Here is a 72,089-nt window from a genome sequence, read left to right on the forward strand (position 1 = left end):
CACCAACATCAAAAAAGAACAGTTCCTGCTTAGGTATATTTGTACTGTGTAAACCTTAAATTATTACTTACATTTTAGTGGTTTTTTGAAGTCGGTTTTTTATTTTTTTAAATTATTATTTTATTCTTTGTTCTATCCAGTCTTGGCTATCACTCTGTTGCAGAGTATTTTCTCCCTTTCATCTGTCGTGACTTCCAATCCTTTTAGAAAGTGTTCCTTTGCAGCTTCAAACACTTCTTCTGTCATGTCCGGGCGTTGAGCGTTTGCACCATAATCTGGGTCACTAACTTTAGAAGCAGCACGAAACTTTTTTCGAAACTGCCTCGTAATTTTTTTTTGTTTCGATCGGCTGTTCTCTACTTTGGCTTCATATTTACTTGGGGCTTTGTTGAACATGAACATGTTAACTGCAGAGATCGGTTTTTTTGTATTGAAAGAAGTTTGTTAGTATTGAAGCAGCTGAGCACCTTTCTTGGTATGGATTTCTTAATGCGTAATTTATTCTCTTACCCTCAACATATTTAGCTATAACCAAATTAAACGTTTCAGCGATGTTGCTATCTACATCAAAAATAAGGCTTTTGGCATTTGACGCCAAATAAGAAATGCATTGACTCAATTTTAACCAAAGAGAGGTGCTCTGTAAAGATTGTGTCACGTCTATGTCTAGTTTGTCAGTTGCGGTATGAAGAATCCCAAGGTCGTCCGGCGATATTGAAACAACGGTGTCCCAGTTATGAATGAATAATATATTTGATTGACACAGCTTATACAGGGTGGCCCAAAGAGTGACGTCCAAAGGAAAATGTTTGATTCCTTAGGTCAAGGGGTACCCAAATCACCCCCATGTATGTTCAGCAATTTTTAGTAGTTTAGGAGTTATGATTTTTTTTCCAAATTTTCTACGAAAATCGACCTTAGTGGATTAATTATGTTTTATAATTTTTTTGGATAACTTTTTTAAAGTATTTTTTATTTTTGCGTCATCCTCTTAAGTTGTTCTTTTAACCTTAAAATTTCAGCTTCCTAGCTGTAATGTAAGTTAGTTATTTTTATATCGAAAGTTCAAATTATATCATCGAGCTAGACTGCTCAGAATTTTCAACTTGAAATTAAAAATTGAACTAGATATTCTCATGGTCCCTTATTAATTTTAAAAACTCCGCAAGGTTCCAAAATTACAAAAAAATAAAAATAAACTATTGCTCAATGGGGTATTATTTGGAGAAAAAAGCCTTCAAAGGTACCTGGGTGGAAATTACCTAATTAGTAAATTGTTTCAGAAAGTTGAAATATTCCTGTTATATCATTACTAAGGACTAATTAAGATAGAAAATGTATCAAATTAAAGGGAAAATTAAATTATTTACATTTTTTTTAAATTTAAGTTACATTTTTTAATGTAAATTCTTAGTAAAATGTTTTAGTGTGAGTTATAAGATTTATGAGATAATTTTATTATTAATAATAAGTAAATAAACTCAAATATTTTTTTTACACATTTACTCACAATAAATTTTTGAAATGGCGACCTCCCATAGCAATAGCAAGAGTTTTTAAAATTAATAAGGGACCATGAGAATATCTATTTCAATTTTTAATTTCAAGTAGAAAATTCAGAGCAGTCTAGCTCGATGATATAATTTGAACTTTCGATATAAAAATAACTAACTTACATTACAGCTAGGAAGCTGAAACTTTTATGGTTAAAAGAACAACTTAAGAGGATGACGCAAAAATAAAAAATACTTTTAAAAAGTTATCCAAAAAAATTATAAAACATAATTAATCCACTAAGGTCGATTTTCGTAGAAAATTTGGAAAAAAAATCATAACTCCTAAACTACTAAAAATTGCTGAACATACATGGGGGTGATTTGGGTACCCCTTGACCTAAGGAATCAAACATTTTCCTTTGGACGTCACTCTTTGGGCCACCCTGTATACATACGGTAGAAACCTGACTATTCCAAGTATGAATTACACCCTCTGTAGAGGTCTACAGCCCTAAATATGCCATAGATATGTCACTAAATACATAAAACCGACAATAGATATCAATACCAATTACTTACATGTAAACCTAGTAGAGGTCGTTGCCAGCGCCTCTGATAGCGATTGAACATACCGCCCGCCATGGACACACTGTCCATCAAATAAACTGTAGAAATCGCTATACATTGAAATAAACAAAACTAAAAGTACATAAATCTCAGTAACAAAAACAAATAGTACACATATTGCATTACATAGACAACACTTAAAATATTAAATAACAACTTAAAAAAACAAATAGCAACTGGTAAAACACAAAGTTTGTGCTTGATCTTTTGACAATCTCATTAAGTACATGTAAAACTAACCACACGGGTGAGATTGTCCAAACCAGCATGCCTTGCTGCTCTGTCATCATAACGTCTATGAACCGGAGCCAGACTATCCTCCCTTACGATAACAAAATGTCCAACCCTTGGTTCCGATGTTTGATGTGCCCGTTTGTACCTTACTTGCGTACATAAAACCTATCAAGGTGTGTCCCACCGAAAATCCAATACTTGAATCGTGAATTCCATTTGAGTGGCCTGAGGATTAGTTGTTTAAAGTATTCGTCACCATCAGCATTATCAACATCACCGCCCACCCTCAGGGCTCTCTTTGAGCCAATGAACGGATTCAGGTTGGTGTTTCCTGTGTTCTTTGACCCTACACAATAAATAACAGTAGCTGTTGCATTTGACTTCAACTCTAAACCAGCTTCTGCTACCTGTTCAGGGGTACTCAACTCTTCGGCATCTTCAATCAACAGATTGTATAACAAAACTACTCCATACGACTCAACATGAGGTACGGAGATCTGTTTGATCGGAGCTACCATCTGAGCAGTGACTAAGTTCACGTCATCCTCCTCCCCCCTTGCATCTACGATGCGAAAATCCACGGCTGCGGCAAATGCTTCAAAAACTGTTTGCAATAGATCTGTCATCTGTTTGTGAATTTCGAAACCTTGTTCTACAGATTGACAGCCAGCCAGTACATCACCCCTGACAGCAGTTTCTGTACACATCTGCTCGCGCTCTAGCTCTTCCTCTACCTTTTCTTTTTCTTCGACTATCTGAGAATGCTGTGACTGTAATTGCCAAAATCCTTGAAAATCATCCTCAGATATCTTTGCGTGATTATTAACAACACTTGTGGTGGAACAGAGCTTGTTGTCCTTGCATTCGTTGGTGACTTGGCCGAAAAGAATCCAACCAAGTTTTGTCATTTGGGCCAATGGGGTACCCGGAGGGCCCCTGATTAAACCATCGACTATAATTTGGCCACAAACCTCTGCCCCTAATAACAAGTCAATCTTGCTGGGGGTTGCGAATGTAGGATCTGCTAACTTTACCTGATATAACTCTGGCCACCATTGAAGCTTCACTTGTCGATCAGGAATAGAACCTGTGAGTTCTCTTAAAACGTGTGCCTTGACTTTAACTATACAAGCAGGGTCGTGTAGTGATTGAATTTCTACGACATACTTAAAAGCACATGAAGGCTTCTTGTCACTACCGACACCTGAGACAACACATTTGTGGGGCGCTCTTTGTAACCGCAGGCGCTGCACGGCAGCTTCGGTTATGAAAGAGGCTTGGGAACCCTGATCTAACAGACTGCGAAGCACTTTGTTTCCTGCTGACGACTCGACCTGCACTAAAGCAGTAGCTAGGAGAACTTGACTCTGCATATTAGTGGAACAGGAAACAACCTTATTTGATTCACCTGGGACAGTTGGTGAATTGAAGGGCGTAACTCCTTCCTCGACTTTGTTCCCGGACAACCTTACGGGACATTTTTGTGTATGTAAGAGAGAATTGTGCTTTTTGTGACACACTCGGCATCGTGTGATCACCCTACAAAGGTACACGGTGTGGTTCGGTGCTAGACAATTGAAACAAATCTTGCTGCTTCGGACAAACTCACGCCGCGTCTCTACATCCTCCTTACCAAAACTTTTACAATTAGCAATTTTGTGGGCATCTGAACAATATTTACAGGTTACTGAAGAACTTTCAATTGTGTGCAGTGCCTTTATATGATTACTGTGATTGGGCTGAGTTACCTTTGCATTACCTTTACCATCTAAATACTCTAGAGATCTAAATCATTGCTCAAGAAACTCTTTGAAATTAACTAACTCTGGGAGTTCTGATGATAAATCGCTGGTCCTAGCTTCCCATAACTTTCTCGACTCTGGATCCAGTTTTAAAGAGATTACATAGATTACAATTCTGTCCCACGACTTCATATCAACACCTAAACTAGACAGTTCATGAAGACATTCATTTGTTGTATCTAGCAACTCCTTCATTGCCCCAGCCGATTCACCTTGAAGAGTTTTTTGACCAAACATTCTTTTTAGTACACAATTTGCCAAATATTTTTTATTATTGTACCGCGACTCTAATTGTTTCCAATAAACTTCAAAGTTGTCTCTACTTATAGGGATGTGTCTGACTAACTGCTCCGCTTCACCTACAAGGTAGCCCTTTAAGTAGTGTAGTTTCTGAACTTCGTCTAAAGAATCGTTTGTTCGGATTAACGAGTCAAAGAGATCTCTGAAGGTAACCCACTCATCATATTTGCCAGAAAAGGTTGGTATGGATATCTGAGCATCTACCTACCTCGGTTATCATTTGCCTATGCGTATTATAGAACAATGTCCAATCCTTCTCTAAGTTATCCAACCTAGCCTCTACATAAGCCGCAGTACGCCGCTACGCTAGTAATATATAAGTCAATGAACAAAGCGAAAAATATGTAAACCAATGATTTCAAAAGGATTTCAATTTCAAACGCTAGTAATATATAAGTCAATGATGTAAACAAAGAAGTCAATGAAATAAAGCGAAAATTTTCTAAGTTTTTTCTGTCTTGACTTTAAGGTTCGAAATTGTCTGACTTTCTTGAATGTACCCTTCACCCGATCGGCCCCCACTCAGAACAATGAAATTAATGTACTCACTGTCACTGCACAATGCACTAAACCTGTCTTGCTCGTCGACTGTCCCGCCAGCAGGCAGGGTGCGCGGTGCGCCGTCGCGGGGCTGCTCCTCCTCGGCTCCGCAGCAGCAGCTCGTCCTCGGGGTTGCCGCTCCCCGCAGGTCTCCGACTGCAGCCAGGCTCCTTCCTCCGCTCCCGTTCAGGCACAAGCACTGAGCACTTTTCACAAACTTTTTAGCCGACGATAGCTTTATTACCAGCACCATAGGTAGCTTTATCCGGCTCGAAGGACCATGAAGAATCCCAAGGTCGTCCGGCGGTATTGAAACAACGGTGTCCCAGTTATGAATGAATAATATATTTGATTTTGATTGACACAGCTTATATACATACGGTAGAAACCTGACTATTCCAAGTATGAATTACACCCTCTGTAGAAGTCTATAGCCCTAAATATGCCATATATATGTCACTAAATACATAACACTGACAATAGATATCAATACCAATTAGTTACATGTAAACCTAGTAGAGGTCATTGCCAGCGCCTCTGATAGCGATTGAACACGGGACATATCTGATCTACACAGTTAGTATGGTTTCCTAATGCGTGGTGTAAGGAATAATGAATATCTGCGTTTAGATTGCATATCTTAACATCTAAAGCATCTTCTGAATGTTTCCGTAACTTTATTGCACGTACAATATATCTCCTCAACTTCATTATTTTTGTCTCTGCAAAAAGTTTTCTTTCTTATTGGGGGATTTGAGTATCTTTAAGAAGAAGACGCAATTTAGTACACAAATTTCTCAAAAGATGATTACGACATTCTATCATCTGATTTTTTATATTTTTAGATTGCAAGACAAAATTGCCTGATACTGATGGTACCCGCGACAATAGCGTGATTGACGTCGTAACTAGCTTCGGGATCATCGGTATCTATATTAAAGTCTGCATTACACAATTGCCATTTCAAGTGCAGAGTTGATATGAATCCTTTCCTTTTTTCACCGATGCATTTTAAATGTGAAAATCTGCATCCAAAGGTCTCATTACTGTGATCAGCAACTGCTTGCAGGGAATCCAACAGGTAGGTACGGTCAATAGGTTATTGGACACAATCCGACGTCCCTCTAAATCGCTATCCTCTTGTTTATGACACATGTCTTCACGTTCCACATCACAGGCAAAGCAGTCATTCTTTTCACGTGCAGATAACTGGCGCTGAAATAAAATTAATAACTTAACCTTATGGATGTGCCCATATTTATTTTATTGTTTTAAGTTAGGTATTATATTTACCTTAGATTTAACGGTTCTAAAAGGCAGTCCAGTGCAGGCTTTACATTTTTGCCCCTTTTTGATGACCTAAAATTTATATTATTATTACCTCTATGTATATTTTAATTTAACTAAAAAATTATATATATATTGAATTTAATAAGAATTTGAAGTAATATTTTCTTCATATTACTTCATATTACTTTTATGTCGCAGGCATCTGGTTTAATTTAACGCGCGAGAGAACTTCCTATGCCAAAACTTATCGAACGTAAAAACAGAACTAAAAATTAAAAGAAATAGGTTCTTTTTACTTCTGTTGTTACGTTCGATTCGATAAGTTTTTCAGGCAGGTCCCAATATCTTCTTTGTCGGAAAGAAAATCCCATACAATATCATTAATGCATTTATCCTTGGCTAATGCAAACCTTTGGTTTTTGTTTCGTGCAAGTCTTGGTATATGACTATTGTACTGCGACATTATATAGTCCGCATTAATGGCTTCGTTGTGAATTGTGTCTATAGCATATATAACGGAAGGATGTTTCGTTATATTTCTATTTAATCGTGCATGCCATCCCTCAACATGATTGGTTGTTCTGTGTATTTGCTGATAACACGGTATTAATGTCACATTATGGCCAAGCCATTGCTTATAGCTCGACAACTTCGTGCGCGACCCTCCTTGCGGGGTGAAAGACGTGGGAGGGACGAGGTAACCAAGCTGACAGCGGGTAGCGGGTGGTGTAGCGGGGAAGGGCAACACGTGCACTGCACGTCATTATTACGGCAGTCTCGGCCGCGCAGCCGAGGCGGCCACATGTGTTGTAGAATCTGTCATAATTTGAGTGCGACGCACATGAGACCACTGATCCTGAGACCATTAGTCTCAAAATCTGTGTTGAGGTCAGAACCTCCACAATCTTTGAAATATTTATCCTTTTAATTTTTACAATCATATTATTATTATCTATGATTCGCCAATAAAATAACGTCAAAAACCACAAATCGTATAATTTCTCAAATAGATTAAATCGCATTATAAAACTATATAATCTTCGGGGATTTTCTGTATAACCGTGTGTCGAATCAGCCCTGAGTCTAATGAGTAAGCCTATTACACGACAGACTAAATGAATAAGATGATGAAGATGACGATGACGACGACAACGTGACATGGATAACATAAAATACTTTAACATAAACAAATACAAATACTCTGCCTATTAGTCTGTCCTCAACTGCCAACAATACTTTAAATGAATAAATAATAAAACTAGTTTTAAGAACCTTTTTATTGATCAACATAATTTACTTCTTACATTACGTAACAAATAGTGACAAGTCATCGCGAGATTTATCCGGGCACACTTTTCTCCGTGTGTACTATGTGTTCAAAAATGTCGTGCTACCTCGCCCCCGCCACTTCTTTCACCCCGCAAGGAGGGTCGCGCACGAAGTTGTCAAGCTATAGACATATAATCTTGGAAGGCCGTCACAGCATGTCCTTCTGGGCCATTGTGCATCAAATAAACCCAGCCTTCTGGAATGCAAGGTATTTTTTTCCATCGGCCACCTTGGTAAGGCCTAGGCGTTCGCCGTTCTTCCACAATGCTTGATTATAATGGAAAAAACACCCGAATATGTGTGCAGCTGGGAACATAGTTTTGAGTGCATTTATGGCGGCCAACTCAAAATCAATTTTAAATAGAATTGGACATAGTTCCTGTATATTTTCTTTAATTGACGAAAACAGTTTGAAGTATTTTTCCTCCGTTTTATTTGGCAGTAGTGCAAATATGATTGGTACAACATTTCTCTTTTTGGTACCACCACTCATATCTACGTGAAGGGTGTATAGCTGCTGGAAGGGTGGATATACAGCTTTAAACGACGTCCATCGATTAAAAAATGTGTACTTCTTTTTAATACATCTCGGGCCTTTTGTGTCACAAAACAAATTATCCGGTCTTTTGTGCCTACGTCAAATAATACAAAAGATTTAAATTTTTCTGGAACTTCGACTTCGGCCACAGTTTTGAAAGAGCTTGCGTGGTTAACATTTAAATGTTTGTTTCGCGCACTATAAAGTGAACTGCGGACGGAGTCGAAGTCTATTTTATGTTTTTTTTTTAATTTTTTCTTCATACAATTTAGGCATTGGTTTGGCTGATTCCTTCACTATTTCTTTACATTCGTCCAATAACATCGAAATTTCCTCTTCTTTAAAATCTGGAGTGCAAGTGTGTCGAGATTCTCGTAGCACTCGATTCATAGTTATATTTTAATAATATTTTTTGAGATTTTCGGCTTACCTTTGTATTGAAGAATTTATTTAACCCACACCGCAATGAAATTAAAATTATCACAAAGAAAATTTAGGCGGGAAATAAGTTAATATTTTTTTTATTGGCGGCAAAAGAGTTAAAAAAAGTAGTCTATGGTTAATGGTTTAAATTAAAACATAGACTTAGTATATACTAGCGTATAGACTAACAAAGCGAGCGAGGGAGAAGAAAATCCCTTACGGAAATTTGGCAAGATAGAAAAGGATAGCGAATCCAATGAAACTGTAACTGGTTTTGAATGACAGGGCGTCACAAATCGGCACCCGGAAAATCAACACCTTAGTATTTTGGATTTTTTGCGTACATCGTGGTTTATTTTCAGTAAATCTAATTGTATTCAACAATGGTAACATCTTCTGCGAGTGATTGTGGCGTTAATCATAGAAATAATCCTGAAAATTGCACATTTCACAGGTAAATACCAAAATCGTCATCACTGCCACGACGCGTTTATTTTTGGTTAAAATTTGTCTTTTATCCTGTATTAAATATAAAATAATGCCAATGCTGTTGTTTACTTTCATATTTTGTGTATGTGGAAGTCCATTTGTTAATAATTTTCATGATTTTAGTGGAGGATATATTTTTCATCAATTTATTTTACATGTACGCTAGGCATTGACTCAAATTAATCGATATCATTATCGATATTTTATCTTGAATGTTACCTATGAAAATAAATGCTAGCTTGCGTTTACCGTCTCGTATCTGAACCATTTTGTAAGGGCAAGGTACATCTTTTAACAAATACATAATTTGTCCAACAGATTCCCTCTATAGATACTAGAATAAGACGAAAGTGGTTGAAATTAGTTGGACGCGTTGGTTGGAATCCAAAGAAGAACTCTACCATTTGCAGCAATTCGACTTAAGAATGAATGTAAACTTAATAATTTAGGAAACGAAACTGTAATGAACCAGTTAAATAAACAAATATGTGGGAACATCTCAGACACGGCCATCCGAGGCAGAGCCTGTAATATGGGTCAAACAGCTGATATATCTAAGATTGTTCTGTTTAAAAGTCAATAAAATAAGGAGCGATGAAAAAAGTGTTTTTATTTTTATTTATGCATTTTTTTTTCACTATATCTAAATAATAATCTGGACAACAACAGTCTATGGAACAACTCTCTCCAAGGGTCGACCATCGAACTTCAATAACTTATCGATGGTCCTCCAAAGTAAAGAAAGGTACATCACTAGCTAATATGCACACACTGAAAAATCAAAATTGGTCACGTTTTATCGAGCTGTCAGTTCGTCTATACGCTAGTATATACCAAGGACTTTGTATTATATATACTTATATACTACTACATATACTAAGTCTATGGTTTAAAATGAAGAAAATGTTGCCAGTATTACGATATATATATTTTTTTTTTTTAATCTTTATTTATTAAAGAGACTTAGGTCACTTACAATAAACTGTGACCATGTCAGTCTCATCGAGACATACACTATTTAAATAAATGCTTAACTAGGGTTGTCTTAAGTCTAAACAATATTTTACATAACTATACAATATTTTGGCCTCAATTACGATATATTTGTAATTAAAGTTAATATGATACGCATAATGAACCATTTTCCTTAACAGCTACTAGGTAGTTGAGTTTTTGTTTAGGCCAATAGATGTGATGTTGAGACAACGTTTGGAGACGTTAGGATGAAAATAATATACGTACAAAACTCAGAATAAGGATAGAATACTTTTAATTGCATCAGTCTTTTTTCAACTTTATAGGAGAAACAACTCAAAGGTAGACCTTAATACTCATTAGTAATAAACAGCACTGTATTTTTTTATTGGTTTCAATGACCGGACTGGATTCGAGTCCTTTTGAGCCAGTGAAAAAATCTTTGTTCCACAGAATAATAGTAGGATAAAATAATTTGCCTCCAAGACATAGGCTCTCTACTCTGTGCCTACAAGTTACTTACAGTCAATCTATAAAGTCCTGAAATCAAAAAGTGCGATTTTGCTAAGACTTTTTATGATCATCAGTCATATACTTACTTTTACATACATTTAAAAAATAAAATACCGATTGATTATGGATTTTCAATGGATTTGTCATTTAATAAATATAACAGATCGATTTAATACGATCTTAAACAATTACTTAGGATCCACTTCCGTTTTCACGACTTAATAGTTGGACTGTAACTACATATTTGGCGGCCAGGTCTGTGGAGAAGATAGACGTTTTGAGATTTGTACCCACAAACATAAGCAATGAGGAACTTTTTAGGAAACTACAGTCGTCATTAAATGGTGAAGTTAAGCCATTTAATTCTGTGAATGTGACAGTTTGGGCGAATTCGTTGCCCGAAGCTGTCTACCTGGACATCTTCAGGTTCCAGGTACATGAATATGTAGCACCGTTGTTGCAGTGCTTCAAGTGCTTCAAATTCAATCACGGAGCTAAAATATGTAAGTCGGCTCAACGGTGCTCCATATGTGCCGGGGACCACCATTATTTAGAATGTAAGAACGAAATTGTCAAATGTGTTAACTGTAGCGGAGAGCACCTGGCCATTTCAAGGGACTGCAAGGGACTTTGCATAAAACAAACTAAATATCATGAATTAAAAAATAAAACATACACTTCGGCGATGAAAAATTATAAAAGTGACAACATCTTTCAAAACTATGAAAAAGACTTTCCAGAACCACGTGCCAGAAACCCTAACTATGCCTATATGACCTCTTCCATGAAAGCACCAGCAGCTGCAACACCAGCAGCTAAAACACTACTTAAATCTAATGAAAATAAAACTGAAAAATCGAAGGTACACGAAAAGGAAAGAATTGGAAATAAAACAAAAACAAGTTTAAACAACGAAAATTTAATTAATGAAATCTTATCAAATGAAATTGTATTGAAGGGAATGATTGCCGCGTTAGTGGCCATTGGCAATGGTGGTAGGACAATAACGACAACAGTAATAAAAGAAATTTAAACAAAAAAACAAAAAAAATTAATAAAGATTTTATTAGAATATCGCAATATAATATAAAAGGCGCTATGAACAAAAAACCATTGTTAATAAAAAAAATGTATGACAACGACATTGATATTTGTCTATTAAAAGAGACCTGGCTTAGAGATAAAAATACTTTTAATATACCCAGCTATAACTTCGTCTACCAAAAGGGTAAGGACGGACGATGTGGTGTAGGTATATTAGTAAAAAACCATTTAAAATATACAGTTTCTCCCACACCCTTTTATGAATTCTTACAAACCACAGCTATAATCTTATCAACTAATGCTGGTAAACTGACATTATTATGTGCATACAGTCCACCTACTAATAACAACCAACGTAGGTTTCAAGGAAGAAGATTAAAGCAAATTTTAAATGATTTACCTAAACCTATTATGCTATCAGGCGACCTCAATGCACATCATGTTGCCTTTGGTTGCCTTTCCACTAAATCCAGAGGTAGTGAGATATACAAAATTATAGATGAATACGACTTATGTATTCTAAATACTGGAACTCCAACCACAGTAGGTAGCCCTAATAAAAATCCCTCAGCAATAGATATATCCTGCATAAGTCCATCCTTAGCTTCACTCTGCCACTGAAGAGTTCATGATGACTCCATGGGCAGCTATCACTTTCCCACTATTATTGATATACAGATACAGACTTCAGTACATAAATATGAAATAGGTAGTCCCATTGATCGTTTTGTGTACAGTAAAGCCGACTGGCTGAAGTACTTATCTGTAACAGAAGATAAATTGGGAGACTTAGTAATTAATCATACTTGTCCTTTTGAAAGCTATAATGAATGTTGCAATAAATTAAACAAAATCAATGTAAACAATTTTTTTTTTCCAGAAATGTAGTGAGGCTGTCCAAAAAAGTAAAGAGGCTTTAAATTTGTACAGATCAAACTCTTCATTAGATTCTTACTTCAATATAAAAGACTAGACGCATTAAAAAAGAAATTACTAGCAGAAAAAAAGAAAAATGGCTGGAGTAAGTTATGTGAGTCATTCATTAGATTTACACCAGTCATTATATTTCGCGTCTTCATTCTTAGCGATTTATGTTTACATGTTGTAGTGGCGCCTCCAAGCGTCACCCTTGCACGGTTTTTTAAAAGTTTTTTCTGTCTACCTTAAAATTTCACTCGCTCTTTAGCGGTCCGGTCTCTCTGAGCTCCTCATTTACGTGTTTCCGTGCCGAACCCTTCGCACGTCAACTCAGCTCCCGCAACAGTATATATTTTCACCGTGTCTAGTGTGCTCTCAAAATGGGGAAGAAACGTAGAAGAGAAAATAGTGAAGAACGGATCCGCAGGAAGATTCAAAAACTAGAAGGAAAGTTACAGAAGCGAAGAGTACGAGTGATTTATTCATCCGATGATGAACCTGAACGTGAGTACCGCAGTATTTATTAATTTTATCCCGATCGTAGGGAATAATGATGATACTTTCGCCGATGTAGGCAATTTTTTCAATGTGAATAGCTACTTATTCAAGGCTATATCCATTGTACACAATTTTGCGAACAACTATTCTCAGGGTTGTATCATTTACGAAATTAATCCATCTTGCCCTCATAAAAAGTATGCATTCAGTATCATTAAAATCACAATAAATTACCTTTTCGATGTGAATGAAGACGTTTTACCTAAAAATAAAACGTATATTAAACATACTTACCTTATTCGAAGTCTAATAATAATTGAGAGAGACATCTCTTTTCCTTTTCGTATTTCCTGCTAAATACCACGTGACTTCCGGCGACTTCCCTTGAATTTGACTTTTTCCCACCACCACCGGCAGTAGGCGCCATTTTGTTGGCTCCAAATATATTCGTCATTGCGTCTTGTTGAATGCCACCAGGCAGAAATAAAATTATTAGACTTCGAATAAGGTAAGTATGTTTAATATACGTTTTATTTTTAGGTAAAACGTCTTCATTAAACAACTTGACCGTTATTCGAAGTCTAATAATAATTGAGAGACGTGTTTGATATCGCCTGGTGGTGGTGGACGTCAATGTGACTATATGAATGTTATTTAGGGACACATTAACAATGAGAAGCTTGTGATAGCTTAGCTCCTACTGTAGATAAATATAGAACCATAATTTGTTAACTCTAGGATAACAAGAAAACATTTCACATTATGTGTGACATTCATTTATTTTTGAAAGATATATGTATAAATAATCAATACAAATTAATGTTAAGTATCCATGATATACTGAACGTAATAACAATATAACGATTCTTGAACATAATTCATTAAATCATCTATCTTGCATCAAATGAGGTGATTGAAATAAATTCAGTCTGATTGACAGTAGGTAACTTAAAAATAAATTATTGTGAATATCTAAATTAGGTTACAACTGCGTTGAATAAATCAGAAACAGTATTATTCACATTATTTACATTAATGATTTGACGACAGTAGAATCTTTTAAATGTATTTTCTGATCTCCAGTTGCCTCGAGTAAGTATTTCCTCTATTGGAGCGTTCTCAAGCCAACTTTTTGAAGCTACTGCAGACCGGAAACTACCAGCTGTGGCCTCTATGCCTGACTCCTTCAAAATATTTTTGACCCATCTAGCAATAATACACCGTGTAGCTGGTTTAGCTCTACCACAAATTGATAGAAATAGGTGACTAGATTCGGCAGCACTTCTTCGTTGCTGTCCAATAATAATGAGCCTTCTCACCCAATGAACTGGACAAAGAGATCTATTATTAGTATTTACTTTTAGCTTCCAGCCAGATTGGCGATAATCAACTGAGTCCGTTTTTGAACCAAATACTGGCCATAAAACAATCGAGTCCTGAGAATCAATGTAATGATTAGAATCAACACGTAATAGCGTCAGGTCATGTACGCGTCGACCAGAACATAGCAACAACATTGTGGCCGTACACTTTGAAATTTCATAAAGGTTATCAGTTTTAGGATCTAACGTAGCTAAATGATGAATTACTTTGTCAATGTCCCACACAGGTGGTTTCGGAACATTAGGCTTTGCTAAGGCTATAGATTTTAAAATTCTTTTGACCATAGGATGATCACTAAGACGGTTTATGGCTTGCGGATCACAAAATGTTGATACTACTGACTTATGAGTTAATATAGTACTGTAGGATAAGCCTTCCTTTTGATGTAAATCAGCCAAAAATCTCGATAAGTCTGATCCGCTTGGCTTATTCGTAGAAATTTTGTTTTCACGTGCCCAATTGACCCATCGTGTCCATACTGGCTTATACGTCCGTATCGTAGAAGGACGCCAACTTTTCAACAAGAGATCCTTCTGCTCCTTTGTCCACCCGACTAAATGTTCCTGCCACCCCCACATCTCCACACCTCCAGCGTCATTTCTGTCACTTTCTGTGGTGGGAGGCCGGTTGAGACGTCTACTAGAACGTTCTTCAGGTTCATGATGGTCCACGGTGGAGCTATGGCTCGGTTTTTTAGATCGGGTCTCCAAAATACTTGTTCCCATCTGGGGGCTACAATGAGGTACATCCCTTGACACGTGTTCAGGTGTTGTAACACTTTGGGCATCAAAAATGGCGGGGGGAATACCCACGCCAGCTCGTAGTTCCATTGTTGTGTCATCGCATCGTGAAAATCCGCTAGCTGATCGTGACAGTCCAGGGAACAATATCTGGGAACTACTCGTGTCAGGCGCGAGGCGAACAAGTCGATGACTGGGGTTCCCCATTTGGCGAAAATCTGAGTTGTAGCCTGAGGGAGCAGATGCCACTCTGGCCTCTTGCGAAATCGAGATAGGTGATCTGCCTCTACGTTGTAAGCCCCGGGAATGTGGTAAACAGTCAATGTTATCTGATGACTGTCCAATAACATGAATATCTTGTACGTTATTTCTAGCAGACCCTGCGACTTGGTACCGCCTTCGTTCCTCAAGTAGGATACAGCTGTTTTGTTGTCGCATTGTAAATGCAGAGATCCGAAACGAAGGTTCTGACATTGATCTTCTAAAGTTTTTAAAAAGGCAAGTAACTCCTTTCGATTGCAATGGAGTCCCTTTTCCTGCGATGACCATGTTCCTGTTACACTCAGATTGTTTATTTGCGCTCCCCACGCTACATCTGAGGCGTCGGTCACAACATAATGAGTGGGATATGGGTGGTGAACCGGAGATGGATCCTTGAGGTGAATTAGCCACCATTGTAGTTCCTGTAGAACAGCCTCGTCCAGTAACATTCTTGTATGATCCCGAGACCTTCTTTTCGAGGCGATCAATAATCGCTGTAGCTGTCGGTAGTTTAGCCTGCCGCGTGGGACAGTGAAGCTGGCAAAGTTCATCAGGCCTATCACTCGTTCCAAGTCCTTGATAGTGGCCCTTTTGCTTGTGGATATGTTTGTTATCATTGCTGATAGTTTGGCACACTTCTGAGCGGGAAGTGACTTTTGGTTGTGCTTGCAGTCCCATGTTATGCCAAGGTATTCTATTGTTTGACATGGCTGTACAACTGATTTGGCGTAGTTTATTTTCCACCCCAAGTACTCTAGTAGATTTACTGCTATTTTTATGTGGTCCTTTAGAACACGAGCATCCTGATTGGCTAGCAAATAATCGTCCAAATATACGACCAGGCGGATGCCGCGCTGGCGAAGGATCTGGGCCATCCAATTGCTCACGGAGGCAAAGGTTTTCGGAGCAGAACTTAGTCCAAAAGGTAGGCAGTTCATTTGTAGAAGTTCCTGTTGATAAATCAGGCGTAGAAACCGACGATGGGCTTCTGATATGGGTATGTGGAAATACGCCTGGGAAATATCGATTTTTGCCATCCAATCGCTCGGTTGTAGAAAATCGGGAATTTTGTACACATTTATCAATCTGAATGGCGCTGTGTACACATAGCGATTTAATGCCTTTAGATTGAATATGGGTCTCATACTGCCGTCTCCTTTCGGCACCAGAAACATCGAGGACAGGAAACTTGGGCTCACATCGACCTTGGCCAATACTCCCTCGTGTTTCATTTTTTCTATTATCAGGTCCATTTCGTCGCTGGACTGGATGGGACTTTTGGGATTCGACATGTTCGGCATTTGAAGCGGAGGCTTCGAAATGAAAGGGATACGGTATCCTGAAGTAATTTTTGTAATGTAAGCTGGTGCCCCTAGGTTCACCCATCTGTGATGGTAAAATTGTAGTTGTCCGGCATGAAATTGTTGGGTGACGTGACTCGGTGAGTCAGTATCGTCGTTTATTACCTCTCCTCTCCCGGTGGGATGAGGGAGAGTTTCTCCTTGGTCGGCCATGATCTTGTCGGCCGCTGCCAGGTGCTTGTTGCTTACCACCGCGGCCACGAAATGGCTTATTGTTATAATTACCTGAGGTTGACCTGGTGTTCGCGGCTTGTATATTACCTTTGTAGTTTGGTCTCTTTTGCACGTGTACATTGCGTTGCGCAGATGTACTAGGAGTCGGATCGGTCTGCGGTGCAGAAACGCGATCCTTTTCACGAGGCCAGAATACTTTCCGTACTCCTCCGGCTCTCTCCAGAGTTGATGTAAACTTTTCAGTCTCAAAGAGATTATCACAGGAAGGCGGAACCTTACGCAGTGAAGTTTTATGAAGTGGGTCTTTGACGAAAGCTAGAATAGCCTCGCGTCTTTGCTGAATTATTTCAGCTCTGTGGCCGCAAACCATTTGTAATATATCGTTAGATGTTTTTGAAAAATCACCTGTAACGAAAATATCTTCGATCCTTTTATTAACTTCTTCCGAAGTTAGCTCTGATGTTGTTGTTGTCCACGCCAAAAAGGAACGGAGCTCCTTTTCAAGTTGATCCCTTTGTTTTATCATAGCAAAAGTAAGCGATGCTAGGGCCTTTTCAAAATTTACGAGAGTGCGAGAGGAATCGTAGCGCTTAACTTCTTCGTTCGCATCTAAGTCGGTAAAGCCCGGGCTATGACGATATAATTTTTGGACATCCGCGTAACGAACGTTTCTCCAATCCGGGTGCTCAAGCCGCTGGATGTTTTTAAGGGTATCCAAATAAACGGCTGGTGTTTTTAAAATTTCCGGCTCTTTCAATTTAGTACCGATAGTTAAGGAAATTTGAGGAGCTGGTTCCTCATCTAATGATTGCACATCTGAATAAAGCTGACCACTAATATTATCATCAATAATATCATCATTGCTATTGTTATTGCAAGCTATTTGATTTTTAAGATTTTTTATTTCTAACATCATTTTATCAAATTTACGATCTTGATTTCGTCTGCGGCGTTTAGATTTAGTTTTCCTACGCCGGGAGCGTTTAGAGCAAGAGGAATCACTGCAGCTTGAGCTTGAGCTAGATTCAGACGATGACGAATCACTTTCACTAATCTTCCTTTTACGAGAATGTTTCCGTGTTGACAAGGATGGTTGTGCATCTTGCACATCTTGCAAATCCGCATTTTCAGTACTCATTTTATTTTATTTTTAATGCAATCTGTAATACAAGGGAAATTCCAAGAACTAATTGCTAAAATTAATTTTAAAACACGAACGGTAACACCGTTAAAATGATGGTTTATCTTCGAAATAAGTATGATAGCAACGTTACACTGGTAGCATGCGGCAAAAGAATTACAGTATCTTTTCGATAAATAATTGGTAAAAACGTGGTGAAACAATACAGTAAAAACATACCTGAGCACAATCCAGGGAAAAACTGAAATACACTATAACTGTTTAAACTCACTTCAAATCCGGTATTTTAGCCACTTTTTAGTGAAATCTAAATGATATTTTCACTATGGAAAATTAAAATAAAATTTGCAGGTAGGTTGGTATTTACACAGAAAACCTGGAGCGTCCCTGGTGGGACACGACCAGCTCGGACGAAGGAAAACGACGTCAATGACGAATATATTTGGAGCCAACAAAATGGCGCCTACTGCCGGTGGTGGTGGGAAAAAGTCAAATTCAAGGGAAGTCGCCGGAAGTCACGTGGTATTTAGCAGGAAATACGAAAAGGAAAAGAGATGTCTCTCTCAATTATTATTAGACTTCGAATAACGGTCAAGTTGTTTAATAGCTACTTATACCAAGGCTATATCCATCGTTTATCAAAAAACGATATTAAAATCGTTTTATTATGGCAGGTCCACGTGGCCCTACGCCGGATGTGGCGCGCCCGGGTTCTCCAACCGATGCAGAGGTATGGGCGTTCAGCCCGACGCCATCGCCGCCGCCCGAGCCCGTGCCGCCGCCAGACGAGCCGAGCCCCGCGGCGCCGCCCGCGCCCCCGCCGCCCCCGCCGTCCCCGCCGCCGGGCCCGTCATCAGCCCCGGAGCCCCAACTGCCCACACCCTGCGCCTCCGCAGAGGAGACGCCGCAAGCCGACCTGGATGATGAGGTTCTCAGGCTTCTCGGTGAGGCGCCGGAGTCAGAGACTGTATTCGGTAAGGCCGTGCATAAAGATATTGCTGCCAGGTGGACAGAAATAATTAAAAAAGGTCTTACGAAGGAAGCAAAAGACAAGATTTTCAAAGATTATTATGTACCCGAGAACTGTGAGTTGCTGCTCCCTCCCAAGTTAAATCCAGAGGCAAAAGCCGCTTTAACTGAGAGTTTCATCAAACGTGACGCTTCCTTGGAACTAAGACAGAAGCACCTAACTGTGGCTGTTTCAGCCTTAGCCCATACTATGGATAATATCATTTCAAACAGAGATCTTTACAATGCAGTAGGACAGAGAGTTTTACAGCCAATTAGCGATGCTTGTCGCATAATGTGTGATATGCACCATTATGAAACAATGACACGAAAAAAATTCGTATATTCATCTATCAACTCAGAGTTAAAAGATGCACTGACTAACTCGAAAACTGACAAGTTCCTTTTTGGTGAAAACATGTCCGACAGATTGAAGGCAGCGAAAACTGTACAGAGATCTGGAGAAGCCCTCAAAGTTACACAAGCACGGGCAAACCCAAGGTATGCAGCTCCTGCGAGTTCATTCAACTATAGGAATCGGGAAAACTTCAAAACTCTGCCGCAACTAAGGAGGCCGAATGCGGGCAGGTTTCAACAGGCCCCGACTCGGCAACAGCCAGCGTACCCGCGCGGCCAGACGGCGCCAGCCCGGCCGTCCCCGTACGCCCCCCCCGCGCGCCCGCCGCCTCCGCCGCCGGCTCCGCAGCGCAGGAACACCCGCCGCTAGACGAGGTATCGTACGCAGGCAGATTACGCTATTTTTATGACGAGTGGGTGAAAATCACTAACGATAGCAATATATTGTCATGGATTGAGGGATACCAGATTCCTTTCTTATCTAAACCAGTGCAAATGATTTTACCGTCTCATTCTATATCAGTTAGCGAGTATAAAGAATTTGATAACTGCATAACAAGATTGATTGACATTGACGCCATTCAAATACATAAGCCCGATGGAGATAATTTTTTGTCACCCATATTTCTAGTACCTAAATCTAATGGTGATAAAAGATTCATTTTGAATCTTAAGCAATTAAATAAATTTGTTGAGACCCACCACTTTAAAATGGAGGATTATCGGACTGTAACAAAGTTAATGACTCGTGGTTGCTATATGGCATCAATAGATCTGAAGGACGCATATTTTTTATGGGAACTATATTTCTTGCCAGCAAAGTTTATTTTTGTCATCAACTTGTATCAGCAAATTAATAGATCAACCGCAACAATATATTTTTGTCCTCAAATAAATAAAAAGTGTCCTCTGGTATGAATCAGCAAATAATATCAATACAAAAATCTAAAATAATAGATGGATTGCCAAAAAATTTGAGTTCATTACATAAATAAAAACTTTGTATGCAGAATATTATTTTTGCTCCTCAAATAATAACTGCGCCCGCAGAATAGTAGATTTGCCAGCAAATATATTGACTCTAGGTCGCATGTTGCGATTTCTTTTTAATTCATATTTTATCAGCATTGCAGTAGTTACATTATGATTGGTCCAGTTATTAAAACATTATAATTCGTTAGCAATTTAATACATGAGTTTACAAATTAGCGGAGACGGTGCTATGGAGAGAGCTATGCTTGGAGTTTCTCTGATGGATCGTATCAGAAATGAGATTATCCGTCAGAGGACCAAGGTTACCGACATACTTAGCTGTCAAAATATGCAAGCTGAAGTGGCAGTGGGCTGGTCATATCTGCCGAAGAACCGATAACCGTTGGGGTAGACGAGTTCTCGAGTCGAGACCACGAACAGGCAAACGGAGCGTGGGACGCCCTCCTGCCCGCTGGACTGACGATCTTAGGCGGATAGCCGATAGTGGTTGGATGAGGAAGGCAGAGGACCGAATGTTGTGGCACTCCTTGGGAGCGGATCTATCTCCACCAGTGGATGATTATTGGCTGATGATGATGATGATGAAAAGAGGAAGTTTAAGTTTTAATTACAATAAGATTGCTTTTGATTAGAAGAAGATTAAGGTTTAAGTTATAATTAGAAGAAGGTTGTTTATGTTGTTTTTAATTAAGAATATTGATGATTTAAACTTAATTTTTTGTTTCATTTAAATATTAAACATAACATCGAGTTATGTGGACATACCTATTAAAATATATACATAAATGTTAACTTGCCACTTGATCATAAATCCCGGCAATTTTAAGTGATTAATTGTTGAATTGATTTAAAATTGTTTGGGGGCAAAAATTTGCTGGCAAATCTACTATTTTGCCTTCAAACCTATTATTTAGCAAATTCAAAACGGATTTAATTGGCGATCGTTTAAATGACACCCATTTTTTATTGCCTGTCCATAAATCCTTTCGCAAGTATCTTTGTTTTCAATATCGTGACTGCACTTATGAATTTACATGCCTACCCTTCGGTTTATGTACAGCTCCGTACGTTTTCACCAAATTGTTGAAACCAGTCATGGAGCACCTTAGAAATAAAAACATACTATCAGTAATATTTCTTGATGACTATATGTGTTTTGGACAAAGTTATAGTGAATGTGAGAAAAATGTCCGTATAACTTTAGACTTGCTGCAATCATTGGGATTTATTATTAATAAAGAAAAGAGTTGCCTTGTTCCGAGTACTCAATGTAGGTATTTAGGTTTTGTTTTTAACTCGGTTGAAATGACCTTACAGTTACCCACCGATAAGAAAGAAAAAATCAAGCACTTTATAAAGATGTTTTTGAATAAAAATAAATGTAATTTACATGATTTCACACGGCTGAATGGCCTTTTAGTGTCGGCATGTCCAGCCTTAGACTACTCTTGGCTATACACTAAGAAAATTGAGGCCCTTAAATATTTGTATTTATCAAAAAATCCTAACTACAACCAGACTATTTATTTGTCAGAAGAAATTAAAGAGGATTTAATTTGGTGGCTTAATAATATTGATACAGGTTATAGTAAAATTAAATCAAATTTATTTGTCTTAGAGATATTTTCTGATGCTTCGCTAACAGGTTGGGGCGCATATTGCAATGGTGAAGAGTCGCATGGGCTATGGACCACAGATGAAATGAATTTACATATTAATGAGTTAGAATTAAAAGCAGCTTTATTTGGATTAAAAATATTTACAAAAAAATTAACACAATGTGAAATTTTGCTTAGGATCGACAACACCACTGCCATCTCTTGTATAAATCGAATGGGCAGTGTACAATATCCACATTTACATAAAGTAGCTAGAGCGTTATGGGAATGGTGTGAAAGCAGAAATCTATATGTTTTCGCGTCGTACATAAACACGAAAAACAATGAAAAAGCAGATTCTCTATCGAGAAGAAGGTTCTCTGACACTGAGTGGGAACTTGGTGACTATGCTTTTCATGAGATTGAACATTGTTTTGGTGAATTTGATATCGACCTTTTTGCTAGTCGCGCTAATGCAAAATGTTCCATATACGTGATCTGGCAAAGAGACCCAGATGCCTGGGCTATCGACGCTTTTACCATTTCGTGGAAAAATGTATATTTTTATGCTTTCCCACCATTTGCATTAATTTTAAAAACACTTAATAAAATAATAATAGATAAGGCTGAAGGTGTTCTTGTCGTACCCTACTGGCAGACACAACCATGGTTTCCGTTATTTAGAAAATTAGCGTGTAACAGCTTTATTACATTTTTACCGGATATTAAATTGCTAAAATCCCCTTCCAGGTTGCCTCACCCTCTTCACCGCTCATTGCGGCTAGTTGCCGCCAAATTATCAGGGAAAAATACCTAAACATGAATTTACCGGAACAAGGTGTTGAGATTATGTTAAATGGCCTTTCTGACAATACATATAAGCAGTATGATTGTGGTATAAGAGCCTGGCTATTATATTGTAGAAATCACCGTTATGATTATTCAGTTGCTTCTGTGCCTATAATAATTGATTTTTTGACAGATATGTTCCATAAAGGTGCTAGTTACGGAACCATAAATTCTCACAAGTCTTCTTTAACTCTATTATTTAATGAAATATTAGATGATTATAGAATAAAAAATTTATGAAGGGAGTCTTTAGAATGAGACCTTCAAAACCAAAATATGATTTTAGTTGGAATCCAAATATTGTTTTAACTTATTTATCACAACAGGGGCCTAATGAAGACCTTACCCTAGAAGTTTTGTCAAAAAAGACTGTGACCCTGCTAGCGCTTGTCACTGCTCATCGCGTGCAAACCCTTAGTCTTATTAAATTACCTAACATCAATGCACAGAACCCAGATGAAATTATTATTTATATTCCAGATATAATTAAAACATCCAAGCCTAATTCATACCAACCTGTACTTAAACTCCCTTACTATAGGGAAAACATTAGTATTTGTCCCGCATCATGTCTTAAAGAATATTTAAATAAAACTAGTCAACTTCGTAGTTTAGAAAACCAACTTTTTATTAATTTCAAAAAACCACATCATAAAATAACAACTCAGACATTGAGTCATTGGATTAAAGACATATTATGTAAAAGTGGTATAGACACTTCATTATTTAGCGCGCACAGTACCCGCCACGCGGCGACCACCACCGCCAGCAAACTCGGCGTTAGTATTGATGTAATTAGAAAATGTGCTGGATGGACCAATGCATCCTCAACTTTTGCAAAATTTTACAATAAGGAAGTTGTTGATTCTGATTTTGCTCGATCATTGTTATCAAACCATTCTGTTTAATTTTGTAACCTATGTATGTATACCTAAATTGTACTTACGATACTTACTATTGTTCTTGTTAACAGTAATTCCAGGTGATAATTACCTCTTAATTATTATTCATAAGTACCTAATGTACGTATTTTTGTTATGATTAAAAGATGATTTATTATAACATCATGGCATTTTATATTTGTATTCTATGAACATCCTACAACATGTAAACATAAATCGCTAAGAATGAAGACGCGAAATATAATTGAGGATCAAACGAACTTACCTGAAGTGAAGTTCGATCATAATTATATGAGCGTCTTCATTCTTAGCGATTTATCCAAACCCACCCTGAATTTTTAGGTTAAAAATCCCATCCCTTTTCGACAAATATAAAATAAAAATCAGGAAGGTTCTTACTTTAAACAAAATGAGGAGCTCAGAGAGACCGGACCGCTAAAGAGCGAGTGAAATTTTACCCTCTGAACACTTGGTCCGACTGCTTAGTCCGACTGATCGGACCAAGTGAACTTTTTTTTCCTATTGGTTCGATTAATGAATCGGACTATCATTACTACTTTGAAATTAGAACTTATGGTCCGCCTGATCGGACCAAGTAGTCGGAGTCGGACAGAAAGAACTAAAACTTTTAGAATAGAATAGAATAGAATAGAATAGAATAGAACAGAATAGAATAGAACAGAATAGAATAGAATAGAATAGAATAGAATAGAATAGAATAGAATAGAATAGAATAGAATAGAATAGAATAGAATAGAATAGAATAGAATAGAATAGAATAGAATAGAATAGAATAGAATAGAATAGAATAGAATAGAATAGAATAGAATAGAATAGAATAGAATAGAATAGAATAGAATAGAATAGAATAGAATAGAATAGAATAGAACAGAACAGAACAGAACAGAATAGAACAGAATAGAATAGAATAGAATAGAATAGAACAGAATAGAATAGAATAGAATAGAATAGAATAGAATAGAATAGAATAGAATAGAATAGTGAGACAACTTTTAGAAATCAAACAAAACTTTATTCGGAACTTTAGCTAACTTAAGAACTATAGGTTAAAAAACATAAACTAAAAACATTCTAAGCACAACAAAAAAGAGAACAACAGTGAGACTTTATTACATCATTAGCCTATAGCAGTCCACTGCTGGACGTAGGCCTCTCCCAAAGCACGCCACTGGATGCGATCTTTAGCTTTCCGCATCCAATCGTATTCAGCCGGAGTATCTAGCCGGAGGGCGACTACGTTTGCCTAGTCGCGGCCTCCACTCCAGAACATAGGTCATAACCGGTATGACACACTGATCAAAGACTTTCGTCTTGAGACTTTGTGGTATAGGCGACGAGAAGACTTGACGAAGTTTGCCAAATGCTGCCCAGCCCAACTGTATTCTTCTATTGACCTCTGATTGGAAGTTGTTTCTACCCAGCTGCAGAGTCTGTCCAAGGTAGACATATTGTTAAACAACTTCTAGAGTCATGCCATCAACGGTTATTGGACACGGGAGAACGTGGCTATTATACATAACCTTATAATATTATATATAATCTTCACTTAAATAATGATCCTTTCCAGGCCAAGCGTTCTAAAAAATATCCAACAGGAATTTTATGGTCAGTGAGCATCATATTTGTGGTCTTTATCAATTTGTCACGATAAATGGTTTCCTTTGACCTTTTTTGTTGTAAACCACCCTTCATTTTTATAACGTTTAATTTTGAGTCCCTTTGTAAAATTGTCAGAAGTTTGAACAGATTTGGTGTTTTTTTACCGACCAACTGATTAATTTTGGAGTGCCACCCTTCAAGACAGTTAGTGGTGCGAATGTTTGTCCCAAAGATGGACCATTTTTCTATAAAGTTATTACTCTTTAGCCAGTGTTGCTCCATGTACTGTTTGAATTTGACCAAGCCTGGACAATCAAAGAGTTCGTTCAATATATCATTATCGATGTATTCCCAGCCCTCTTTCACTGAATTTGATGGCAGGAAAGGTAATGCTGTGGACAGGGCTACGATTCTTTTGCTGCTTTGCTGTTTGGTGATTTTGTACTCCTTGGCTTTTCTCCATAGAGCTCTTGCGAAGTGATAAAAGCAACCCTTGATATTAGCTTGTGGAAATACATTTTGTATAGCTTTCATAGATGCTGCTTCATAATCCGTCATGAAGTGAGCAGGATTGAACCCTGGAATCTGTGACTTAATTATGTTAAGCATGATCTCATAACTTTCAGCGGTTTTATTTGACATCAATACATAAATGACTGGGATCACGTTCAACGCAGTAGAACTCGAACTAGCATCAGCATGTATACTATATAACTGTACAAATGGTGGTGGGCAAGAGTGAAATGTGCCGTCTCCGTAGAACGAATTACACGTCATTAATAAATCTTTCGTTTCATCAAAGCAAAATAATATTATGCGAGTTTCGTTATCACAATAATCACCCAAGACAAATGTTTCAAATTTCTCCGGTACCTCTACCTCCATAGGGCTTTTAAAAGCTAGTTTAGAAACATTAAGGCCTCTTCTTCGTTGATTGAATAGTGTAGTTTTCAAAGAAGTATACGGTGGTATTTTTGAAATAATATCAACGCCAGCGTCTTTTAAAGGAATCACGTAATCATCGTAGATAGTTTTGATCGGTTCTAATGTATCAGTTGCTGCTTGTTTCATTAATGATATTTGCTTGTCGATATCATTTTTAAATATGTTAGTGTCACATTTGTGTTCCTTTTGTTTCAGAATTTTGTCACCCTGTAAAATAAATATTCGATAATACTACCAAATTATAACAAATTATCCAGATTAAATGTAAAAAAACTATCATTAATCATTATCCGATCTGTCCATTCCGAGATGCTGCAATCGTGCAAATATTACTCCCGAGTAACGCACACAACCATTTCCACCAAAAAAGTTTAAAAGATATTTGACTAGCTATAGTTTTACATTTGCAGAGAAAAGAACTTACCTCTAAAGTTACGGATCCATGACATCCTTCAGTCTTCTTATTTCTACAGACCCAAACTGCAGAACCATTTTTATAGGTTTTATTGCGGTAGAATTGTCTTCCACCGTATAGTAATACTAAACCGCCTTTGCGCCTAATGAATAGTAATTGTTCGTCGGACATTTTATAGTTTTCACTTAAACATGCCTGTTCTCATCAATATATTTCAATAAATAAATTATATTCGTGCATTATTTTATTGACATGAACTGTCAACTGATGTTCCTACGAGGTTTGAATTGAATTGATCTTCTAATATTAAGAGTAATAAGCCTGTCTAAAATGCATTTTCTAAGCAGGTTTAATAACCTTTACTGATAAGTTTATTCTAAGGAGTACAAAATTACAAAGCAATAAAGTAGCAAAAGAATTGTAGCTATACCCTTTTTGCCATCAAATTTAATTAAAGAGGGTTGGGGATATATCCTTAACGATATACACTTACGGCGATATGGCTCGCGACCTATCACTTGAGTACAAATGTACAGCGAAAAGCGGGTGTCTCGCTTGCGAGTCACCTCTGACTACCGCTTCGGGGATTACAGTCGTGAGCATAATATGTATGTACCTAGGTATGTGTGATTTGCACTTTGATGTTCCAGGCTTCGTCAAATTGAAAAAAACCGGGGACTAAGCAGAGAGGACAAAGTGGACTCACGTTTCCTACTCGTCCGATGATTCGGATCAATAGTTCACTTGATCCGATCGGTCGGACAAGGTGGACTCACTTTTCCTATTCATCCGATGATTCGAACCAATAGGAAAAAAAAGTTCACTTGGTCCGATCAGTCGGACTAAGCAGTCGGACCAAGTGTTCAGAGGGAAATTTTAAGGTAGACAGAAAAAACTTTTAAAAAACCGTGCAAGGGTGACGCTTGGAGGCGCCACTACAACATGTAAACATAAATCGCTAAGAATGAAGACGCTCATATAATTATGATCGAACTTCACTTCAGGTAAGTTCGTTTGATCCTCAAGTATAATTTGGAATTATATAAGAAGATTTAAACGTGCAGCCTTACCCAAAACTCCCAAAAATGATGAGTGGATCCCCTCTTTTCTGGATAAATATGCACCTCAATCTCCTCCTGAGAAACAAATAGATGATGCTTCATTAAATAAATACTTTTATAGAAATAATTTTGATAGTAATGATTTTCTCTCTCAGCCGTTCTCCTTCAATGAGTTCTTAGCAGCAATAAAAACCCGGAGAGATACTTCTCCTGGTCTGGATGATATTCCATACAAACTTATTTGCCACATGCACATAACTGCACAAAAAACTTTGCTAAACATTTTTAATTTGCTATGGATATCTGATTCTATCCCTGACACATGGAAAACACAGTGTGTTATACCAATTTTAAAGCAAGATAAACCAAAACATGATTTTAATTCCTACAGACCAATTGCACTTTCTTCATGCGTAGGTAAACTATTTGAATTCATGCTTAAAACAAGATTAGACCATTTTGTAGAAACAAATAAAATATTACTTGAACAACAATTTTTATTTCGAAAGGGTCGTAGTGCTGCAGAAAAGTTTCACTTCTCTTGTAGAAGACATTAAGAATTCTTTTCATGGTCACTCAGCAACTGTTTGTGCATTTCTTGATGTCCAAGGTGCCTTCGACAACGTCAATCTATCTGTTCTAATACAAATCTTGTCTGAAATTGGCATTCCAGGTGATATCTGTATATGGATATTTATTTTTTTATATAAGAGGACAATGTATGTCAAATTTAATAATAATATACATGGACCAGGACATGTGTACAAAGGAACAATGCAAGAGGCCACAATTTCCCTTCTCTTGTATAACATACCTCACAAATCAATAAATACTTAACCCTAACAAATGTAACATTTTTGCAGTTTGCCGTTGATTTGTTAATATACACTGTAAATAATTAAATTAATTATATAATTAAAAATGCTTGTAAAGGACTCAACATATTGAAATCTCTTGCTGGAGTGCATTGGGGATCTGACCCAAAGATATTATCAATGTTATACAAAAGCATAGTTCGTAGTCACTTTGACTACAGTTCATTAGCTTATATGAATGCAAATATCACTACCTTAAAGAAACTGGATATCATACAAAATAAAGCATTAAGAATAATTTCTGGTGCTATGTGCCATTAATGCTATGCAATGTGATTGTGAAACCTGCATTCTCCCTCTGCATTTCAGAAGATTTCAAATAGTTGAACGCTTTTGCCTTAAGATATTAGCATCAGATAATAGTTGTGTCTTAAATAGAATTCTTCCAACTCAACATAATATTTCATTTAATAGCTTGGGCCCATATTTAAATCATCATCATCATCATCATCATCAGGTCCTGATATCCCTAATCAGGGACATAGGGCTCGAAGTGTAGATTTCCACTCTGACCGGTCCTGTGCCATGCCTTCGACTTCGTGCCAGCTCATGCCGAGGGCGGCTGCCTCCTGCACGACAGTGCGACGCCACGTGGTTTTTGGCCGTCCCCTCTTTCGCTTGCCAGATGCAGCCCACTTTGTCAGGGCGATTTTGGGTGGATGGTCTTTGGATCTCCGCAGCGTATGGCCAATCTAGCTCCACTTCTTAAGCCGGATTTCCGAGTCAATTCTCCTCTGGTTGGTCAGTCTCCATAACTCCGTATTCGAGATGGTTCGCGGCCAGAATACCTTTAGTATCTGTCTAAGGCATTTGTTGACAAACACTTGTAGCCTTCTTGTTAGGTCATCTCTAACGAACCACGTTTCGCAACCATATAAAAGTACTGACTTGACGTTTGACTCGAAAATCCGAACTTTAGTGCGGCGAGCGATGACGGAGGAGTCCCAGACGGGCTTGAGCTGCGCAAAGGCTGACCGGCGGGCCTTGTTGATGCGGGCGTCGATGTCGGCGCCAGTTTATGCGTAGTCCATCCTTTTCTGCTTCTCTGGCGAGGTCGTCAATTTTGGACTGCAGGTGTTGGCGTTTAGTCGATAGCAGACAAAGATCGTCTGCAAAGTCGATGTCCTCTAATTGCTGTTCCTGTGTCCATGGCAGACCTCTCTGCGATTCGCATGTGGCTCTACGCATTACGTCGTCAGAACCGTTATAAAGAGGAGGGGTGATAGTAAACAGCCTTGTTTGACGCCCGCGGTGACAGGTATAGGTTCAGTGAGCTCGCCGCAGTGCAGAACTCTGCATGAGGAACCTATGTATAGGCATCGTATCATCGATATGATTTTCTCCGGGATACCTTTCTTCTTTAAGATTTTCCAGATGCTAGACCACTTCACTCTGTTGAACGCTTTTTCGAAGTCTACGAAGAGAGTAAACACTTCGCACTGCATTTCGCTGCACTGTTCCAGAACTGTGCCTAACAGGTTTAAATAAATATATATTTAAATAGATCTCAATTATTATTGGGTAATATCCCTGAATTACTTCGTACCATAATTTACTTAAAGTCTATTTCTGTAAATATGTACAAAGACTCTTTATGGCTATTTTACAGACATGGCTATAATCATAGAACAACGCGGACTCGGGTGTACCCTCGGGAAGCGTCATAGCAATCTTTCTTGATACAAAAAAGTCTGCCAATTTTTGCGGGGGGAAATTTTACCGTTTACCTTGATTAAGTCTCATGTGACATGTAATTATGAGTTTTGATTCCTAGCAATAAGGGTTATGTGAAGAGACATTTAATTATGAACACAGTGTCGTCATTTTTTCTTGCCATGGATGTAACAATTATCGATAAGCGTTATCGATGAATTCGAGATCATGTGTTGGAAATAATAATTTTGAATTTATTAATTAAATAGAATAGAATAGAACATAATAATATGAAGCATTAATTTCTATAACTTATCTTTTAATGTTTTTTCATAAAATACTTATGGAATGTAGATGAAATGCTTCCAAAAAAGCTAACCTATGTACGGTGGCCTGCGCTTAAAAGTATACAGGCGCAGTTTTTAAAATAGCGATCCCTGATGATGAAGGGACCAGCTACATCTGTTATAAATCCGAGGACGTGTTGTGTGTGATGTGTGTAGCAGTGGTGTTTATGTGGATGTACTTGAGCAGCATGTGAGCTTGAGATCGCTATTTTAAAAACTCCGCCTGTATACTTTTAGGCGCAGGCCACCGTACCTAGCTATGATTTACTTGTCAAACTAAACATTTTTTTTCTATACGACAAAAATGGATTTTCTGCTCCATAGAAACTTGGTTTCAAATTCAAAATTCAAATTCAAAATTCTTTATTTGTATAACATAGGTAGGTAGGTATTGATTACATAGTTTTTTACAGTGTTTCTCTATGTTATGTCGTAAGACGTACAAATTTTTCAATGCATATACACAAATATATAAAATAAAATATAAAAAAATTGAATGATACAAGCAGGACACAGCATGCACAATACACATAGAAAATCACACATTACATTAATCAGATACAAAATAAGTTAAGTCCTAGATATCGATTTGACCAACAAATTAATCGGACTCAAAGTTAAGTTAAGGATATTCAGAAACTTTGTAGTAATTTTTATTAGTAAGGAACTTATGTAGGTGTTTTTTAAAAGTCAAAATATTTCCGACGTCACGTAGATCATCAGGTAGCTTGTTATATATCTTGGATACCATTCCGAATATACTTTTACTAAAAAAAGCGGTTTTATGCGTTAGTGTTTTTATTTTGTTGCTGCGTCTGCTTAATTTTTCAAATAAGTGAGGATAACTTTTGACGAATATTGCTACCTCATAAATATATAGGCACGGAAATGTCAAAATATTATAGTATAATAGATTCATAAATTGTTCTTTACAACTGTCGATCTTCTTTACAACTGAAGATTGGTTGGATTTTACATCTTGAATTTCCTGAAAGCGATGACCAAAAAATGTTGAGAGTGACCCCCTAGTCAACCCTGTCAGCTTACGTTCACCACTTTAGTACTATCTCATACATCAGAGCAAATTTTTGAAAAATAAAATAAGCTATGTGTAACCTCCTTTAACTGTGACCTTTTTTGTCGATAAGCACATATTTACATACCGGTCCATCACTATGGCATTTTTCTGACATTGGTTGCTAGGCAACGGCTAATAACAATAAACCATGACCGAAGGCGACCAAATCTGTGATCAAATCCGGGAATCCGAATATTCTATGCAACGAAGCTGTCATTTAGTATGTAAACAGCTCATTTTACACGAAACGAACGCTTTGCCGACTAGATTGAGTCTAGTGAAAATTGAGACTGTAACTAGTTTTTATGAACCGGTGGGCGTTTCAGTCAGCAGATAGATAGAATGTTAATGGAAAGTATCGCAGGCGGGGACATTCAGCTAAACGGTGAACCCTCTGCTGGTCCCCGCCTTCGATACTTTCCATTAACATTGGGACTTGTTTTCATCTTTTTAGCGTGCAGTCGGGTTTTTTGTTTGTTTATAATTTGTTTAGTAGGTATATACAGCTTTTTCAATACCTGTAAGTACATTTTTTGGTAGCAGCATAATATTTTTTTTTGTAAAGATATCAAGCTGATATTTCGCATAGATGGGGAATACCCCAAAAAAATATTATGGTACTCCCTGTCCCACACAAGTAAATTGGGGCTTATATTCTTTCCGGTTATTTTGATGTGTATCCTTTTTTTGCTTTGTTGTTTTGTATAAGTATGTGTTTCTTTTCTTTAAATCTGTAAATTTTTTTTGTTGTTGCTGTCTATGTGTCGAATAAATGTATCTTTATCTTCAAATCACGCCATCTATCGTTGGTTTTTTTAGTGGCTACTGTCTATAGAAGAAATTTCGTCATTGACAATTTTACGTTACGAATTTATTTTTATTTATTATATTTTTATTTTTAAATTTTCGTGGAGAACCATCAGCATTTTGTTAATAAATAATTATTACTTATGAACACATAACAACTTGATGACATTAACAGAATGAACTTAGTAAACCCAGTAAACCTAACTCATCCAGAGGAAAGATAAAATATCTTTCTCTCTCTCTGAAAAACATACTTAATAGCCCAAACTCGATGCTTTTAACTATTAACATCTTTAAAATAAAATTGAGCCACCACCGTGTTACTGCCCTCATCAGATCCTCACGAGACCATACCTCAACCAGCACCATGAGACTGTATTTTTGATCCCTAACCTGATGATGATGTTCGTGCGTATTGTCATCACTTAGATCCATTCGCTATATTCCTCTTCATCAGACCTTTACGAGACTGTAATGTCACGAGAATATTGCACACTCTCTAATTTAATTTAATGTATTGAATATACTGGACGAATTATGCTTCCTCAATTTCAAATCAAATTATGTTGGTGTCATAAAAGTTGAAAAAGTGAAATGATAACCAATGTGCAGTGATTTTGTATCTGCACACGATAAGATCGCGAGCTGTCAGTGCTGCCTAAACCGACGTGACCCTTTTTTGGAGACCAGCGGCCGACTGAGTCAAACGTCGCTTGTGTTTATGATTTTATAACATAGAACAACGCGGACTCAGGTGTACCCTCGGGAAGCGTCATAGCGATCTTTCTTGATACAAAAAAGTCTGCCAATTTTTGCGGGGGGAAATTTTACCGTTTACCATGATTATGTCTCATGGACATATCATTATGAGTTTTAATTCCCAGCAATAAGGGTTACGTGAAGTGACATTTAATAATGAACACAGTGTCTTCATTTTTCTTGCCAATGGATGTGACAATTATCGATAAGTGTTATCGATGAATTCGAGAACATGGGTTAGAAATACTAATTTCAAATTAATTAGGTATAGTTAAATTTAATTAGGAATGATTAATAAACGAAGTCACCCGCTTTTCGCCGTACATTTATACTCACGTGAAAGGTCGCGAGCCGTATCGCCGTTTTTGAATGAGTACACTGAAGTTGTCGAGTAAGTGGGCAACCCGACGGTCAGATGCTTTCAAGCCGCCCCTTCGGGCGGCCTCTGACTAGGCTTAACGACTGGCTGCCGAAGCAGCAACCGGGACCCACGGCTTAACGTCCCGTCCGAAGCACGGAAGCGTCCAGAAAAGAACCATTTGAAATCGGTAACTCATGCTGTACCTACCAATGGCTGACCGTGTCAGTTGTTGCTTAACCTCAGTGATCAGTTACGATTACTGAAGCCAATTCGACTACGGACGCTTCCCAACTATGACCTATTTTGTCGATTAATATATATCTACATACCGGTACATCACTATTGCATTTTTTTGACATTGGTTGCTTGGAAACAGCTAATAACAATGAACCATGACCAAATCTGTGATCAAATCCGGAATCCGGATATTCTATGAATTGAAGCTGCCATTTTAGTATGTAAACAAATCATTTTCTATGAAACGAACGCTTTGCCAACTAGATTGAGTCTAGTGAAAATTGAGACTGCAACTAGTTTTTATAAATCGGTGGGCCTTTCTGGCCTACCACCCCGCCAGAGGGGAACGTCTGCCTATTTCGTCTCCAGACCATTCATACTCAATGTTTTATAACACAGAAAGCCGCCATAGATATTTGTATGAAGATTTGAGGGAAAAAAATTGCTCAAGTTTGGGATTAATTTACACAAAATAAGTGTGTGTTTATTAAAAAACAAGGTATTTAGCGCCTAGTCCAAGCATTTAACTTTATAAAATGATAAAAATCATATGAAAATTCTTGATAATTACGACACAGTTGTTACAATACGGGAGTGTGATTTACTGGTTTTTCGATTTTATTTGCAGTTATTCATAAGCATTTACTTGAATTCGAATCATTCAGCACCTAGCTAGACTCTTCGGCTACCTGTGTGATTTTTTAAGGTTGTAGAGCATCGTTTTCTACATAATTCTATGACAATGCCAACCCTCGATTCCCCCTTGCCGACCCTTAAGTGTTTTAACTGCATTAAAAAATAATTGTTCTAAATATTTCGTAAATTATTTACTAATTAATATTAAAAATGTAATTAACGATTTGTACAACACTGGTAAAACTATTGAGTTTGTATGGGTACCATCTCATAGAGGATTCACTGGAAATGAGATAGTTGACCAAGCAACCAGAAATGAACACAATGAAGATCACACCACAGACCTAAAGATTCCTTTTACTGACTACCACTCTCAACTCAAGCACAAAATAAAATTACTGTGGCATGATTACTGGAAAGAGACGAGCAAAGAAAAGGGAAGATGGTATGCTGATATTCAAGGAAGCCCGCCCGCCCAACCTTGGTACCACCGCAATAAAACAGCTGATTGTCGGAAATTCATTACCACCATAAATGGAATAAGATTTGGCCATTGCCAGACACGGATTCACCTGAAGAGATTAAACTTAGCTGAAGACTCGAAATGCACTTTTTGTGAAGAAGATAACGCTGATTTAAATCACATCGTATTTAACTGTCAAAGTTTTGGTGTTCACAGACTGATACTCGTGACTGAACTACAAAGTGTTTGTGATGGTGATGAAGTTCCTACACGCCTCCAAGATCTTTTAGCTGATCAGAAGTTTTATGCACCGCTAAATAAATACATCATAAATACAATAAAAAAACTGTGAAGTGAAGTGAACTAATAAGTGTTGGCTCAAAAGGACACGACCGTACCAGGGCCGTGAAACGATCTAGTAGCTGAATGCCGACTTTCTGCAAAATGTCTACTAATATAAAATTTGATACAAATTATCGCACTATGCCAACTTTCTCAAAATTTAGTACTTAGAGATCTCTGCATGCAGAATTTTTACAAAATTTCATTCAACTTATCGTACTATGTCAACTTTTTCAAATTTTAATACAAGAGGTCGCTGAATGCCGACAATCTCATAAAGCCGATTATTTTATTTCTTTAAAATTTATATCGTACTATGCCAACTTTCCTCATTTTTAGAGTCTTACCGTATATGGATGCCGATTACTAGTACAATGAAAGACAAAATTGTAGTTTTTTTTATTATCGTAACATAAGTAAACCACTATCTCTGAACATAACTGTACTTATCATCATTATCATCATCATCAGCCAATAATCATCCACTGCTGGACATAGGCCTCTCCCAAGGAGCACCACAACACTCGGTCCTCGGCCTTCCTCATCCAACCACTACCCGCCACCCGCCTAAGGTCGTCAGTCCAGCGGGCAGGAGGGCGTCCCACGGTGCGTTTGCCTGTTCGTGGTCTCCACTCGAGAACTCGTCTACCCCAACGGTTATCGGTTCTTCGGCAGATATGACCAGCCCACTGCCATTTCAGCTTGCATATTTTGACAGCTATGTCGGTAACCTCATTGCATTACCTTTCAAAAATTTTATGTCTCTAACTGTAATACAACGTTAGCTATAAGCAGTTAAAGTCAAAAGACACTTAAAACCTCGTACACAAAAAAAATGTATGAATTTTTTTATTTTTTTCGCGATTTTCAAAAAAGTCTAATGATAAAAGTTGTTCAGAATATTGAGTTGTGTGACCCCCTTTCGTATTTACACTTTATAAAGACTCACCCTGTATATTATGCATTTAACTTGATTAGTATTTCTGTACTAGATTGTACGGAAGTCGGCATTACGATATAATTAGGAATAAGATTCTAAAAAGTCGGCTTTACAATACTAAACAGAGTAATCAATTGAAAAGTCGGCATGCAGCGACCTCTTGTATTTAAATTTGAAAAAGTTGGCATAGTACGATATGTTGAATGAAATTTTGTAAAAAGTCTGCATGCAGAGATCTCTAAGTACTAAATTTTGAGAAAGTTGGCATAGAGCGATAATTTGTATCAAATTTTATATTAGTAGACATTTTGCAGAAAGTCGGCATTCAGCTACTAGATCTTATAAACTACAAATAAAAACAACATCCAGACATAAATATTAGTTACAAATAATCAACATTGAGAAAAGGCAGTAATTGTAAATTTATATAAACTATAAAAATAATCAACAACCAACTAGACAAATATATTAATTACAAATAATCAACATGGAGAAAAGGGCGCAAATTGTAAACATAAACTACAAAAAATAATCAACATCGAGAAAAAGTATTAAACATTTTAATAGGCTAAAAACAAAATTAAAATAAACTATTTTTTTAAATGTTCTGATCGAAATATTGACTATGATATGTTAATCAGAAAATCACCAATGGAGATAGCTTTATTTTCGTAACTTTTTGTTAGCTTTTGAATCTGGCGGTCGATTTCTATACTTGTTCTTTTTCTTGAATTTATAGGTGATCTTTTTAGTCGAAAGCTATAACAAAAATCATCAGTTATTTAAGTTAAGCTATATTTTTTTCAGTAACCGTCTGTAATAGAAGGCGACAACCAATAATATCTACCAAAATAAATAAAATCAAATCCATTTTCAAATTCTTCTATGTACTCGTATTATGTAAAAAAATATATATCTGCTTTTAAAAATATTATATCTGCTTAAAATATTGTCTAAAAAATACAACTTACTTGGCTTGTTTTATATCAAAGTGACATGTGTCGTTGCCAATTGTTTGCAGAAACAATAATAAACTGGGATTTTTTCCAATAATTTTGTTGAATCTGCCATTCCATGATTCCGCCAAGTTAGTTGTTCTATGGCGTTCATTATGGCAACACCAAATGAGGTCTGGATATTCAAGCCACTGAGTGACAAAATAGTCATTGAATTTGGTCATAGCTTCATCGTCGAAACTGAAAAAAATACTTATTAAACGTTCGTACTTGTAAAGCAATGAAATTAACAGGTCCTTACTGATATTGTTGTTCTTTACTTTTTTGCCATATGATTAGAGTCAAGTACTCAAACATCATTTTGGAAAGTAACCAAGATATTATACCTATTTTCCATTATATGCAGCCAGCCGTCTTCAATATCTTGTTTTGGCAAAAACGCCAAGCCTATGCATTGCTTAACATGGTTCGAGGACTCTTCGTGTTCCATGAGATTTAAAGATTTCGCTTTTTTGATAACGTTCTTTTGAAAATGTACGTTACATACATTTATTTTGATATCAGGAAAAATCTTCGCTGCTGCATTTATTACTCCTATTTCATAATCGAAGGTAAATTTCGATGGACGCCATTCAGGCAAAGTTTGTTTAATCAATTCGAAAACTTTTTCATAAGTTTTCCCTTCTTTGTTTTTTAACAGAATATAAAATAATTGTGCTACATTTGTGGATAACTCAGTGCTTCCCATGTCTCCATGAATGACATAAACTTGTTCGAATGGGTTTGGGCAGCCGTCGAAAGTGCCATCACCAAAGTAATGCGTTACACATTTTATATGTTCCTTTACTTCTGTCGAGGAAAATATAATTATTCGATTACAGTCTTCATTACAATAATCAGCCAATACATACTTATTAAATTCTTCTGGTATTATAATTTCTTCCACATTCTTAAATTGTGTTTTGGTACGTTCAACGACTTATTTCGGTGTCTGTATAATACTGTTTTTAATTTTTTATAGTCAGGAACATTTCCTGTAACCCTTTGTCTTTTAAGTTACCCATGTGTTTTTCGAAAATTTTCTGTACTGATCCGTAATTTGAATTTACTTCTTTTTTGCACTCACTTATAGCCATTTGAACTTCATTGTCTTCAAAATGTGGCACGCACTGATCACTGTGTTTATAATCTTTAATTATTGTATTATTGGTATTCTCAATAGTTATATATCCACTACATTTAATACTATTTCTCCTATTTACACAATGCCAAGTACTTGAATTTTTATTTTCTCTGCGTTTAATATATTTATGTCCGGCACGTAATAAAGTTTTTCCACCGCGTCGACTATCAATAATTATTAAATTTACACCACGTGAACTACTTGACCCAGACATTGCAATAGATAAACTAACAAGCTATCCTAATTACTCATATCGCAAAAGTACAGCTGCAAATAGCAAACTAAACCCGGAATAATACTGTCTCTCTCTATTTTCATAAAAACAAAAGGGAAGAGCTAGATACGAATTCGAGGAAGGGCTCGTCTCTATTGTTTTACGAAAAAACTACCTGTAGAGAATTGGTCAAATATCTCACAATAAATAGAAATGATCTTCCTTCAATAGCTTTTATTATTGATCACAAAGTTTGTTATTTTATATGTCAAAATGTCATGTTACTTGTCACCGTACTTTCTTTTTATAAATCAAAAAAAGATCATCAATATTCTCCCGGCCAAAAAAAATACATAAATTTAAAAAGATACAAAATAAAATTCATTCAGAGCTACCTAACACTATTAATTTAGTTAGTGGTCGCCGCAATATGCCGCCCGACGTCCGAATGTCCGCTACTCTACATAAACCGTCGGGCCCAGGGAAAACTTTAACAACCACTCCTCTAAGCCAAACATTCCTAGGTAGAGATGTATCCGCCACCAAAACCAAAGACCCCTCGACTAACAAACAATCCTGTACTCGAGACGGTCGAGGAACCAATGTGGGCAAATTTCGGGAAACCTGATCACAGTTACCCAACCAGGGTACATTAGATGGTCCACCCATAAGAAAATGATTAGGTGTAAGAGATTCTGGATCACTCTCCGACACAGAGACGTGCGTCAAGGGACGTGAGTTCAGCGTGTGCTCAACCTCTGTCAGCAATGTCATCAGCGTTTCCTCCTTTGGTGCTTGTTGGTTGAGGACCGTTTTCAGCGATGTTTTAACGCTCCGCACTAATCTCTCCCAGCAGCCGCCCATGTGCGGAGCCAGCGGTGGATTAAAGCGCCACTCGATCCTCTCATTGGTCAAAAATTTCTATACTTCCGATTGATCTACCTCCTTCAGTACCCTTTTAAGTTCAGTGTTGGCGCCTCGGAAGTTGGTTCCGTTATCGGAATAAATGACCTTTGGGTTTCCCATCCGGTTCATCATGCGTCTCAGCGCCATGATGGCCGAGTCAGTAGTCAAGCTGCCGGCCAACTCGATGTGCACCGCTCTGGTCGTCATGCACGTGAACAGTGCACCGTATCGTTTCTCGTGCCGTCTCCCGATCGTAACAGTCATGGGACCAAAGTAATCCAGCCCACAGTGTGCGAATACTCTATGATGATGAGCTAATCTCGCTAATGGTAAGTCTCCTGTAGGGGGGTGTAAAGGCTGAGATTTTCGTTGACGACAAATCAAACAGCTGTGTTGAACAGCCTTGACAGTTGATCGCAGATTTATCACCCAGTACTTCTGTCTCAGATCGTTCACGACGGTTTCGGTATTCCCATGGAAGACCTTTTCATGGTAATGACGTATCATTAATCGCGTGTACTGGTGCTTTCCGTCCAGCAGTACAGGATCAAGTGTACCCGTGTCTACGTCTTGAACCACCCTTGCTCTTCCTTTCAGTCGCAAAACTCCACTGTCGTCTATATACGAGCATAAGTTCTTAAGCTTGCTGCATTTCTCGATCGGCTTGTTCGTTTCGATTCTGGCTATATCTTCGCCAAAGCTTTCATGCTGGCTCTGTATGATCCACAATTGCTCAGCACGATCCATATGCCGACTCTCCAAAGACACTCGTGATTTATTTCGGAGCCTTTCAACAAATAAAATGACGTTATCTGATGCTCGTATCAAACGTAACCATCTTGAGAAACGATTAATGTCAGGTAGTGGCATTGCTGGTCGGGTACGTGTCGCCATTGTATATTCAATGTCATCTAAGATAGTAGGCGGCGTAATCTTCGGCCATCTATCTTCAGTAAGTTTCAAGAAATCAGGGCCTGTCGTCCATTTGAGTTTTGTGGTGTCATGTCGCTTTGTCCTTGTCGCTTCATCGGCAACATTTAACTCGCCTGGTAACCACTTCCATTCATCTGAATTTGACAGCTCTCTGATTTCGGATATTCGATTCGAGACGAACGATTTCTTGTCTTGCGGGTTGTTCTGTAACCAGTGCCACACTACTCTGGAATCTGTCCAAAAAAAAACGATCCACAATATTCAGGTCATGCTCCCTTTGAACAGTGGCGCCTAGTCGAGCACCCATGAGAGCCGCTTGAAGCTCTAGACGAGGTATGGTAATCAATTTCAATGGCGCGACTCTACATTTTCCAGCTGCAAAGGCTACCTCACCGTTGTGTCTACGCAAGTAAGCTACTGCCGAAAATGCTTGTTCTGAGGCATCCACAAAAACGTGCAGTTGAAGCTGATCGAAAGCACTGAAACCATAACAACGAGGTACCATAAACTCTTCACACGACTTTAAATCAATATTATCTTGCTTAACTATAATAGTTAAGAAAAGATATTTTTTATTAATACTATTTTTTTCTTAACGCATTGTATAACTTTTCTTTACAACAGTACCAAAAACTGAAGGGTACCATAGCGGGACTTTTTGATAGGTATTTTAAGAGGGTGCCATACCGGGACCATACCATAGCGGGACTAACCGGGCTTAACGTGCCGACCGAAGCACGGAAGCGTCCAGAACAGCACCACTTGAAATTGGTCACCCATCCAATGGCTGACCGTGTCAGTTGTTGCTTAACCTCAGCGATCAGTTACGATCACTGAGGCCCGCTCGACTACGGACGCTTCATTAGGTACCTGTTATTATTTAATGAAGATATCAGTTAATAATGTCATACACATATATTATAATTATTGTTGTACCAATGCCAGTCTAAATTGTATTTATGTTAATGTTTATAATTTTCCAATGTATTTTTTAATTTTCTATTGCGTTCACTCCCCGCATGAAATGTACATATGTTTAATTTATCCGATGTGAGATGGGGCAGTCTGAAAACCAGCGCTGTAACGTTAGCCACAACTTACAGCAGATGCTGAGATCGTTCCATTTTGCAATTTTTTTTATTCAAATACACTTTTAATTTTATTGCATGTTTTTTTTGGCAAATAAATGAATTTTCTTTCTTTCTTTCATAAACTTCCACTCAATTTTTTTATTCGCAGCAAAATCTGTCACAGCTTCGGAGTACAAACTTCTCAATGTTCTGTTCGCGCCGACGAATGCAGTGCCGTTGTCTGACCATATTTCGCTGGGCGTGCCGCGACGAGCTGTGAAGCGCCGCAATGCCGTTAGGGCTGCGTCAGTTGACAGGCTGTGAACCACTTCCAAGCGTAGGGCTCGGCATGCAAAGCATGTGAACAAAGCAACGGTCGATAACATGAGTACAGAAAGTCGGTGATCTTTTAAACCGACTTCAAAAAAAGCAGGAGGTTCTCAATTCGTCGGGATCATTTTTTTTTTATTTTTTTTTAATTTACGTTCACCGATTACTCCGCCATTTATGATTCGATTTTGAAAATTATTTTTTTGTTGTATTGGGTCGAGCTCCCAGGTGGTCCCATTTTTTTTCAGAATTTTATCTCACCCCCAAGGGTGGGTAAAGGGTTACCCCTTTTTACAAACAGGGTATGAATTTCCATTTTGGGCACATATTAACCGATTCTAATGAAATTAATAACGTAAATATACTAGTTCCTATAACAAAAAAATATGATGGCGACCTTGAGCTGATCTGGTATATAGCAACTACTTCGTGTTTAGGCTTGAATGATTCGTATTGATTAGTAGGACTTTTTGTTATCATTTGCACCTTACTTTTGATTGAAAATTATTGCAAATAAACTAAAAACTATAAAATAAAATAATAATAAAAAAAATTAAAAAAACCGACTTCAAAAAACCACTAAAATGTAAGAAATAATTTAAGGTTTACACAAATTATACTCGTATGTGACAGTACAAATATACCTAAGCTTGAACTGTTCTTTTTTGAAGTTGGTGCCATATTTCTTCAGATTACTTTGTCACCGCACCGGTTATAAGCCGTCGTGCCGTTGTGCCGGGTTATAAGCAATTTGACATTTTAACAAAATATGATTCCCATTGAAAAAACGAAAGGCAAACCCCTTTTTTGTTGACGATTTTTTTAGTTATAAAACACGAATTGTGTGTTCAGAAGATAAAACAAAACACATTAGTGAAAAATATTGTGTTGTGTGTTGTGGGCAAAATGTTTTTCTTTGAATTTTTATAAATATTGCCTATTTAGAAGTCTAGACTAAATAATAAAGATGCAGGACTTCACCAGCATATTGAACATCATATTTATCATCAGCGGTGGAGCTTGTACCTTTGCGATACTCTTCATATTTGCACCGCTAGGTGTTTTCCGTTCAGTATTATTGGGGGCGTCGGGTCCATGCCATTTCGATTTTCGCTCTTAGTTCTTCTACATTGCGCGACTCTTCTTCTTCTTTGTAGACCAAACTTTTGATCTCACCCCATAAAAAGAAATCTAGTGGCGTTTAGATCTGGTGACCTAGCTGGCCACGCCACTGGGCCTCCTCGTCCAATCTATGTATTTGGATACACCTCATTAAGGTGATCCCGGACCAGTCTTGCGTAATGTGCAGGTGCAGCAATTTACGCGCGCACTTGATGCGCATGTTGTTTGATTGCATGGGGGTTCCTGAAAGACCACCAATGTTCATTATGAACATTGTATAGCCCGACTTTGCTGAACATTGCTTCATCTGTAAATAAAATGTTTCTATGGCGGTTTTGTAGAAACCATTCACAGAACGCCATCCGGTTAGCCGCATCGGGCTTATAAAGGGCCTGCACTTTTTGAAAGTGATATGGATGGTGCCCAGATCCTTTAAGAATATTCCAGACAGATTTACATGGCTAACATCGAAATGACGCCCTGCTTCTCTTGTGCTCGACCGAGGGTTTTCATCAAAGAAATCCAAAATGTTGTCCTCTACCTGTACAGGCAATGGCTGCCTAAAGCGACCCACAGCATGGTTCGGGTCTCTGAATTGACCCGGTCCGAATTCCCTTTCCCTATATACCGCTCGGAGAATCACCGCAGGAGATGGAACTCTAGGATTCTCAATTCCTCTCGCTCGCAACCCATCGAGACTATGCCCTTGGTACATGCGGCGAGCAGTTTCGGATCGGGATCGTTTTATAAGATATTATTTCACCGTAATGAGAATACTACTTAAATAAATAAAAACGACTTATGCATTAAGTTTCAAGAGTGGTGGTAGCTCAACGGGTGACGCGCCCGCTTCTCACGACAGCGATGCGCGTTCGATCACCGCCACGCATGTCATCTAGTGTCAACATCGTCGTATCAAGTTCTTTCAAAATCTTATTGTTAGCAAAATCTTCTTTACATGCGTCAGCATGGGTTTTAGACTTCACCAATTCATTTCTATCATTAAGAGTGACACTACCTTTACAGCTGAGACTATCATTATTGCAACAAAGCCAAAAGGTGCTACCATTTGAATAGAATTTCTTCCTATGATATCTTCGACCATTGGTCATCAATGATCTCCCACCTCTCTTTGTAGAAATGAACTCCAATTCTGTATCGTTCATATTCTTTCACAGTTTTTAAATGTCATTTTTTTTTATTTCACAAATAAAGTTTAATTTAAAAGTTTTCCGTTTATTTGCTTCACAATTATTAAAAAAACTTCGGCTGCGTAAAATATTTGTACAGGGGGCTGTAAAAAGTGTATATTACGCCGAAAAGGAGTGACTCAGGCAGGAATTCCTTCATCAAGGAAAATTTTGTACAACATAAAAAGTTGTTTCGACCCATTTCGGCTACAAAAACCTACCACTTTTGCAACATTCAGAAAGCAATGATAAATTAAGTATAAATTACTTGATTCTTGTGTAAAACAAAGTTAAAATACGTTTATTTTGTCATAAGTTATTATTTGCGAAATTGAGAAATATATATTTTTTATTTCTTTTCAAAATGATATTTTACTTTTGCAAAAAAAATAGAATTCCAAGCGGGATCCACTGGTTATTATTGCAAAAGACGTCAGTTAGAACTATTTAAAGCACACTTATTGGTGGAAGGATTAGTACAGAGTGCTTTAAAAGTAAGCTTCAGAAAATGTGAGATTGGAAGAAGGTACCAAGATAAAATGAACTTTTTAATTTTGTCTATAAAACTTGTACTACTGCCAGGGGTATAGTAAATTAAGGGCCTTAAAACCCGAAATAACTCGAATAAAGCGTGTTCAGCTGTGCAAAAACCGTAGCGCCTAAATGAGCGCGACTCCTTAAGAAATTTTGTTAGGTGTCGCGTGGAGGCAGCACTTCTGCATGCGCTCCCGCTGCCGGAGCAAAGTATAAGAATTGATCGAAAAAATGAGCGCCGATACAGCGCATCTGCACCTACACGTTATATGGGGACTCATTTTCATCAAGAACTTCTAAAAGTCTTAATACAAATGAAGAACTTCTAAAAGTCTTAAAACAAAAGTTGTTTAGAAAGGCAAGCTGACCGATTTCAAGTGGTTCTTTTCTAGAGGCTTCCGTGCTTCAGACGGCACGTTAAGCCGTCGGTCCCGGTTGCTGCTTCGGCAGCAGTCGTTATGCCTAGTCAGAGGCCTTCGGGTAGCTTGAAAACATCTGACAGTCGGGTTATCCACTTACCCGACAACTTCAGTGCATTGTACACATTTAAAAACGGCGATACAGCTCGTGACCTATCACGTAAGTACAAAAGTACAGCGAAAAGCGGGACTACCCCTTCGGGGATTACAGTCGTGAGCATATGTATTTATGTATGCAAGCTGAGTCACACTGTTTTCAAGAAATTGAATTAAGGAGACATCATTTTACTATTTAACAATCTATGAACTGAGCCTGGAATCTGGCTGAGAAGAATTTATTTTATGACTTGCGTATTTTACGTTTAAAATAGAAAAATAAAAATAATACCTAGTAAAGGAAAGAACTACAATTTGGCAAAAAAATGCTTTACTAATCATTTTTCCCTGACTTTCCAGGTGGCACATCAATTTCACTGACTTTCCCTGACCACCTTGAGCTTCCCTGACTTTTCCCTGACTATGCAGACTTGACTGACTTTCCAGAAAGTGGATACCCTGGTAATACCTACTACACACACGAGCAATGAAAAAGTTCCAGTGACGATAGCTCCTGAATGGAAAAAACTAGCTTAATGACGTCGTCGGCAATATTAAAGTATATTTAACAGCGCATCAAAATATTACTATAACCAAATTAAAAACGTTAAATTTTGATAACATTCTAAATTAAATGTTTTAAAAAATTGGGGTCATTTGGTGTTGACTTTTTGCTCCTTGGACTTATTCTTCGCTCTTGAGTGTGGTAGGTACCTATTACCCTGTAGACCTATTACAGACATAGGTATTATTATTTTTCATCAAGTTTTGAATTCACCGTAATTGTCTTTTATGAATTGTTCTACACTATCTTCTGAGATAATTTTTATTATTTACAACAGTTCTACAGTTTAATTTAAATCAATTTCCTTTTTAACTGTACGATGTGAACAAAAACACGTTACGAAAACAATGCCAAGTGCGGAATGATGATGCAATGTTTAGAAAGCAATAGACTTATTACTATTTCGCATGAAAGAAAGAGAGAGCAATAATTCAAAAGAGCTACCACGTAACTAATCACGTATAGTTTCAAGTGCTCGCATTGCCGCTTGGCACTTGAAAATATACACGATTAGTATGCAGTGGTAACTGCTTCAGTATATTTTCAAGCCATAATTTTGGCCCAACTTACTTGAAAATATACGCGATTAGTGCGTAATGGCCTTGTATACTTTCAAGTAAATCATGGCACCATTTTAATTTGAAAATATACACGAGCAGTCCCAACCTCTGCGTTCTGGCCTTGTATAGTTTCAAAACACGCGGTAGGTATGTACCTATCTGAAAAGTTTCTAATGTAAAACGGTTACGTATTTGGTTATGAGGATCTATTTAAAGCGTAACATGAGGAAAATACGAGTAAAGTACCATAGCGTAATTCATTAGATTAGGAATTTCTTATGTCGAAACCAGTATCGTGTAAATAAAAAAAAACCTATTGTTTAGTAACTACACTCCCGGGCAATGAAAAAGTTCCACTCACAAAATGTCGACACAAAACGACCCCAATTTTTTCAAACATTTAATTTGAAATTTGAACAAAATATTACCGTGTTGGGTTGGTAATATCCTGATGCTCTGTTAAATGTACTTCAATGTTGCAGAAGGCGTTATTAAGGTAGCCTTTTCCGTTTCGGAGTAATTTGGTGCTTTTCTCAGTGGAACCTTTTCATTGCCCGTGAGTGTAGTATCGTAAAAAGAAGTTTTTTTCTTCTACCGCATCTGGTTACGAACCCCCGGTTTCGAACGCGGCCGAAGGGAAAGATTCGTATATTAATAAGTCAAAAGATAGAAAAACGTAAAAAACATAAATCCAAAAACAATAGAAAAAAGTATAAAACAATAAGTATATCAAAATAGAGTTGTATGGCCAATAGAAATTATTTTCTGAAAGCATTGATTTCAGCTATCTCAAAGTCACAGTGATATATTTTGGGTTTGAAACCCAAAATATATCACTACACCATAGAACAACGCGGACTCGGGTGTACCCTCGGGAAGCGTCATAGCGATCTTTCTTGATACAAAAAAGTCTGCCAATTTTTGCGGGGGGAAATTTTACCGTTTACCATGATTATGTCTCATGGGACATATCATTATGAGTTTTAATTCCCAGCAATAAGGGTTAGGTGAAGTGACATTTAATAATGAACACAGTGTCTTCATTTTTCTTTCCAATGGATGTGACAATTATCGATAAGTGTTATCGATGAATTCGAGAACATGGGTTAGAAATACTAATTTCAAATTAATTAGGTATAGTTAAATTTAATTAGGAATGATTAATAAACGAAGTCACCCGCTTTTCGCCGTACATTTATACTCACGTGAAAGGTCGCGAGCCGTATCGCCGTTTTTGAATGAGTACACTGAAGTTGTCGAGTAAGTGGGCAACCCGACGGTCAGATGCTTTCAAGCCGCCCCTTCGGGCGGCCTCTGACTAGGCTTAACGACTGGCTGCCGAAGCAGCAACCGGGACCCACGGCTTAACGTCCCGTCCGAAGCACGGAAGCGTCCAGTAAAGAACCATTTGAAATCGGTAACTCATGCTGTACCTACCAATGGCTGACCGTGTCAGTTGTTGCTTAACCTCAGTGATCAGTTACGATTACTGAAGCCAATTCGACTACGGACGCTTCCCAACTATGACCTATTTTGTCGATTAATATATATCTACATACCGGTACATCACTATTGCATTTTTTTGACATTGGTTGCTTGGAAACAGCTAATAACAATGAACCATGACCAAATCTGTGATCAAATCCGGAATCCGGATATTCTATGAATTGAAGCTGCCATTTTAGTATGTAAACAAATCATTTTCTATGAAACGAACGCTTTGCCAACTAGATTGAGTCTAGTGAAAATTGAGACTGCAACTAGTTTTTATAAATCGGTGGGCCTTTCTGGCCTACCACCCCGCCAGAGGGGAACGTCTGCCTATTTCGTCTCCAGACCATTCATACTCAATGCTTGAGACCATCGGCAGTTGACATTTTATTAACTGTAAAACTGTAATGTATGTTTCCTCTTTTTTATCCGGCATTAGGATGTATATCAAAGGAACCTTTACTGTTTGTGTAATACTACTACCTGCTTCGCCGTGTATGCAACTGTTAGAAAGAAAGAAAGAAAGATAAGAAAGATAAAACTTTATTTGACAATGACAGCAATCATACTTAATTATACACCATAATATATAACTTACGTATAACTTTGCTGTCCGCCAAAAAGGCGTCCACTCAGCTATTGCAGCGCCCTTGGCCTCAGCCAAGGACACCGCACTGGTGTTTCAGTGGAGGCCTCTTTAGTAGTGACGCACATTAACATTAAATAAACAAAAAAAAAACGAAAGACTAACAAACACAAGGGAAACAAAGTGATTGGTGCGCGAGCGACGACATTGAGGTGGAGCGCGTTCGCCCTGAAACCCGTTTTCAGGCAAGAACGGGACACCCAGCCGACCACACGCGTCGCGCGCGCACCGAAACAGACTAAAGAACACGGAATAATATCAAAGGAAAGTCAACATAAACATCATACTTATGGAAAGAGAACAAAAAAGGAAGGTAAGAAAATACATAATTACAAATTACCATTCAGATACACAATACATTATTGTAGGTGTATTAAACTACGGATTAATAATGCAATAATAACCAAATTGTTATGGCGTAGGTAGTTAATTGATACACCGGCCACTTTAACTGACTTGTGTACGGTATGTATACAGGGTGTTGCAAAAAGGGTATACTAAGCCGAAACCTACATGTGCAGCATGGTATATCTAAGCCCGAAACTGAAATCAGAATTTGAAAATTCGCGAATTTTTTTTTTCATTTTCCATAGAAACTTTGTTGGTCACGTGACTTTTACTATGGAAAATAATATTTTTTTTTCGCGAATTTCCAAATTCTGATTTCAGTTTCGGGCTTAGATATACCATGCTGCACATGTAGTTTTCGGCTTAGTATACCAATTTTGCAACACCCTGTAGTGTAAAATGGTGTATACTAAGGGGCTATGAGGGATTAAATAAATAAAAAATAAATAGTGCTATACCTAGTTAATACATAATAATATTTTATTTGTTTACAGGTTTATACTTATATAATAAATACATATGCCTACGTAAATAAGATACTTCAACTTGTTCATGGATGAGCAAATCCGGGAGTTAGTGGTTATACCTACTTAACGGAAGACCCACCCTGCGTGTCGTGAATAACTCCGAGGTATTAGCCGTCTAATTAGTGGTTTTTTGTAGATGTAGTAGGTATTGTTTGTACCGTATCTTGAAAGAGCTTATGGTTTTCAGATCACGTATAGGCGGTGGGATGTTAATAAAGATATGACTCGCAAGATATTGGAAACAATGGCGATACAAAGCAGTTTTGTGTTTGGGCGTAAGCATGAGATATGCTGATGCTCTCGTGCTAATGGAATGGTGATTGCGAGCCCAGTCCAGCTTGTCATACAGGTAATCAGGTGATTGCTGCTTCACTACACCGAAGAGAAGTGTTGCTAGGTGCAGCTTCCATCGCGCTGTAATTTTCAGAAGACCTCCTTGTTCAAGAACGGTGTGACGTGTGAGCGAGGAGGAATCGTGAAGCAGTATCTTGCGCATGCGTTCTGAACCCTCTGTAAGATCTTTTCCGTTTTACGTAGTAAGCAAGGTCCATATACAGTGTCAGCATAATTCAGTTTAGAAAGTATAAGTGATTCGCACAACTGTATACGGAGTCTTACATCAATGTACCGTCTAATCCTATAGAGAATTTTCAGTCTGTAAAAGCAATTTTTTACCATTTCCATCACGTGTTTTTCGAATCGTAGGCTACTGTCAAAGTTGAGACCAAGGTTACGCGCTTCTAATACTCGTTCAACCATAGTTCCGTCCAAAGTTATACAAGGGTCTTAGAAAGACTTTAGGGAAGCTAGAGTATCCTTCACCTGCTTTTTGGTGCCAATAACCATGTACTTGCTCTTATTTAGGTTCAAGTGCAGAGCATTTTTACTTGACCAGGCTGCGATCCGCTCCAAATCATCGTTTATTAGTCTACATGTGTGCTCAGTATCCGATGGTGGGCCGGACAGATAAATTTGTAGGTCGTCTGCGTAAATATGGAATCTACAATTTTGCACCATCTCAGTGATGTCACAAGCGTAGAGTATAAACAGAAGTGGTCCCAATATGGATCCTTGTGAAACACCCCTGGTCACAGGATACCTCGCAGAAAAGCTAGTAGAACCGTCGATTTTTTTAAGTTTCACTATCTGCGAACGCTGGTCTAGGTAGCTATAGAACCATTTCACCGTGTTCGGCTCGAAACCGTAGTACGATAGTTTAGCCAACAGTAGCGGGACATTAATGGTATCAAATGCGCGGGAAAAGTCAAGTAGCGTCAAGATAGTAACTTTGCCCTTGTCTTGAGAGTCCAGAATATTGTCAACCACATCGAGTAGGGCTGTAGTTGTACTTCTTCGTTTACGAAACCCGGATTGGACAGATGGTAAAATTTTGTTAAGTTCCAGGTAATTGGACATTTGTGAATGTACTATCTTCTCCAGAATCTTAGACAGAGTGGATACGAGGCTGATTGGTCTGAGATCTTTATATTCCGTAGGGTCTGTTTTTTTCGGAATTGGATTTAATAAAGCTATTTTCCAAAGTTCAGGAAAAGTAGACGTATGTATGGAGTAGTTTATTATATACGTAATAATTTCTAGAGTACGGGGCAGTGTAAGAATCAGCATATCAAGGGATATTCTGTCATGTCCAAGTGCATTTGATCTTAATTTTTTTATAATTTTAATAACATTTTCTTCATTTGTTGGTTCAATCTTGAAAGTATATGGTCCATGCTTATTAGTCTCAAAGTAAATTATATCAATTAAATTTAAATTATTGTTACCTGGAAGATCAAGAAAATGTTTATTAATTTCATCTGGGTCATTAAAAAAATCAGGGAGATCAGTGTTTTTGTGACTACGTAAAACAGTATTTTTTAAATTCTTCCACAGTGCAGCCGAGTTTTTTATATTATTATTAATGTTGGACTGATAGTAAGCCCGTTTTTCATTGTGAATAGCGGCTGTTACTAAACTTTTCAAGTCCTTATATTGCTTTTTATTTGATTCAGAACTTGTGACACGACACCTTTTATATGCTGCATCTCTCAAGCTCATCATGTACTTAACATTGTCTGTAATCCAGGGGTAACTGAACGTCTTCACACAGACAGTTCGCTCTGGAGCGTGGAGATCGAATAGAGTGATGACGTACTCAGTGAACTCAGATACCATTCGGTTGACATCATTAAAATGCCTGATATTTTCCCAATGAATCCAGTTTAAGTCACTAGTAAATTGATTTAAATTAATATTTTTTAAGGGCCTGTACGTTATCCACTGAGGTATTGGCTTTGGTTTTTTTACATTGAGCACAGCAGTTAAAAACGCATGTTTTCCTAGTGCCGGTATGTGTTCTACAGTAACTTGTCCGAGTCCAGTGTCAGCGCACACAACATCTATCAATGTCTCGCTACTGTCGGTAAAATGCGTTGGTTCAGTAACTAATTGGGTAAGACTTACACTATTACAAAAATCATAAAATTGACGCGCCTTATTCTCATTAATAGAAGTTTGTAAAATATTTATATTAAAGTCTCCTAGTAAAATAGTCCGAGGTAATGGAATCAGTCATCGCATCGAAAAAATCATTGCAGTCCTGCCACTGGGGTCGATAGGCGGTCCCGATAAGTATTTTAATTGAATTGATTGTACAGCTTAGCCACATTTGTTCAATACCTACCGCGGCGGGATGCGTACGGAATCGTGCCTTCACACCAGTTTTCACATAAAAACCTACTCCCCCCCCTCGTTCCCGCTGGCCTCGGGGTCGTGGTGTGTGACGCAACCGGTAGCCCGGTATGACGGGAGCACGGTCGTCCTGCCCCTCACGGAGCCAGGTTTCATTAATGGCCATGATGTCCACGTCATAGCGGAGCACAGTGGCTATGAGCTCGTCATGACCGGTACCTAACGATCCCGCGTTGAACAGTCCAACAGTAAGGAATTTAGTTTTATTTGTCATTTTTATGGAAAAGGGTTAAACATTCATGTGTTAGGCATACCAAACACTTACTCACGACCACGGTCAAATCAATATCCGAGTATTTTACTGTGCGAATTTGTGACAAATTCATCTGATAGGTAGGTATGTATAGTTGTGTAGGTCTATATGTTGTATAGATAACGGTAAGCATTAAGTGTACGATTAGGTAATAAATAATAAGAAGACAGTATCTCCAGTTTTATGTGATTCAATGCGGAGCATTCACATAATATTTGCTGAACCACTGGGCGAGTCCTGCAGGGCGATCACGAAAAACAGAGCTAACGTATAGAATCGAATGCGAGTGCGACAACTGTCAATTCTATAGGTAAAAAGCAATGACAAAGGAAAAAAGAGAGGACATGGCATATCCAAGAAAAAAATGCGCTTACCTAAACTTTGGTTTCAATTAAAATGGCGGCTTGCCGTAGTGATGCGCAACATTAACAACTACATTATCATATCGATAGATCGGTATTCGAAATTTTAGAAAATATTATTTCAGCTTCAAACAAACGTCGTTTACGATATATTATTCGGTTCACTATAATCATAACAATAATGATTACTGGGGATATTCATAACATAAAATAGCATAAACATTCACGCCTTATACAATGGCGGCCTAGCTAAAGGGTATAGTTTGGACTTTGCACCTTTCTTATTTCGTGCGTAGTAAGAGTTAAATTTTACTGCGAGTGTCACATTTACCTAGCCCCCAACTGTACTAATGTCCTCCCTTGCGGGGTAGGCAAAGGTGAATTGCTGCACTTACTTTTCGCCAGTGCTACGTTTAATTCCAATCCCAATGTGTGGGCAATCCAAAACCCGATAACAAATATCTGCCACGGCCGGGAATCTAACCCGGGACCTTAAGTGCATTAGTCAGTTCGGTCAACATGACAGTATGTTGACTAAACATTTAAAGAAAAAGAAAAGAAGGTACTTAATAATTTTGTTTTATTTTACTTTTCACTATATTAAAAGGTCAGAATATAATTATTTATTTATTTATTTAATTCTTTATTTCACCAATTATTTACAATTTAATATAACTATTTATAAATAAATAAATAATTTAAATAATATAATTATTTACAATTTAATATAATTATTTATAAATAAATAAATAATTTAAATAATATAATTGTTTACAATTTCAGTGTAGAAAACAACATAAGAAGTAAATTGAGAAATTTGGTAACAAAACATAAATATTCTTCCACCCAAAGGTTGTCTTGAAAAAATCGCTTTCAGTCGTACTTTGTGAGGAACAGAATCTTGTTTCTCACTGTCGTCAAATTGTGCAGGTGACTGTAAAATGTAGTAATAATAATTACAATATATTAATGACTGGGCAAGTGCGAGTCAGACTCGCGTAGAAGGGTTCCGTACCAAAAAGATCATGTTTGTTGTACAGGAGCCGACCTTAAACATTTGTTTTATTCTGTTATAGTATTAGCTGTTAGAAGTTGGAGCTAGAGCTGGAGGAGGATTCATACAAGATAGATGATAGGTACAACATGGAAACATAATTATGAAAATATCACATTTATCTCTGCATAGTTAAAAGTGGTGCAGGTTGGCTTTTCCTCAAATACTTAAAGAAAGAAAATATGTACCTACTCCCCAAACACAGTGTCACGTAAACCAATTTTTGTATCGGGAAGAATCTTTTTTTTTTTTCTTTATATCCCAAGGTCATTATAACAAAAGTTGTTCAGAATGAAGAGCTCTGTAACATACTTTCGGATATGCAGCTACGAAAGACTCACCCTGTATACTACCTCCTTATAATGGGTCATTTTAGCACCTTGTATAGCAATCTACTATTAATGTTTAGTCAGTATGAAAAATGTCTAAATTGGTTCGTAACCTATAGCAACGTATTATAAAATATTACACTTACATTTGCATAGTTACAAGTGCTGCAGGTAGGTTTCTCCTCAAGTACTTTGCGAGGAACAGATTGTTGTTTCTCTCTGTCTTCAAATTGAGCTGGTATCTATAAAGGTAGTAACAACATACAATTAATAACCAGTAAGATTAACTTTAATCAGTTTGCATTAAAATGTCAAGATTATTTAGTATCTATAGATATTATTACTTTTGTATGTATTACAATTTTATTATGAAATTTACATCTGTGTAAGTCTAAAGTGTCCGTACAATAAAAAAGTTATTAAACACTATAATGTATCTAGTTTATTTTCAAAACTTACCAACAACACCCTTGAAGGCAAAGCATCATCGCGAAGTCTTGTTACATCCAAAGTTCGGTTTATACATTTTTCTTCGAAATGCAGGGAACAAATATAAGTGTATTTTGTTGTGATTACATTTTCGGTCCCGAGTGTATCCAGCCACTTTTCTCTAGTTTTTTTTACATTTTGGTAATCTAAAATCATAAAAAACTACTTTAAAAAAAAGAGATGTCGCTCTATAAAATTGTATTGTGTGCACTGACTGGCTTGCGTGACGTCACAGCAAACTGTGCGTCTAAAATGTGCGGTGGTGGTACCAAATTAGCGATACAGGTGAAATTGTCTCAGCGACTCATCGCTGGAAGTAAGACAACAGACCACTTTTACCCCATCGGTCATCGGTTCTTCGACAGATGTGACCAGCCCACTGCCACTTAAGCTTACTAACTCGGTGAGCTATGTCGGTGACTTTAGTTCTCTGTCAGATTACTTCGTTCCGGATGCGATTCAGAGAGACTCCAAGCATAGCTCTTTCCATAGCTCGCTGAGTGACCTTCAGTTTGTGAACCAGTCCCACTGTAAGTGTCCACGTTTTAGCCCCATAGGTCATAACCGGTAGGACACACTGATCAAAGACTTTCGTCTTGAGACTTTGTGGTATGGGCAACGAGAAGATTTGACGAAGTTTGCCAAATGCTGCCCAGCCCAATTGTATTCTTCTATTGACCTCTGATTGGAAGTTGTTTCTACCCAGGTGCAGAGTCTGTCCAATCGCATCCAGTGGCGTGCTTTGGGAGGAAATACGTCCAGCAGTGAACTGCTATAGGTATGATGATGGATGGATGATGATGGATTTGTTTAGTAAAAAAAAAAGTAACCTAATCATCACTAATATCATCATCATCATCAGTATCTTCATCATCAGCATCGCTGACATTAATTATTAAAGACTCTGTAACTCTGTCAATAAAATCGTCGAGAGTGCACATCTTATCTTCCTCTTTTATTGTGTGGCTGATGCATTCTTGCCATTTCTCAGGAGTAACATTTTTTATACCTTCTAGTAATAGTTTTTTAACTTCCGCCATTTTGTAAGTTGTGTTGTGTCTTGCGACATGCCCCTTCACTTGAGCCCACACCAATTCTATAGGGTTTAGCTCACAATGATACGGGGGCAGTCTAAGCACAGTAATGCCTTGTGCTGCGGCTATTTCGTCCACTATACACTTTTGGTATTTGTGTTTCTCCTGACCCACAATTTCCAACAAATTCACCTTTAACATTTTTTCTTCAAAATTTAACTTTTTTGAGGTCAACCACGATTGGATATCACTTTTTCCATGCACTTGTTGGTACTTTTTGAACCTTCCTTGAATGATACGGAGCATTATCCAAAACTACTACCGAGTTGGGTTTCAATTTTTCAAGTATTCTTATGAACCACTCCTCAAATACTTCCCCAGTCATTTCCTTGTGGTAATCTGCCAAGCCCTTATTTGCTTCAAAAATCAATAGGCCATCTTCCAAAAATCCTGCTTCACTCCCTATATGACTAATAATAAGCCGCCTCCCTTTTCCTGTGGGTGACTTAAGCCCTGTTGTCAACTCATCGAGGAAAGCTTGCCGTGAAGATTGAATATTGGTATCACACCACACTCTATTGACGGTATGTCCTGAAAGTTATATACATATAAATAGAAATTTATTTATTTTAGTCATTTAGGCGACAGTAAGTTCATAATAAGTACAAAATTTTGAGTGCCGACTAATAGTTTGAAAACATAGTGGTTAAAGAAAATAGGTTATTAAAAGTAAATTAACACATTAGTAATCAATACTTGCCTTCGTTTACCCACGTTTCATCCTGGTAATATATAAACCTGCCTTCTCTTCTATGTTGTTTAATTTGGTGCAAGTATTTTTGACGCCATAGTATTATCTCATCGCGATCTCTTAGCGTACTTCGCCGTTTACGACTTGCGTATTTAAAATTTAAATGCTTCAAGACATTTCTTAATGTTGATTTTGAGCTATCTCTTGGTGAATCTGAAATAAGCATTTACATTACAGTTTAAATGTAGACAAGCAACAAAGGATCAAGTATAGTTTTAAACAGGGAGCATATTAGCATCGAGGAGTTAAAGAATTACTTAGCAATAACGTTACCTTTGCAATAGTCGGAATTTCGTTCCTGTAGAAAAACGCGTGAACCTTTCGTCGAATTGTCGTAAAAGTAAAGTCATCAAATTTATGTATGAAAGATAGTTGCGGACCACTCTTTTTCCGTTTCTGAAACTCTTTTGTGTCTTTATATTCTTTGATAATTTTATAGATGACAGACTCACGCCAATCATCTCGGAAGTCTTTTTAGCACATTGCTTTGCACTCCAATCAGTTGTTTCCGGCCAATTTTCTATATTATATTTTCAAATATTTAGAATGATGGTCTTTTCGTTTGGCGCAAAAGAACCACGAGGGCGTTTTTTTCTGGGAGAGAGAAAGTCTGACTCTTGTGCTCTGTCAGTTGGGGCTGTTTCCCGGGAAGGGCCAGGTTGTGGCTCCATAACGTATATAAAAATCAACAATCGATCACAACGCGAAAAGTCAACAAGGAAAAACCTAACACAAACTTAACAAATATAACAAGATGTAGACAAGAAATAGAAGCAAATTACACTGAGACTGAGAACATATGAGCGCATTCGAACATTCAAAGAAGTCGAATGAAAATCAGTCAATGTGACAGATGCATCGTGACAGTCATTGACCTCAGAAAAAATATATCTCATAAACCTCTTTGGTGATAGCTATCACCATAAAGTATCACATCATAGCACTTCCACGTCCATATCTTGAAAACTCACTAACCGATTTTGATGAAATCTACACTTGGTTCCTACGGTCGGAGGATCCTCCCTTTGCCATGGGGAAGCGCCTCCAGCATCTCCATACTGCCTTCCTAATCTTGGACCATTTCCCACCACGCTGGTCCACTGCGGTGTTGGTGGGTTCACATATCTAGATGTTTTCCTTCTCCGTAAGAGCGATGGTATACATTGTACTTAAATTCAAAGAACTCATTGTTACCTACATGTCAGCGCCGAGATTCGAACCCGCATCTCTTGCCTGAGAAGCGGGCGCTTACCCGACTGAGCCAGTTGGACTCGCGCACTGAGTGTTCCGTACAAGTCTACTTAATTACCAGAGGTAGTTTTCCTTTTAATTTCATCATAATTATGTACATCTATACGAAATATCAGCTTGATATCTTTACCCGTTTCCGAGAAAAAAGGTGGTGACAACAATGTGTGATCCTATAAGGGTTCCTTTTTTCCTTTTGAGGTACGGAATCCTCAAAAAGAATAGTGACAATCGGATCAATCGTTTCTTAGACATGCGTGGACAAACATACATACCAACAAGCATATAAACATACATAGGTACATAAACATTTATAAAATTTTGAATATTTGTTTATTAGCCCTAATATTAGGTCCTTACATATGAAATTGGCGTTTTCTATAGGAGGAACATAAAGTCGTTTGTTTTTTAAATGAAATATATTTAATTAATCAAAGTATGTACCATTGCTATGTATGCACTTTTGCCATCTCATAGGTAGTTCATTGATCCCCTTACTAAAAAAACCATTCGGGCGGGAATCAATAAAATCTTTGAAGGCGGTTTGGACTGCCCCATCGGAGTTGAATTTTTTTCCTTGCAAGTAGTTATCCAAATTGCGAAAAAAATGGTAATCTGTTGGAGCAAGGTCCGGAGAGTACGGTGGATGTCTAAGACATTCTAATTCAAGCTCCTGTAATTTGGTAGCTGTCTGTTGTGCAGTGTGTGGTCTAGCGTTGTCCTGAAGCAGCAGTGGCCTAGAGCGATTGACCAGCCTCGGTTGTTTAGCAGCTAGCTTTTCCATCATGGTTTGCAGTTGCTGATAATAGATATCTGCCGTAATCGTCTGGCCAGATTTAAGAAAGCTGTAGTGAACGACACCGGCACTAGTCCACCAAAAACACTTACAAGCAACTTTTTTTTAGTCAATTTTCGCTTAGGGCAGGATTTGGCTGGTTCGCCAGGGTTCAGCCATTGCGATGAGCGCTTCCGATTATCGTAGAGGATCCACTTTTCAAAACAGGTAATGATTCGATTTAAAATTCCTTCATTATTGTGCCGGTTGAGTAACGTAACGCAGCAGTCGACGCGCGTTTGTCGGTTTGCTTCACTCAATTCATGAGGTACCCACCTTTCAAGCTTTTTCACCTTCCCGATTTGCTTCAAGTGGATTAGAATAGTTTTATCACTAACACCGGAGCCTGCAGCTAACTCGGACGTGGTTTGCGATGGATCCGCTTCCACAATAGCCTTCAATTCTTCATTATCAACTTTGGTCTCCGGCCGTCCACGAGGCCTGTTCTGCAGGTCGAAATTTCCAGAACGAAAACGTTGGAACCAAAAACGCACTATGTTTTCTTTTGCGACACCGTCACCATACACATCATTAATCCTTCGAGCTGTTTCTGCAGCACTGGTACCACGGTGGAACTCATACTCGTAAATAACGCGATATTTCAAGTTTTCTTTTTTGTAAACAGAGTGACACAAAGAAAAAAACAAATGAATTAGGGGGTTTGAAACACAAATGCATGAGTAAATAGCTGTATGAATTTGAATTTGGAATTCCTAACCATAAAGGTAATATTTGAGATCAAAGTGGCCAGTACGACAAAACGCCAATTTCATATGTAAGGACCTAATATTTGTTATTTTTGTATTAGTTTACTTGACCAAGTAAATATTTAGATTTATCTTTTTGTATAAAAGATAAAGATAAAGATAAAATATAAAAATTATTTATTCGGTGTCGGAAATACACACAGCAAACAACAAATAAAACAAAAGAACTTATATGACTAAACTTATAGGTAGATACTTAATATTACACATAACATGCATACAAGTGATAACGGTGTGTGTTGTCCAGCACCGAAAAGGCCCGCGCCTCAGCTTACACCGCTTCAAGTGAGGTGGCATCCACCCACCTGACGCGGCACTGATTTTCAGTCGCGTCCTTCGTGACTATCTCCCATCCATGAGTAGGTACCAAGGCGTACACAATATAATAAATACATATATGTGATACTTAAATACCAATACTAACCAAATACAATATAATATACATTAATATAACATACAAGTGAAAGCTATAATAGGTTATAATGCAGAATATATAAATAAAATTAGACACAAATTGAGGGTATGAAACGAAAAGTTCAAACAGCCTTCGGCGGCGGCGTTTCAGCGAGCGAGCGAGGCCGGTCGCCATCGCTGACTTGCTTCAGCGCTCAGACCAGCCCGTGCCGTCCGGCTGAACACAACTGTGAAACAGTTTCATAATAAAATATACACTACTGTGAGTGAAAAGTGGACACAATGCACACTACATAAGATCCATTTTGCAATGGCGGACTATGTAAAGAAAATGAAATAAAGTAACATGCAAGGTAAGATATTTTATGTTGAAAACTATCTGATGTCATGAGAACAACAACACATGAGAACCATAGAAAGTTAAGAGTAAACTAGTGGAACATCAACACAAAGACTGATGGCCTGATCTCTCGGGATTGAGTGAGAAAACAGCACCCCCACGTGTCGTGACGAGAATGCCAGTAAGTACTACACATACCTATATAGTAAATAAATAATACTTAACATAATATACGAGAGCAAATAATAGAAAATAATACAATATTTAAGAGCAATAAGCGAGTAATGTAAGCGCAACTGCTACACTGCTAGAGGGACCAAGGACACCAACCCGGGTTCCGCTCATCTGGCATAATCTTTATTGACCAAAACTCATTTCACATAACTCGTATGGTCTAAACTTTTTTAACCGACTTCAAAAAAAGGAGGAGGTTCTCAATTCGTCGGGATCTTTTTTTTTTTTTATATATTTTTTTTTATGTATGTTCACCGATTACTCCGCCGGTTATGGACCGATTTTGAAAATTCTTTTTTTGTTGTATTGGGTTGAGCTCCCAGGTGGTCCCATTTTTTTTTCAGAATTTTATCTCACCCCTAAGGGTGGGTAAAGGGGTAAAAACAGGGTATGAATTTCCATTTTAGACACATATTAACCGATTCTAATGAAATTAAGAACGTAAATATAGTTCTTATAACAAAAAAATATTATGGTGACCTTGAGCTGATCTGATGATTGAAACGAAAGGCAGTCAAGGGAACTCCTCAACGGTATATAGCAACTACCTCGTGTTTAGGCTTGAATGATTCGTATTGATTAGTAGGACTTTTTGGTACTTATCATTTGCATCTTACTTTTGATTAAAAATTATTGCAAATAAACTAAAAACTATAAAATAAAATAATAATTAAAAAAATTAAAAAACCGACTTCAAAAAACCACTAAAATGTAAGAAATAATTTAAGGTTTACACAAATTATATGTGACAGTACAAATATACCTAAGCAGGAACTGTTCTTTTTTGAAGTTGGTGCCATATTTCTTCAGATTACTTTGTCACCGCACCAACATCAACAAAGAACAGTTCCTGCTTAGGTATATTTGTATTGTCACATATAATTTGTGTAAACCTTAAATTATTTCTTACATTTTAGTGGTTTTTTGAAGTCGGTTTTTTAATTTTTTTAATTGGCCGAACCATCACTTTGCCAAGACTTATGTGGCATAAGGCTCGTTTCGTCTAAAACTCTTTAGGCACAATCTTTAAACACCTAAGTTTCGTTTGCTCAAATTTATGTTCGTCTATCTATACCTATGTATAATCTTGTTTCTCCTAATGTTATCTTAATAAATAATATATTAAGTATGTAGTAAATGTACAAATTGTGGTATTTTTCTCCTACATCCCGAAAATCACGATATTGTATGATCAAAAAATCGAAAGTTAACGACCAATATAATTATTATAAACCCCATGAGATCGAAACCTAAAAATAGGTGCGACGACGAGCAAAGCGAGGAGGAGCGTGTTAGGTGCACATGTTCATCAAAACCAAAGCGGAGCGCAGCGAAGCGGAGCGGAGCGTTTTCCATACAGCGGAAACAATACAAGGCACCAGTTTGCGCTATGTAGGGAGACGCTCCGTCAAAGTTAAAGCCAAACGAATATTATTACTTTGTATAAACCTATGCCATAGCATTATTAAGCTATTCAAGATTTGGCCATACCATTATTAGGCTAAACAATGTTATGCGAAATAACTTTTTACTAAACGAAATTTATGCCATACGATTTTCGGCGTAACGAGACTTTGACCAAACGTTACTATGCAATACGAGATTAGGCAAAAAAATCTTATGCCAAAAAAGGTAGAACCGTCAGAATTCTTTCCAGATCTTAGATTATATTGTTCGTGATCGCTCTGCTGAAGCTTCCGTTGGCAATATTCTATTTTCAATCAGCTTGAAGGCTTTCGGTATGTCACCAGGGTTAAGGAATGCTAAGTGCCGTATTTTGTGTGCAAACGTCATATCTTCAGCGTATCGGTTTGCGAGGCCTTTCAAATGGATAGGTATTATGACGCCAAATACTTTTCAAATTGAATAAACAGAGTCTGTGCGTACAGTCATGAAACTGATGTTTGACTGCATTTATAATAGCCACCTCAAAATCTGTCAATATGTTAGCTGGTGTTAAATTAATTTTCAATTTATTAATCGCATATCTTTTCAACAACTCCAAAAATATTGAATAACAGGTTTCGGTTTAGTGCGAAAGCATAATTTTTGTTTGTCCCATTTTCAGTACCCACCAACACATGGACTATATAACATATTTTTCGAATTGTGCCCCTATATTATGAAAGAAGAATTAAGTTGTTATGCACTTTTTATATCGCCATCACTTATTTTTGTTTATATTACTTTATATTTTTCTTTGGAGTGGTAAAATAATTCAGTTTGATTGATTTCGGAAGGCGGGTTTGATTTGAACAATTGTTTTTTATTGCTTGGTTCAGAGAGGTGTTTCTTCTAGTGTTTTCGTCTAGGTGCAGGGTTTGGTAGGTGAAAAATAAGAGGGATTTCCATGATTCTATCGAGTTTTCGTCGATGATGAGTCTTAGCACGCTGGCTGGAAAGTTTGTTAGCCACGGTTAGGCGGGCACCCCGTGGGATCTTTTTGACTATTCGATGTATTTTTTTATTTATGAGCGAGCAGCAAAAAATATAAAGGTTTTTCCAATGTGGTGGTGGTATCCGCGTTTGGTAGCGGGGTGGGCGTTTGTGAGTGCGGTATCGTGGGATGGGTTTTCCCGATGTGAATATTCACACCTCTCTGACCTTTGTAGCGTGCGTTGGAGTCTTGGGGGCATAGGGGACATCTCATGGGGTTCCCTACATGATTTCGAAACCGTATCAATCGAATATTGTTTTATCGATGATGATTTATCGATAGATTAATTGTTTGGCACTTTATTGTGCGATAGTTGTTACTGCGATAGTTCGTTTTATCGAAAATCGTTTTAATAAAAATTCTATTTATCAATGCCTTGTCCAGTTGAAAAATCTTTTTCTCCACGTCTCAATAAAATGAAACGCTCCAAAAAATTGGCGGTACGCCGACTGCCATCCTCTTTTCAATTTGATTAGCAATTGCTCTTAGAAAAGGCAATAGCTCCATATTTTCTTTATTTCCACAAATATTGTCTATGGAGTTCATGTTCCTCTTTCCTTTTTTTAGATGGAGTGCTTGTTATGCTGGCTCTTGCTTTTTCTATTGCATGGTTTACACTGGCTGTTTCCTTTTGCTTATATTCTATTGTGGTATACAAACCAAAAACCATATCGTTGATGTTGTTGTTTATACCTGCGATGCCACGCTTCCACATTATTCAGCGTTCTCGGAAAATGTAACTCGTTATTTTGATGAAGCGACCATAATAACGGCGGAAACACCGGATTTGACCTCTTCATCACAATTTTTGTAATGAAGAACTTCGTCGTTAGTTTCCCAAGGACATAACAGGTTTCAAACTATGCATGATCGGCTCTGCTTTTTCTGGCAAAACTGTACTTTTTAATTCAGAGAAGGTACTCGCTATCTCCTCATGTGGTAAATAAGCCAAAGCAGTCATTTGTCGTATTTGCAGGGAAAACTCACTATCTTTGCCATATCTTGAAGCTAGTCCGCAGCTTTGAACTTTGCGCCACACGTTTTGACCAAGGTGAAAAAGCCAATTATGAGTTGCTTCAGGGAATTCTATTGCGCGTGTTTATCACAGCTATTTCAAAGTCTGTCATGTCATGACATACTGTGTCAAAAAAAATAATCCCCATCTATAATCTGGCATTCCGTGATGCAGCAACATCAATAGCGAAATAATAATTTAAAAAAAAATACATGATACCAACCGAGCAAAAATAAAACATTTCTAGGGATGTGTTATATTTACGATGTGTTACGTTACGTAAAGTTGGTATCTTGGTTTATGTTAATATTTTGTATATTGGTAACTCGCTCTCACGGAATTCCACACAAATAAATTATCTTAGAGAGTTTCGAGGGACTACCCTCAGTTTTTTTTTGTTTTAAGCGCCTGTTATTTATCAATACCACAAACTACAACACTGTGTCTGAGATAAATTTATTTTGAAATAATAACTAGAGACATCATTACCTTTAGTGCAAAGTGAAGAGCAGATTTTACACTGTGTCAAATTTTTCGTAAATTCGACAAGTGGCAATGCAAGCGGTTCTCTATAATATAATCATCGACACAGATAACTTAACTCGCCAGTGAAGCCCGTACTGCCAATTGCCAAAGCTTTATTATGTTGTAATTTTTTCTTTAAACGACTTACCTACTCTGTTCGAAGTAAGTCTAGCTTTTGTAAATCGGTCGTGATTGAATTCTGGTTTATATTTATCAAGTTCACAAATCACAGACATGAAATTTTCTGAAATGGGTGATGTCGTTAATACAAGCGTTGCTCCACATTCTGTGCATTTTCCGTTGCAAACACATTGAAATTCAGTGGGAGCGTAATTATTTTAGAATGCAAAAGTACACCTCAAATCAGTTTTTATTTTATTTTTGTCTTGCAGTTCATTCGTACATTTTTAAAAAATCTGTTTATGAACTTGGTACTATAGAAGAAGCTGAAAATAAGACACTGAGGAAGTTTGAAGTAAAACACTTTATAATGAACACAAACTATTCAAAACGGAATCTAATAACAAACAGCAATCCTTAAAAGTTATTCTTGTTTTTTCTGCCATCTTGAATTGAATGAATCGAGTGACCGGCCAGTCAATGCGAATCACAGACAATATAGAAACTAAGTGAACTAAAGAACAACTCCTAGAGTAATCCGGCCGGACCTATGATGAAATAAGTAGCTTGATATTAGTAAAGAATAGCATTGGTAAATTTAAACGCTAACAGTCGGCCGTCCTGTTATTGGGAATGTCCCCATTCCCTGTCGGCCATTCGAACGCTAACTAACAAGTTCTAAATTTATGTTAACAAACTGAATGAATTAGCAAACTTAATAAAGTTATTATATCTATGCGGTGATATTAAATGCACTTAGCAATCATAATTAAAACAAAACTCAAAGAGACTATAAGTAATTAGTAAACCATATTCCGGCTGTTCGTATTGATGTACTTAATGTTGGTCTGACGCTGGTCTGCTACGCTGCAACGTTGCTAGGTGAATTTTTGGTCGGCTACACTGTATGTTCATTGTTCCTCAGAATCTGAAATAGGTACTGTACGGAACACCGTACATGGTTAAGTAAATACCTATCTAATTATTTCTGCAACATCATCAGTTCGCGCGTCAACTTACTTATTATTATAATTTACTTTAGTTCACGTTTGTATCGGAATCACGGTTGACGCGTACTCATTATCATTTAGCTATAATCTATCATTAGCATAGTCTTTCGGTAAATAAATATTTCTCTTCTATTAACATCTTCTTATCAATTATCATCCTCTCTATCAATCAGCTGGAAACCCCAACATCTTATGGTCCTTCGAGCCTTCGGAATTGGCGGGATCACTTCGCGAGTGTTAAACAGATAATCATTAAAAAACTGTGACTGTGTCGTAAAAGTGGTCCGGTAACCGCAGTGGAAAGCATCCACTCTCCGTACTTATCAGTGTAGCAAATCAGCTAAAGTAGTGACTGGAGTAGCATAACAGCTACAGTGAGTTCCGGGTGAATTAACAGTGGTCTGGCATATCAGTCGGACAACCTCCTGGCATAGCAGCCGGGCATCTCCGGGTACATCAGTCGAGCATCCCCTGACATATCAGTCGGGCACCTCCTGGCATATCAGTCGGGCACCTCCTGGCATATCAGTCGGGCACCTCCTGGCATATCAGTCGGGCACCTCCTGGCATATCAGCCGCGAGCAGGAGTGAACAGCAGCGCTTCACGCTTGTCAGCAAAGCGTAGAGCAAGTATCAACGATTAACGGCAGCAGCAGCCGAGCGAACCTACCACCGCAGCAGCAGCAGATCAAAGTAAGATCTTTCCATTATCTTATTCACTATCAACTCCGAGCATCATGGAGCAGGTAGAGGCGCTTTTCGAAAATCAAGTTCAGATTTTAGAGGCTATTAAAAATCAATTGAGAAATTTTAAGAAAGACACGATAGATCGTAAGTCTCTTGATTCGTGTCAGAGACGGTTAGAAACTTTAGAAAAATACTGGATAGAGTTCCAAAACAATGATCAGAAGTTAAGGCAATATGAAATAGGTGAGCACGAGTATTTTGCGCAAGATTATTTAAATAACGCGGAGAAGATGTATAACGATGTCAAGGAGTATATTCAGTCTTTTATCAGAGCTAATTATACTAAACCATCATCCCCCCTACAAAAACCTAAGTTTCAATGGCCCCAAGTACCTGTATCAACTGAAATGGGTGCCATACCGAAGACCCCGTCGAATCAGCAATCGACATCCGGGAACCTGGAGTATTTACTTCGTAAACAGCGTAGTAACTTTAAGGCTTTCGCCCACACTTTATCAACTATTAATCTTGACGCAATCTCGGAAAAATGGGAGTTTGACGATATACTCAAAAACTTACAAGCTAGATGGTCGACTATCGATTCTTTACATTGGGAGATCGATAGCGAATCGCTAGAAAGAAATGCTGAATATGAAGAGTCTTTTATAAAGTATGAGCATAGGTATCAAACTATCAAAAAGGCCCTTAATACAAAAATGTGGTCCGTCTCTCACAGAGATAAATCAACCCCGCAAATGGACATTCCGTTCTTCAGTGGTGATTATCGGAGCTGGATATCTTTTAAGGATTTGTTCGTCGAGGCGATTCATAACAATAGGTCGTTATCAGATGCACAGAAAATGCAATTTCTTAAAAGCAAACTCAGAGGTGAAGCAGAAAAGTTGGTCCAGCATCTTAATATCAGTGCAGCCAATTATGACACCTGTTGGGAAATATTAACCCATAGGTATCACAATATCAAATTAATCTTCTCCAATCACGCAAGTACACTTATGAACTTATCATGCGTGCAGCAGCAGTCAGCAACTCAAATTAAGAAAATACACGACACTACCAAGGAGAGTCTGTATGCTATCAATAACCTAGGTATCGATACATCGACCTGGGATCCGCTGATAGTCCACATTGTTTCCCAAAAACTGGACGCCGAGACGCTACAGGATTACGTGGAATCAGTATCAGATCCGCGAGCCATACCATCACTGAAAGAGTTCTTACAGTTCTTGGAAAATAAATTTACATCATTAGAATCATCGAGGCGTAAGTTAGAGACACCAAAATCATTTCAACAGCATGAAGTGCCAAAAAATTCCAAAAATAATAACTTTTACAAATCATTCAGCAGCAGTAAAAAACCATTAAATTCAAACAAAAACAGCAATTTCGAAAATAGAACAGGATGCAGACTATGCAATAAAAAACATTTATTAATTCAATGCAACCAATTTTTAAAACTGCAAAGCAAGGAAAAATTGAATGTAGTGCAAAAATTCAACTATTGTGTAAATTGTTTATATGACCACCATGGAAATGCTTGCGTATCAGAATCGCGTTGTCGCCAGTGTGGCGGATTTCATAATACGTGGTTGCACGAGGCATTTAGTAGGTCAGAGCAAAATAATAGAAATCAATCAAGCAACGTAGCTATGAATAATGAGCGAGACGTGGTCGAGGTCCTGCTGGCTACAGCCCTTATCAAGGTTCAAGCGGCAAATGGATCTTATCAGCAGATGCGCGCCCTAATAGATCAAGGGTCGCAGACATCCCTCATTACTGAAAACGCGGCACAACAGTTGGGAATAAACCGCCAGCGTTGTAATGGAGTCATCTTCGGCGTCGGTGTTAAGGAAAACGCATGCAAAGGAATGATTAATATAACATGTCTGTCGAATCATAGTGATTATCAATTCACTACAGACGTTTTTATTATGAGAAGCCTCATTAATAAACTACCGAATCAGTCCTTCCCGAAACCATCTTGGTCATTCCTGGAAAATATACAATTATCAGACCCAGACTTCAATAGCAGTCGTCCGGTAGACCTACTCCTAGGCGCTGACGTGTATTCGTCAATTATCATGAACGGCATTATCAGGGAAAACCAAGCACTTCCCATCGCCCAACAAACACGCTTAGGATGGATTTTGTGTGGACGTGTAAAATCATACCATTGTAACGTCGTTATCAACAATCTGGATGAGATCAAGAGATTTTGGACAACAGAGGATATTGGTGAAGAGCCAAGCATGAGCAAGGAGGATTACGACTGCGTACAGTTCTACAAAGAGACTACCACTCGACGAGAAGACGGCAGATACGTGGTCCGACTACCACTAAAAAGTGACGCAAATGAATTATTAGGAGACTCCAGAAGCAAAGCTGTAGCTCAATTTAGACAGCTAGAACGCAAGTTCCAACAGCAACCGGAATTAGCGCGAGATTATCAAGCCTTTCTAAAGGAATACGAAGAATTAGGCCACATGCATCTCGTATCAGCAGAGTCATCAAGCATGCAGTCATCAAGATTCTTCTTTCCTCATCACTGTGTAAAACGAGCTGAATCCACCACGACTTCTTTACGGGTAGTTTTCAACGGATCATCACGTTCCTCATCAGGACACAGCTTAAATGACGTCATGTATACCGGTCCTAATCTACAAAAGGATTTATTTGACCTGATTCTGAAATGGCGAATACATCAATTTGCATTTACAGCAGACATCGAGAAGATGTACAGGCAGATATTAGTTCATCCTGATGATCAACAGTATCAAATGATCATCTGGCGAGATTCACCTAACCAGCCGCTACAGGAGTACCAACTAGGAACAGTGACATATGGCTGCTGCAGCAGCCCGTTCATAGCAATGATGACGCTACAACATTTAGCAAACGAGGAGTCGTCGAATTATTCCACTGATGCTGTAAGGGACGTCATGGAATGCTTCTATATGGACGATTACTTAAGTGGAAGCGATAGCATTGAATCAGCTAGAAAATTGCAATCAGAGGTCATATCAATGTTAAAATCAGCCGGTATGAACTTAAGGAAGTGGTCATCAAACAAACCAGAGCTCCTGGAAGGAATGTCGACAGTCGGCAATCAGCAACAGACTTTCGACTTTAAACATCAAGAGTCCACCAAAACATTGGGATTGCGGTGGTTTCCAGCCACTGATAATTTTGGATTCAAGTTCAACATCGAGCAGACAAAAACTGAATCAACCAAACGTCAATTACTATCCAGCATATCCAAATTATTTGACCCACAAGGGTATACAACCCCCGTGTCAACTAAATTAAAACTATTATTTCAGAAGACGTGTCTGTTAGAAAACCTAAATTGGGACGATAAGTTACCGCAAGAAATTGAGAAGGAGTTCATCGATATCAAAAAGGATATAGAATACATAAACAATACACGTATCCCCCGATGGCTAGGGACAAATCAGTCCAAAGAAATCCAACTACATGGATTCTGTGATGCATCGACAAAAGCTTATGCGAGCGTCATATATTGCAGAATCAGCGATGAAAAAGCAGACGGAGGTACCTCAATTGTCCTAGTAGCAGCAAAGTCACGATTAGCGTCACCGGCAAAAGATTTATCGTTACCACGATTGGAATTAAGTGGCGCTTACTTACTCGCCCTACTGACCCAAAGAGTATTAGCATGCCTTCTCCCTCTAAAGGTTACAGTATTCGCGTGGTGTGACTCAACAGCAGTATTAGGCTGGCTGCAAGGAGATCCTAAAAGATGGAAGGCGTTCGTCGCCAATCGGGTATTAAAAACCACAGAAATCATCCCCGCAGAAAGCTGGCATTACGTCAAATCAGCCGAAAATCCAGCAGACTGTGCAAGCCGAGGCATATCAGCCGAAGCATTAATACAGCACCCCCTTTGGTGGACAGGACCGTCGTTTTTAAAAACATTTGATGAACAATCTATAAATAAAACACAAACAGTCTTCGTTACCGAGCAAGAGGTTAAAAGGTCTCAGATTACCGAAGCATCAAACGTCAGCGCAGCGACAGTCAGCAATGCGACGCCCAGACAGAGTGGCGACATAATCAGTGCCATTCTGAATCAAAACAGTAATTGGACACGAGCAGTTCGAGTACTAGCATGGGTAATGAGAATTGCGCCTGGTTTGAAAGGTAAACAAACTTTCCTTACGGTCGGAGAGTTGCGAAGAGCTAAACACATGATTATCAAGCATATTCAAGGGTTAGTGTTCGAAAAAGATATCAGTAAATTAAGACAGCAAAAACCACTAGATAAAGGGAGTAGACTATTATCATTAAACCCTTTTCTAGACGAAAATGGGTTACTACGAGTCAACAGCAGACTCAAAAATGCAAATATCAATCAAGATACAATATATCCGATTATCATCCCTCATGATCATCATTTAGAGGATCTCATCATTGATCACACACACAAAATGACGTTTCATGGCGGACCACGGTTGACCCTTGCCTGGATACGGAAGGAATATTGGATCATAGGAGGAAATAGATCAGTGAAGAAGAGATTACGCATGTGCGTCAATTGCAGGAGACACAATCCATCAAAACACACACAAATAATGGGTAATCTACCGGAATCAAGAGTTAACCCAACCCGTCCTTTCTATCACACCGGAGTCGACTATACGGGATTTATTGAGATAAAGGCTAACAAGGGCAGAGGTATCAAAACGTCCAAAGGATACGTTGCTGTATTTGTGTGCATGGTCACAAAAGCGTATCATTTTGAGGTCGTATCAGATCTGACGTCATCAGCAACCATAGCCGCAATTCGCCGCTTCTCCGCGAGACGAGGTGTCCCAACAAATCTGTACAGCGACTGCGGAAGTAATTTTTGTGGAAGCAACAATATACTGGAAAGGGAGATGATTAATCTAATTATCAATCAGCCCGAATTTCAATCAGAGATCAGTATGATGGATATCAAGTGGCATTTTAACGCCCCGTCATGGCCTAGTGCCGGAGGATTATGGGAGGGAGCTGTAAAGCGACTCAAGTATCATATGAAACGAGTCATAGGCGAACAAAAATTGACGTATGAAGAGTTATCCACAATTACAGCACAATTAGAAGCCTGCCTAAACACCCGACCCCTCTGCACACTAACTGAAAGTCCAGACGACCTCGACTACCTAACACCGTCGCATTTCTTATCAAGTGGACCGGTAGCTACCATCATTGAAACAGAGCGAGATCAACGCACAAGGTGGCAACTGAGCCAAAAGATCTTCCAGGACATATGGAAGAGATGGAAGTCAGAATACCTAACTGAACTGTCAACTAGAAGCAAATGGCATAAAGCACAGCCCAACTTTAACTTGAATGACATAGTATTAATTCATGACGCCAATCTACCAGCAGGAAAATGGGCTTTAGGTAAAGTCATCGACATTCATCCTGGTACAGATGGATTTGTCCGAGTCGTCAGCTTAAAAACAAAGAATGGTATATTGAAAAGACCGATCAGTAAAATATCACTTCTGCCAACCTCTTATCCATCGGAGACAGCATCGTCTACCAAGCAAGACGAACTCCCGACCGAGGAACAGACAGCCAAAACATCAGAAAGAAGAAAAACTAGAAAGGTTGGCTCGGTAAACTTCATTACCCTGGCTCTGACGTTCCTTGCCATGATGGTGCCAAATGCGCATTGCAACAATAGCAACTTATACAATATATCAAGATTTGATACAAATAAAAGTATTTATTTCGACCCATTATCAAGTATGCGTTTAATTCAAGATAACTGGAAACTTATCGTATACTACAACCTAGAACCATATTATCAAAGCACCATGTTATGTAAGAAATATATCAATCATTTAGAAAACCTTTGCTCATCAATGAAAGAAATCAAACAGTGTGAAGTAGTCATTTTACAGCTACATCACAGCTACACTGAATTGGAATA

At 38.0% G+C, this 72,089-nt stretch overlaps 2 protein-coding genes and 1 long non-coding RNA gene across 3 annotated transcripts; 1 reads left to right on the top strand and 2 right to left on the bottom strand.

Moving 5' to 3' along the window:
• The first annotated feature begins 12,665 nt into the window (after positions 1-12,665).
• LOC119691882 lies at positions 12,666-19,972 on the top strand. The gene is made up of 2 exons (XM_048632848.1): positions 12,666-13,022; positions 18,751-19,972. The coding sequence occupies exons 1-2, from the start codon at positions 12,899-12,901 to the stop codon at positions 19,809-19,811; spliced, it is 1,185 nt and encodes a 394-aa protein (XP_048488805.1). The 5' UTR covers positions 12,666-12,898; the 3' UTR covers positions 19,812-19,972.
• Positions 19,973-24,950: 4,978 nt separating this feature from the next.
• On the bottom strand, positions 24,951-27,129 carry LOC119691380. The gene is made up of 2 exons (XM_048632935.1): positions 26,773-27,129; positions 24,951-26,555 (listed from the first exon to the last, which is right to left on the bottom strand). The coding sequence occupies exons 1-2, from the start codon at positions 26,932-26,934 to the stop codon at positions 25,347-25,349; spliced, it is 1,371 nt and encodes a 456-aa protein (XP_048488892.1). The 5' UTR covers positions 26,935-27,129; the 3' UTR covers positions 24,951-25,346.
• A 26,435-nt stretch (positions 27,130-53,564) lies between these two features.
• On the bottom strand, positions 53,565-54,776 carry LOC125491297. The gene is made up of 3 exons (XR_007268217.1): positions 54,621-54,776; positions 54,308-54,403; positions 53,565-53,712 (listed from the first exon to the last, which is right to left on the bottom strand). It is a non-coding gene; the product is annotated as an uncharacterized LOC125491297 (long non-coding RNA).
• Positions 54,777-72,089: the final 17,313 nt, after the last annotated feature.

Source organism: Plutella xylostella, chromosome Z, assembly GCF_932276165.1.
Source record: "Plutella xylostella chromosome Z, ilPluXylo3.1, whole genome shotgun sequence".
Lineage (NCBI taxonomy): Eukaryota > Metazoa > Arthropoda > Insecta > Lepidoptera > Plutellidae > Plutella > Plutella xylostella.

Bases quoted from the DNA above. Each gene is read 5' to 3' on its own strand.
- LOC119691882 (XM_048632848.1), top strand. From the start codon at position 12,899: ATGGGGAAGAAACGTAGAAGAGAAAATAGTGAAGAACGGATCCGCAGG. The intron at 13,023-18,750 runs GTGAGTACCGCA...TTATTATGGCAG, and splicing joins ATCCGATGATGAACCTGAAC to GTCCACGTGGCCCTACGCCG.
- LOC119691380 (XM_048632935.1), bottom strand. From the start codon at position 26,934: ATGTCCGACGAACAATTACTATTCATTAGGCGCAAAGGCGGTTTAGTA. The intron at 26,556-26,772 runs GTAAGTTCTTTT...TTTATTTTACAG, and splicing joins ATGGATCCGTAACTTTAGAG to GGTGACAAAATTCTGAAACA.